General features: G+C 50.0%; 1 protein-coding gene, 1 long non-coding RNA gene and 3 other non-coding genes across 6 annotated transcripts; all 5 read right to left on the bottom strand.

Moving 5' to 3' along the window:
* Positions 1-23,923: 23,923 nt before the first annotated feature.
* Positions 23,924-28,038, bottom strand: LOC127032860 (E3 ubiquitin-protein ligase CCNB1IP1-like). The gene is given in 4 exon segments (XM_050920455.1): positions 23,924-24,123; positions 25,078-25,411; positions 27,639-27,983; positions 27,985-28,038. Coding segments are annotated over 4 exon segments (933 nt in total).
* Positions 28,039-33,286: 5,248 nt separating this feature from the next.
* Positions 33,287-36,279, bottom strand: LOC127032889 (uncharacterized). Of its 2 annotated transcripts, none has more exons than XR_007768931.1 (4): positions 35,974-36,279; positions 34,830-34,877; positions 34,304-34,381; positions 33,287-33,481 (listed from the first exon to the last, which is right to left on the bottom strand). It is a non-coding gene; the product is annotated as an uncharacterized LOC127032889 (long non-coding RNA). The 2 variants fall into 2 exon arrangements; XR_007768932.1 differs by having other exon boundaries at positions 36,023-36,279.
* On the bottom strand, positions 33,732-33,879 carry LOC127033429 (small nucleolar RNA SNORA79). Its single transcript, XR_007769109.1, has one exon. It is a non-coding gene; the product is annotated as a small nucleolar RNA SNORA79 (small nucleolar RNA).
* Positions 34,652-34,729, bottom strand: LOC127033438 (small nucleolar RNA SNORD126). Its single transcript, XR_007769118.1, has one exon. It is a non-coding gene; the product is annotated as a small nucleolar RNA SNORD126 (small nucleolar RNA).
* LOC127033442 (small nucleolar RNA SNORD126) lies at positions 35,476-35,553 on the bottom strand. Its single transcript, XR_007769122.1, has one exon. It is a non-coding gene; the product is annotated as a small nucleolar RNA SNORD126 (small nucleolar RNA).
* Positions 36,280-53,775: the final 17,496 nt, after the last annotated feature.

The raw sequence follows: 53,775 nt of genomic DNA, 5'->3' as shown, positions 1-53,775 counted from the left end.
CCCTGTACCTGCTCCCCAAACTACCTTGGGCATTCAACTTGGAGCCCCAAGAGCCAACAGGGGGTGCAGAAGTGGCTGCGCTGACCTCGCCCAGCATGAGCCATCCAGTGTAAACCTAGTCCCATCTCTGCGGAGTTCAGCTATTGGACAGACAGACAGACCAACAGGATCTTTGCTTGTCCAAACGCGACCTCATTTTGTCATAGTGGCAGATTTATCTTCGCTAGACAATCCTGAACGCAAGCAGGAGCGCAGTGATTCGCATAATTCTTCATTTCCTCTCTGTCTAGGTCTGGACTGGAGCTGGTCAGACATTTTCCAGCTGAACAGTGTTGTGTTGGCAAATGCGATTCCGTGGTGAAGGCTGAAAGGTGGAAACAGGCAGCAGATGGAGGAAGCTTGTCCCATGCTGCATGTTGTGAATCCGTCCCCAGTCACCAGCTGCTGAATTCTCTACCACAGGAAGAAATGCTTAAAACCTGACCATCCATCTTGACGGTTAATGCTCATGCTGTGTCCATCCTGGGCAGCATGGGGCCATTCTCAGGACATCCTGAGACTCAAGCTAACGATGAAAAACATCAGCTGGTTAATTTCCTGGAAGGAAAGTGCTATTTTTATCAAGAAACTGCAGGAGCATAAGGAAGCAAACAGTTTTCCCACTTTATGTTAACCAGCCCTGACCCCCTTTGAACAGCTTTCACCACATGACTCTGTGCTGGGTCACGTCCCGATTTCAGCCTTTCCGTGTCTGAGAAGGCAACTCAACAAATTCAATTAATAGCACCTGGAGTCCAATCACAGCTACCTGCCCCGCATGGTGCAGAGACTCTGGGGAAGGATTAAGGTACCAGGTAATTGATTTAATTGCCTTAAGCCCTGAAGGAATGCTGCCCTGGGACAGAGATTTCCCCAAAGGCCAGATGGAATTCAGAGATGCTAATTCTCACTTCCCACTGTGAATAGTGGAACTTCGATACCAGCAGTGACATCCTGGTCCCATTGAAATCAAAGGGCGTTTTGTCTTCGACTTCAATGGGCACAGAATTTCAGCCCATATTACTGGGCTTTTGCAAATTAAACCCTGTGGCTGGGATTTTGGAAGAAGTGGTTGAGGCACCCAGTTCCAGGGGGTTTGGCGTCTCTGAAAATCCCAACCTATCATCCTGTTCCAAACCCAATGAAGTCAGAGGAAAGGCTCTTTCAGAGAGAGCTGAGGAACCAGCTCCCATTGGAAACTCCAGCTGGAGTGAGTCTTTTCAATGATCTTCAGATAAACTCTGTTGGTAGAAGCTAATTGCCTAGCTCTCTTTGGCGCCTTTGGCTAGTTCCACTGACTCCAGTGGACTTTGAAGCAGGCCCAGTATGTATACCTGAGACTTTAGCTAGATAGAAAATCCCCACACACAAAATAAAATCATACGACCATCTGTACTCACACGTATGTGGCCATAAATGGTCTCACGTACTGTAGCACACCCAGTAATGTGTGAACACTCCAGCCTGTAATGCCTTGTCCGTGCCCATCTGTTCCCATCTAGTCCTGGGTGCTAGGTCCTCTCCTTGGCTCTGGCTGGGCTTTGCATGCTGGGGACTGGAGTAGGGGACTGGCCCATGGCGTTCCCGGGTTCTCTTTTGGTTCCTGGAGGCAAATGTGGCCTAGTGGGTCGAGCAGGGAGGTCTGGGAGTCAGGACTCCTGGCTTCTCCTGTGGGAAAAGCGTCACAGAGAAGAGACAATTAACAGATGTAAACACACTGAGCATAGCAGGAGTCACCCATCAGTCTTACGAGGCCTCAGCAGGTCAGAGTCTTTCCAATCCTTCCACCAGCCCAGAAGGTCCTGTCCATTCAATGGGTCCGGGTCAGTCCAAGCTAATCCTTTCGGAGCAGATGTCCTTTCTTTGTTTTCTTTTTTTGGGAAAAGCCAGCCTGACCCAGTCTTTGCGAGCCCCCCTGAGGGTGTGGAACCACTCTGGAGCGGCTCAGTCTCTGAGGGTGTTTTCTGCACTGCATTGTAAACCCGAGCTTGTGGACTCAGTGTTTCCAAGCCTGTGTTCGAGTGTCCACACTGCATTGGAAGCTTGGGTTTACAATGCTGGACCTGGGTCTCAAAGTCGTGCTAACATGTCCATACTGCACTGTGCAGATCTTCTGACTCGGGTCTGCGGCTTGACCCGTGTCCACACTGCACAATGACAGGGCTTGGACCCAAGTCTCAGCAGGACTCAAGCTCTGACCCGTCCCCCTAGCAGCATCCTAGGACCCAGGCCCTGAGTGTTTGCTGCACTGAGTCAGACTGACCTGTGTGCACCAAGGGCTGGTTGGGGTGCTTGGACTGTGGATGGGATTGCAGTGCCCCAGACACCTGCTGAGATTTGCCTTTGTATTGTTAAGTCATCAGCAAGTAACGCATGTAGGCCCCAATCCTGGTGAGGCCGACGCCGATGGAAGGTTGGACTTTAAGCTCAGTGGGGACAGGTTTTGCCCCCATTTTCTGTGTAGGTAGGTAGATGCTTCTGAGCACTGTAGTGTCTGAGCACACACAGGGATGAGGTGACTCCAGCGGAGCTAGAGCAGGGTCCCACCAACTGGGGATCTGCCCGGTGACTCCAGTGGAGTGACGGCTGAGGATCTGGCCCAGAGTTTAAGGTTGATATTTTCCAATCCTGACTAGGTGATTTGGACACACAGTTCCCATTACATTTGTGAAAACATCAACCTAAGTGACCCACTCAGTGCCACACCGAGTGTCGGGGCAAAGCAGGGAACTGATCTGTGAGTTCTGAGGGCCAATCCAATGCCTCAAACACTCAATCAGGTGTCATCTCGCCGCTGGGGTCAGGGAGTGAGGGTCTCTGGCCTGTGCTATTCACAGAACAGACTATATCACAGTGTTCCCTTCTGGCCTTGGAACAGCTGGGAATCCATGAGTCTCTTAGTGAAACTCTGATCCATGGCTGTTCTAAACAACCGTTTAGCATTAAGCGTCCTGCTCCTCAATGAAAATTGCAACCTCTGCTTTTCCCAAATGAACAAATTTAGGAAGAGTTTAGCACATGCAGATTGATTGATTTAGGGCCAACATTTTCAAATTTGGGGACCTAAAGTTAATAATAATTAGGCTGGAATTAGGCACCTAAATCTGATTGAATTTCAATGGGATTTGGACATCTAGCTTCTATAAAGCTGCTTTCAGAATGCCAAACTTAGCTCTCATGTGGCACAACCGTAGACCCCAGCCCCATTTGGGGAAACTGAGGCACAGAGAGGGGATGGGTCACACTTTCAAAAGCATCTAATCCCAGTATCCACAGGGACAGGTTTTAAAGGTATTTAAGTGCTTTGTGGAATTTTCACAAGTAGTTAAACAAGTTAGGTGCCTAACTCTCTTAGAAATGAATAGAAATTGGGCATCCAAATCGCTTAGGCAATTTGAAAATCTTAACCTTAATAGGTCTGTTTTGGTCCTTTTTTTTTTTCCTTTCCTTTTTTATCCCGAGGATTGCTGGGCAGCCCTGATTCCCAGACAGGTCACTGAGAAATGCAGGTGCCCAACACACCTACAGGTCTGGTCACTTTAATTAGTAGGGATTTTTGCTGGCTACCTTTAGACACCTGAGTTTGAAAACTTTTGCCTAAGTGATTTGGCTGAGGTCACAAAGTCAGGGCCAGCTCCACTATTAAAGCTAAAGTCTCTGGAGCCCCATCACGTGCCCCAAACTATTATGCTGAATTCTTCTTCTTCTTCTCCAAACTTACACCAGTGAGAGCAAGGTTAGAAACTGACCTCCGGAGACAAATCAGGGTCTCGGATGCCCCAGTGCGTTAGTCCCACTCAAGTCACAGGGGTTAATTCTAATTAATACTGTGAAGACCCAGAAGTATAACAGAAGCTTGAACATATTTGATGATCTATTACTTTGTATGTATGTGCATATGTGAGGAAAGGGGAATTTTGGGTAATATTTTATGATCCTGCTACGTGCCTTGGTTTCCCCTATGTGGTGCGTGGTTACCCAGTGGGAGGAAAAGGACTTGGTGTGTTTTCAGGAAAGACTAAAAGACACAGGAGTGGGCGCATCACCTCCCTGTCTGGGTGGCATGAAGAGTCGTTAAGGAACTGGTTGAAACTGACCCAGATGAACAAGGGGACCGGAGAGATAATGCCAGCACTGCCTGTATTTCCCCCCTTCTCGCAGGGAAAATGAGCAAAGACACATCCCCTGTTCTCCCCAGCTGGAGAACGAAGGACTGGGAAGGGGTAAGCTGGGGGTCAGAGGTGACTTCTGGATGCTCTGTCTCTCCTGGGAACTGACTACCGAGGTCAGACAGACACAGCCTGGACATGGGGTTCATTTCGACTTGGCGGGTCTGGGGCTGATCAGAACAGATGATTCTTTCACCTTCATTTCTCTGAGCTAACCTAAGAGCTTCCTAGGCTGTGTCCACATGACTAATAAACCCGGCTGTTTCACACATGCTCCCTGAGTGTTAGTGGGGGAGACGCCCGGGTCCTTGCCAAGCGGACACATCTCTTCCAGGGTCTGGCTCCGCTGGACAGAGCTCATGGGATGAAGCAGGAGGGCTGGAGTCAGGGGTCAGTCCAGGAGGTGGTGAGGCCACGTGGCCTCCCCTGAAGGGAGAGTGAGACCCTTTTGGGGTCTGGCCCATCAAAGAGGGTCCTGCAAGGGACTGGCCGAAAGCTGGGGGTGCAGCATTGATCCTATGTATCTGGGACAGAATGTGTGTGAGGCTGTTCCCCCTGCCGGAGGCTCTGGGCTCTGCTGTGTATTTGTATGTGTGTGTGTTTTGTTGTCCCCTGCTCAGTGTGTGAGTGCAGGTGCATGCATCCCTGCTGCCCTCTTCTCTTGCTCGGGGTGTGGGGGTGGGGTGTGTATTTCCCTTCTGGGCCCTCTTGGAAGGAAGGATGTGTGTGTGTGCATGTGCGCAAGCTGCTTTGTGATGCATGGAGACAGCTCAGTTCTGGTCCGGGCCTGGCGTGGCAGGTACTGCTGGAGCTCAGAACCCTACAGAAATACCAGAGGTCTGAGGATGCAGGGCCTGGGCCAGGCTCCTTAGTTTGTGTGCTGCAGACACAAGGGGAATGCTGCAGGGGGAGAACTGCCAGTCAGAACAGTGGTGCATTGACAGAGCTGTGTGTGTGTTTGTGTGTGCAGGGGGGGCAGTGAACTTGAGTGGCAAAGGGTCAGGATAGAGAGGAATTGTCAGCACTGTGTGTTTGGGGCAGGGCAGCAATGATAGCTCACGTCTCTGATGTATGGGTAGCGTTAGGACAGGCACAAAGGGGGTATTGTAAGTCGGGGCTGAGATCTATCAGCAGAGCTGTAAGGGAGGCAGGGCTGGGACAGCAGGGGGCTGCGGGTCAGGACTGAGGGGCACCAGCACAGCTGTGTGTGTGAGCCCAGAGGTGGGATGAGGTGGGGGAGAAGGGGGCTGTGGTTTAGGACTGAGGACATCAGCAGAGCTGGGGTTATGGGCAGGACAGCAATGAACATCAGTGACTGAGGCCTAGAAACCCAGAATTGCCTTTTGCTCACTGCCCCTGGGCCCTGCCGCCTTTGCTAACCTCGTGGGAAACTGAGGTTTGTTTACTTGTCTATTTCACTACAGCCACACACCCCAACCCCATCACATTCCCTCACTGCCCTAGGGGGTCTAATGGAATTTAGGAAGGGAGGGATCACCTGCCACAGGTGCTGGGAATGAACAGCTCGACCCCTTTGGCTTTCCCATCAGGGCTATCTGCCATAGGAAGAGACCCGTCCCTTCCTTTCTCTAACTTTAATACATTCCTCTGACTTTCTGTTCTAATCAGCCCCCACGAGACTGCCACAGAGACCGGCATTTCCCAGCAGCGTTGCCATTCTAATGGCCCTCGGTGGGACCCATTAAAGCAACAAGTAACTTTGTTTCTGCTGCTGGCCTGTAATTCCTCAAGAGGGTTGTCAGCTCTCCAGGTCAGGCCCTGTGCTAGGCTGAGCCCTTCTCAGTGCACTCATTAAGGCATGCTAAGTTCTAATTACCGGTGTGTCCTCCTGTAGGTCTCTAAGCTAACAGGTGCTGCAAGGCTAACTGGAGAGAATTGTTTTTAGAAGGAGCTTTGCTAATGGGAATGGTTTTAACGAGCACATAGTGAAACAGCCGTTTGGGGGGGTTGGAGGTTTTTTTTAATATTTTTGTGCTAAGCAGAATGTTAGTGAAATTAACATGTTTCAAATGAAATTGATCCAGGTTGTATAGAAGGTCACCATCACCTCCTGCAGCACCCCCTTGCAGCTGAGTGTGGCTCTGCTGTGCGCTGCCTCAGTTTCTCTCCCCACTCCCCCCCATGAGATCACTTTGACTTTAAGACCTGTAGGGACCATCATGATCATCTAGTCTGCCCTCCTGCATGTCACAGGACACAGAACCTCACCCACCCACTCCTGGAATAGACCCCCAACCTCTAGCTGAGTTACTGAAGTCCTCAAATCATGATTTAAAAACCTCAGGTAAGTGACAGTAATCCACCATTTACACTAGTTCAAGCCAGCAAGTGACCCCTGCCTTGCACTGCAGAGGAAAGCAAAAATGCCCCAGGCTCTCTGCCAGTCTGATCTGGGGAAACCCCCCGAAAACCTGCATGTTCCCATGTCAACTTTCGAATTAATCACACATGTATCTCTATGAGTTAACACTGCATTCACTTTAGTTAACAGCGCTGTCAGTGTTCATGACAAGAGAATCTCTCCTGACTCATGCCAAGAACAATAAACACATGCAAAAAAAAAGAAAAGAAAAGAAAAAAAGTTGATATAATATCTCCTCTATTAGGATGGGATTTTTGAAGAGCTTTGAGGGAATTTAGGGGCTCAGCTCCCTTGGAATTGCAGCTGCCCCCTGTGAGCCTTTTGACAATCCTGGGCTCCGTCATTTTATTTATTAAATTGGTGTTTATGTCATGGGAGGCAGTGGCTGGGGAGCTAGGAGACCTGCCTTCTATTTCCATGCCTGCCACTGATCTATTGGGTGACCCTGGGCAAATCACAGGACCACTCCATGCCTCAGTTTCCCCATCTGCAAAAGGTGGTCAATCATGCTTCTCTTTCTTTGTAAGGTGCTTTGAGCTCATGATAATTGCACTGGGTGTGTGGGTGTGATGGGGTGTCCACCTCACACAAGCCCTGAATGGGTTAATGTGGGCTGGGGTAGGGGGCAATTAACCTTAGATGCTGCACATGGAGGGAAATTAGGGCTTGATAGGGCCTAATGGCAGATGAAGCCCAGCTGCGGGAGGAGCTGGGATAGCATTATAAAGCCAGGAAGCCTGTGCAGGAATGAGCTGCTGGGAGGCAGGATTTCTGCAGTTGTTTTGTGGAAAGGAAGGGAGTTGGCCTGGAACATGGAGGAGATCCAGGGGGATAAGCAGGCCTGGAGTTCTGCCCTGAACTAGCGAGTGTTACAAGAGACCTAGAGGAGTCAAGCAGTTAAGGGGCGTGGAGAAAGCTGCAGGGGTGAACCCAGAGATAGGCAAGGAGATAGAGCGCTGGGATGCAGAAACAGGATCTGACACTGAACAGGCCTAGCGTGCTAGTCAGAGGGTACCTGGGTCCCCAAACTGGCAAAGTGGCCTAGAACCTGGCACTGGGACAGAAACTGCCTGAGAAGGCATATGGATAGCTTGTCAGCTGGGACTGTGTTACTCTGGGGTGCCATATAGTGACCTGGCCTGAGGGCTGAGTCACAAGGAGGGAGCATCCTGAGCTGGGGAGGGTAACGATGTGAGTAGCTGATGGACGAGGACATCAGATGGGGTGAGAGCTGATTCCCAGACCTGTGAGGAGGTGCATCTGCAGTGAATTGCTCCCTTCCCAGCTTGCACAACTGTCTCTTACAGAATTGTAAACCTCTTGTTTACAATTACCCTTCTAGTCAATGGCTTGTGATGGTCGATTAATGCCTGTTTGCATGTGGGTCACCACCTTTGTTGCCACCGGATAGCTAGCTGTGGGTATGCAGTGAGGCAGCCTGGTTCCCAGGTGCCCCGGAGGGCGAGGATCCCAGCCAGAAGCCAGACTGGGCGGAGCTACGTGGCTCTGAGCCCATCCCGCAAAGAGTCAAGTGCCGACCTGGAAGTACAAAGGCAGGCGCTCCGAGCTCAGTAAGGGGCCAGCCGCCAGAAAGGCCGGATGCCCACCAGCGAGCACCCACTGGGGAGGCAGCAGAAGGCAGCGGCCGACCCAGCCTCCCCCTCGCTCGCTACCCGGAGGGGGACTGGCCGAGCCGGCCCCGCTCCCGCTACCCGGAGGAAGAGCCGAGCCTGCTGGTGGCCACCTACCCCGAGAACCCAGCAAGTCTGCCCAGAGACACTCGCCTTGAGGAGCCAATGATGGTTGCCCCTTGGTTGGCACCACAACGAATCAGGTACCTGATGAGGGGGAATATGGAAGTGGTCCGGGGGTAGCTGAACCCGGTCTGGCTGCGCCACTGCCAGAGACAATGTCAGTGTGTTGCGGCCAGGATCCCCACTGACACAGCAGCAGACTGCCTGCCTGCCGCTGTTAGGGCCCCGGGCTGGGACGCAGTGGAGTGGGAGGGCCTGCGTCCCCCCTGCCACCCTTCCAGAGGGTGGCAGATTCCCCCGTCTCTGGCCTGAGAAGGCCTTTCCTACAGACTTGAACTGCTTGCTCAGCCCCTGCCTGAGGGTCTGAGCCCTGTACCTGTGTTTGTTGCCCCGCCCTGAGCCAGGGCTTCAGCTTTATAGATTTATAGATTGAACTGCTCGCTGTGTAGTGAGGCGGCCTGGTTCCCAGGAGCCCCGGAAGGCGAAGAGCAACCCCTCCCCTGACAGGGGACCCCTGACAGGACATCTCCCAGACACACAACATATTTCATATCAACCATGTAGCAGAATATCATAATTCCACATACAGTGATGTCAGGGTTTTTTTCCCAATTTGAACTTTAGCATCCAAAAAGTGGGGACCTGCATGATCACTTTTAAGCTTAATTACTAGCTTAAATTTGGTATGCTGCCACCAGCCAAAATATAGTGTTGGGCACACTTCCTGTTCCCCCAAAACCTTCCCTGGGGAACCCAAGACCCAAACCCCTTGGGTCTTAAAACAAGGAGAAATAAACCATCCCCCTCCTTTTCCCCCTGCCCCCAGACTTTCCCTTCCCTGAGTTGCCTGAGAGGCTATACTGATCCAAACTCCTTGGATCTTAAAACAGAGAGGAATTAACCTTCCCCACCCTCCTTTCCTCCCACCAATCCCTGGTGAGTTCAGACCCAATCCCCTTGGGTCTTAAAACAAGGAAAAAAATCACTCAGGTTCTTAAAAAAAGGAAAGCTTTTAATTAAAGGAAAAAAAGTAAAAATTATCTCTGTAAAATCAGGATGGTAAATGCTTACAGGGTATTCAGATTCATATAGACTAGAGGGACTTCCCCCCCGCAGCCTGAGATTCAAAGTTACAGCAAACAGAGGTAAAAATCCTTCCAGCAAAATACACATTTACAAGTTAAGAAAACAAACATAAGACTAATCCGCCTTTTCTAGCTAGTACTTACTATTTTGAAACATGAGAGACTGATTCAGAAAGATTGGAGAAAACCTGCAAGTCTGGTCCCTCTTAGCCCCAAGAGCGAACAACGAACAAACAAAAAGCACAAACAAAGACTTCCCTCCACCAAGATTTGAAAGTATCTTGTCCCCCGATTGGTCCTCTGGTCAGGTGTCAGACAGGTTTACTGAGCTTTTTAACCTTTACAGGTAAAAGACATTAACCCTTAACCATCTGTTTATGACAAGTGATGATACAGATATTTTGACAGAACAATGAGTTTCAACATATGACCTTTCATTGGATATCTTACATGGCATCCTTTGTACAAAATATCATAATCATATACAAATTATGAGTGTGAGGGTTACGGGGTGCTATTTTAAGTAAGACGGTTACTCACCTTTGTAACTGTTGTTCTTCGAGATGTGTTGCACACATCCATTCCAGTTAGGTGTGCGCGCCGCGCGTGCATGCTCGTCAGAAACTTTTTACCCTAGCAACTCCAGTGGGCTGGCAGGTCGCCCCCTAGAGTGGCGCCGCCATGGCGCTCGATATATACCCCTGCCGGCCCACCCGCTCCTCAGTTCCTTCTTTCCGGCTACTCCGACAGTGGGGAAGCAGGGGGGCTGTGGAATGGATGTGAGCAACACATCTCGAAGAACAACAGTTACAAAGGTGAGTAACCGTCTTTTCTTCTTCGAGTGATTGCTCACATCCATTCCAGTTAGGTGAATCCCAAGCCATACCTAGGCGGTGGGGTCGGAGTGAGAAGTCGCGGCATGGAGCACTGCAGATCCGAAGGCCGCGTCCTCTCTTGACTGCTGGACCAGGGCGTAGTGGGAAGCAAAGGTGTGGACCGATGACCAGGTCCCTGCCCGACAGATTTCCTGGATGGGCACACGGGCGAGGAAAGCCAGCGACGACGCCTGCGCCCTGGTAGAATGCGCAGTCACACGGCCCGTAGGAACATGGGCTAGCTCATAGCAGGTCCTGATACAGGAAGTTACCCATGAGGATAACCTCTGCGAAGAAATGGGAAGCCCCTTCATGCGATCCGCTACTGCCACGAAGAGCTGGGGTGATTTGCGGAACGGTTTGGTCCTCTCCACATAGAACGCGAGAGCCCTACGGACATCAAGCGAGTGGAGCTGTTGCTCCCTGCCTGAAGAGTGAGGTTTCGGGAAAAAAACCGGGAGGAATATCTCTTGGTTGATGTGGAAGGCTGAGACCACCTTGGGGAGAAAGGCAGGGTGTGGCCTCAGCTGCACCTTATCTTTATGGAAGACTGTATACGGGGGGTCTACCACAAGAGCCCAGAGTTCTGACACCCGTCTAGCTGAGGTGATAGCTACTAGAAAGGCAGTCTTCCAAGAAAGATAGAGTAGGGAGCAAGTAGCTAACGGCTCGAAGGGGGGCCCCATGAGCCGAGACAACACCAGGTTAAGATCCCAGGTCGGGGCAGGGAGTTGGACGTTAGGGTATAGACGTTCCAGCCCCTTCAGGAACCTAGTCACCGTCGGGTGAGAAAAAACGGAGCGGCCATCCCCACCCGGGTGAAAGGTGGAGATAGCCGCCAGGTGGACCCGCAGGGACGATATCGCCAGGCCCTGTTGTTTGAGGGACCAAATATAGTCCAAAATATTGGCCACCGAAACTTCCATCGGGCGGAGACCTTTCTCCACGCACCAACAGGAGAAACGCTTCCACTTGGCCGAGTACGTCGCTCTAGTGGAAGGCTTCCTGCTGCCCAAGAGTACCTCCCGTACCGGGGTGGAGCAGCGCAACTCAGAGCTGGTCAGCCACGCAGGAGCCACGCTGCTAGGTGCAGCGACTGGAGGTCCGGGTGACAGAGAGTTCCGTGTTCCTGGGTGATCAGGTCCGGGTGAAGGGGCAGGGGAACTGGGTCGGCTATGGCCAGGTCCAGCAACATGGGGTACCAATGTTGCCTGGGCCACGCCGGGGCTACCATGATCACGTGAGCCCTGTCCCTGTGCACCTTCAGAAGGACCCTGTGGACCAGCGGGAATGGGGGGAACGCGTAGAACAAGTGGGTCCTCCACGGAATAAGGAAGGCATCCGCTATAGACCCGGGTTCCCGGCCCTGAAAAGAGCAGAACGCCTGGCATTTCCTGTTCCCCCCGGACGCGAAGAGGTCCACACGGGGACAACCCCACCTCTGGAAGATTGAGAGGGCGACGTCCGGACGAAGGGACCACTCGTGTGAGAGGAAGGATCTGCTCAGGCGGTCCGCCAGCGTGTTCCGTACTCCGGGGAGGAAGGAAGCCGTGAGGTGAATGGAGTGGGCTACACAAAAGTCCCAGAGTCGCATCGCCTCGTGACATAGGGGAGAGGATCTGGTGCCGCCCTGCTTGTTGATATAGTACATGGTCGTCGTGTTGTCGGTAAACACCGCGACACAACGACCCCGAAGCTGGTGACAGAACGTTTGACAAGCAAGGCGGACCGCTCTCAACTCCCGCATGTTGATGTGCAGTTTCACCTCCTGCGGGGACCACAGGCCCTGTGTTCTTAGGGATCCCAGGTGGGCCCCCCAGCCGAGATCTGAGGCATCCGTCGTTAGGGACACCGAGGGCTGGGGTGGGTGGAATGGGAGCCCCGCACACACTACGGACTGGTCTAGCCACCAGCTGAGAGAATCCAACACCCCCTGGGGGATTGTGATCAGCATGTCTAGTGGTTGCCTTGCCGGCCGGTAATGTGCGATGAGCCACGACTGGAGGGGCCTCATGCGGAGCCGAGCGTAACCGGTCACAAAGGTGCATGCTGCCATGTGCCCTAACAGGGTTAGACATGTCCGTATTGATGTTAAGGGGGCTGCCCGCAATCGCAGAACGATTGCCGACAACGCCTGGAACCTTGGCAACGGCAGAAGGGCCCTGGCCACGGTGGAGTCCAGGACGGCCCCAATGAACTCCACCCTCTGTGCGGGGAGCAGGGTGGACTTGTCCACGTTGATCATGAGGCCCAAGGTAGCAAACAGGCCTGTGATCCTGCGGACGTGGCTGCAAACCTGTAGCTCCGACGTGCCCCGAATTAACCAATCATCTAGGTAAGGGAACACGTGGATACGACTGCGCCGAAGATGTGCCACAACGACGGCCATGCATTTTGTGAATACCCTCGGAGCCGTAGAAAGGCCAAATGGGAGGACTGCAAATTGGTAGTGAAGGCGGCCCACCACGAATCGAAGGAAACGTCTGTGGTGTGGCCTGCATGTCGAGGGCGGCATACCAGTCTCCCGGATCCAGGGATGGGATAATGGTCCCCAGGGATACCATGCGGAACTTCAACTTCACTAGGTACTTGTTGAGCTCTCGCAGGTCGAGGATAGGCCTGAGGCCTCCCTTGGCCTTGGGGATCAGAAAGTAGCGGGAATAAAACCCCTTGCCTTTCTCGTTTTCCGGAACCGCCTCTATAGCTCCTTTGTTGAGGAGCGTCTGTACCTCCTGCCGAAGGAATTGCTCGTGAGAGGAGTCCCTGAAGAGGGACGAGGAAGGGGGGCGGGAGGGAGGAAATGATACAAACTGCAGGCGGTATCCCGTCTGCACCGTGCGTAAGACCCAGCGGTCCGATGTTATTTGGGTCCACGCCGGGAGGAAAAACGAAAGGCGGTTGGAAAACGGGGGGGAAGGATCCGTAGGGGAAACTGTTATTGCGCCCTCGGGCGCAGCTTCAAAAAGAAGGCTTGGGCCCAGGCGGGGGCTTGGAGGAGCTTTGATTCTGCCCCCCTTGGTTCCCCGACTGTCTACGCCTTCCATTCCTGCCGCGGCGCCTATTAAGGTCCTGCCGCTGGCGGAACTGGGGGTATGGCCTACGCTGCTGTTGCTGCTGCGGCCGGAAGGGTCTGCGCTGCGTTCCCGGCGTGTGCATCCCGAGGGAGCGCATAATGACCCGATTGTCTTTAAGACTTTTCAGTCTGGGGTCTGTCTTTTCTGAAAACAGGCCCTGGCCTTCGAACGGGAGGTCCTGGATGGTGTATTGGAGCTCCGGTGGAAGGCCAGAAACCTGAAGCCAGGAGATGCGGCGCATCGTTACCCCCGAGGCGAGGGTACGGGCAGCCGAGTCTGCAGCGTCCAAAGAGGCCTGTAACGAGGTTCGTGCAACCTTCTTGCCCTCGTCAAGAATCGCCGCGAATTCTTGACAAGCCTCTTGTGGCAGCAGCTCTTTAAACTTGTCCGCTGCCACCCATGAGTTAAAAGCGTAGCGGCTAAGAAGGGCTTGCTGATTTGAAACCCTGAGCTGAAGGGCCCCAGCCGAATAGACCTTGCGGCCGAGGAGGTCCATACGCCTGGCCTCCTTGGATTTGGGGGCTGGGGCTTCCTGTCCTTGGCGCTCCCTCTCATTCACCGACTGCACCACCAGGGAACACGGTGTCGGGTGAACGTGGAGGTACTCATAGCCCTTGGAGGGGGCCATGTACTTCCTTTCGACGCCCCTCGCCGTAGGGGGGATGGAGGCCGGTGACTGCCAGGTTGTATTGGCGTTGGCCTGGATCGTCCTAATGAAGGGTAGGGCGACCCTGGTGGGAGCATCGGATGAGAGGATGCTGACGACGGGGTCCTCGATCTCAGAGACCTCCTCGGCTTGCAGGCTCAGATTCTGTGCTACTCGCCTAAGGAGGTCTTGGTGTGCCCTGAGATCTAGCGGAGGAGGGCTATTGGAGGAAGTGCCAGCCACCGCTTCGTCGGGAGAGGAGGATGAGGAGACCCCTGGCAAGAAAGTGTCCAGGGGGGGTCCACCTTGTCCCTGCCTGCAGGTATATGGGATCTTGGGGAGCAATTACCACACAGGTGGGGTGCAAAATAAATTTTATTAAGAAAATGCAAAAACAGGGAAAATTTAATAGTGAGGGGTATGGGGTTTGTTAAGGTAGGCAATTGGGGAGGGAGTTCTTTTAGTATAGTATAGGGGGTTTCAATAGTGGGGTACAATAGAGTGGGGTACAATACAGTTGGTAACCAACTAACACTGAAGTATAAATGTAACAGGTAGCTAACAATTTCTAGGTAAAGGGTGTGTCACAGCAGCACATAACCAACTAACAGTTATGGGTAAAATGTGTTAAATAACCAACAACTCTAGGTAAAAATGTGTCACAGTGGTGTAAATATAAAATGTGAGGTGTGTGAGAGAGAAAAAGGGTAACCAAGGGGTTTTATGCTAGACTTCAGTAATACAATTGAGGTTTGGCAGCAGTAGGAGCGGGGTGAACACGTGGGGGAAGGGATTAAAAGAGAGAGAGAGAGAGAGAAAGGCAGTGGTAGAGGAATGAGGTTAGGGGATGGGGGAAGAGGAGCACGTGGTGGAGCAGAAACCAAAGATAGAGGCGCTACAGAGGGAGATTTAAACTCAGGGAGACACAGAGAGCAGACAGGCTGCAAGTTTAAACAGCAGAGAGACTGCAATGAGTGACTGGGGAGCTCGGGGGGGGGATTGGGGCAGTGGGAAGACAAATTCAAATAGTAAAAACCTTATCTATCCCCTAACTTAATCAAACTTATATAAAATGACAAGCAGCTACAGAATACAACCAGGCAATGATTTTCTAAACTTATCTTAACCAACAATTAGGCAACACAACAAATATCACAGAAACTTACAAGCTCTACAATCTTAACAAACTATGACTTATTAAATTAAAAAAAAACAAGACCTATGGTGCACCTTATGCTATGGGGAGGTTACAGAGGGCAGAGTGGTATGTATCCAGGACCCAGCTCCCAAGGAAGCCAAGGGATGGTGGCTACAGCGGTGGATACAGCTGAAAGCAGAGAGCCCCAAGGCAAAGCCCACAGGAGCAGAGCTTAGCAGTGGCAAAGAGCCCTGTAGTTTAAGAGAGGTTTTAAGACACAGACCAAGGTTTAGCTTGAGTCTGTGTGCTGGGGAAACAGAGCCAGCAGCTAAAATAATAAAATAAAAGTATAGAAAGTTTTACAGAGGGATTCTTACCAGTCCCCAAGGCAGCAGCAAAGGCAGAAGCAGCAGCAACATCAGAAGAGGCAAGGAGGGTTCGGTACAGTCTCAATAATCAGGAGATCTCTCAGGTAGCAATTCGTTCTTCGTGGGGGGGGTTTCAAAAACGGGGGTACGCTCAAAAATAAAACGAGAGCGGAGAAAGGACCCCCCAGAACCCCTGGCTGATCAGACCAGGCAGCAATGCAGGAACCTTTCTGAGGTGTGTTTCAGAAATGTCTGGTTTTAAAGGCAATCTTGGGCAGTTTCCCACCAGTAATCCTGATAGGCTCCCTCTGTCACAGGGGAGGGGGCACAGGGGAAAAACTGAAGGTAAGCCCAGAGACATGCCTGGACATAGTCCTGTGCAATAGGTGACTCAAGAGCACATGAGACTATGACTCATGCCCAGGATCTTAAAACCACAATAGGCCTTGCAGCTCTGGACATTGCCTACCCTACACCAAGCCCAGGTTCAACGAGGTGATAACAGGACTAACCCTTTGAAAAGGGCAGTGGTCCCACTTAGCATGCAGCACAAGTGGCCATCCCTTTGAGAAGGGCAATGGCTCTTGTTAAACAACTTAAGGGGCCCTCCCTTTGAGAAGGGCAGTGGCCCTGGTAAACAACTTAACAGCCAGGGAAGACACCCTGAGCAGAGCTCATTCCTTCCAACAGGGGGCAGCAGGCACACAGACAGACATAGATACACACCCAGAGTACATCACAGCTCTTTCTAACTAGACAGCCAAAGAGAAAGCACCTCAACTGAGTCTTGGCCCTGCTTCCTGCAGCTCAGTGCAACTTTAGAACCACATTGGGGCACTGATGCCAGCACTGACATCCAGAAGAGAGCACCCCTACTGAGCCCCCATGCCTTTCAATCACACTTTCCACTCTCCTCCCTCCCACCTTCTCACTGTAGCTCTGTTGAGGTGCAGGTCTGGATTGCAGGATGCTGTAGGATCCACCTTTTCCTAGTGTGGAGAGGAAAACAATGTCAGAGCACCTCCTACAGAGCCTCCTGCCTGCTCCCTGCAGCACAGCACCTCCAGCATGGTGCTGGAGCACTGGCACCAGCATTGGCTTCTAAAGAAGAGTGCCCTTTACTAAGCCTTCTGTCCCGCTCCCTGCAGAACAGGGCTCCCTTGCAGCCAACAGAAGATAGAGCAGTACTTACCGCCTAGGCATAGGCACTTAGGGCCTGCTGGGAGGTATTGGGGTTCTGGCCTGTGTTGAAGAACAGGAGAGGTAGGCATTTCCTAGGATGTCTGTGGCAGAAAGACAGAGAGGTTAGCACTGAGAACAGATGGGCAGAGGGCATCAAAGATGAATGGCTGGCTGGCTGGAGGGGTATAGCTGAGGATGGAGGATTGAATGGATGACTACAGATAATGATGGGTGGAGGGATGGCTATAGCTGAAGATGGATGGACAGAAGCATATAGCTGAGGGAGATGGATGGATACAGCTGAGGATGGATGGAAGGATGGACAGATGGATATAGCTGAGGATGGATGGACAGAAGCATATAGCTGAGGGAGATGGATGGATACAGCTGAGGATGGATGGAAGGATAGACAGACGGATACAGCTGAGGATGAATGGATGGAGGGAGGGATGGCTATAACTGAGGAAGGAGGAATGGCGGGACATAGCTGAGAATGGATATATCTGAGGATGGAGGGATGGTGGGACATAGCTGCATCTAGACTGTTCTCAGTGGTACCTGATGACGGAACAAGGAGTAATGATCTCAAGTTGCAGTGGGGGAGGTTTAGGTTGGATATTAGGAAAAAAGTTTTCACTAGGAGGGTGGTGAAGCACTGGATGGGTTACCTAGGGAAGTGGTGGAATCTCCTTCCTTAGAGGTTTTTAAGGTCAGGCTTGACAAAGTCCTGGCTGGGATGATTTAGTTGGGAATTGGTCCTGCTTTGAGCAGGGGGTTGGACTAGATGACCTCCTGAGGTCCCTTCCAACCATGATATTCTATGATTCTATGATCAAGGATGGAGGGTTGAATGGATGGATGCATGGATATATCTAAGGATGGTGAGACATAGCTGAAAATGGACATAGCTGAAGATGGAGAGATGGTGGGACATAGCTGAGAATGGATATAGCTGAAGATGGAGAGATGATGGAACGTAGCTGCATAGCTGAGAATGGAGGGCTGAATGGAGGGCTATCGCTGGGATATATTCTCCTCTCCCTAGAGCCAGGTGAAGGGCAGGAAGTTGCAGAGCATGCTGTTCAATGATCATAACAGTCAGCTGTGTGTGTGCGTGTTCCTCTGGCACAGCAGATCCCGAGAGAAACCTCAAGGACCACAGACTCTGATAAGGTACGAAGGCACCCGGCCAGGTTTATTGCCAAACGAAACAGTCTCCAGCTCCCCAGATCAGATGTCTACAGTTCTGCTAGTACACATGTGCTCCCTGACGTGGACCGGCTCAGTCAGTGGCGGGAATTACTACTGCCCCCTAGGCCAGACCAAGACAACTACACAGAGGTGCAGTCTTATACACAGGTATAAACAAGTTACACATCACTTCTGATGTATTGAGGTACAACCCCTCTACACAATATGGTGCCACCTATCACCTTGTATATGTTGGTTCAAGCAAAACAACTCTATCCATCATATTATCCTTTTGACCCTGTCTTTAGGATGGGTCAGCATGTTCTATGTGGAATGTGTTAGTATCAGAGCATTCTGGTACTATCCTGGCATATGTTTATATCTCTAATGTCCAGTACCTTTCAGGTATGTGTTTTTTTGCAACATCAGTCTTCTTTTTGCCAGCTTATGTGAGCAGGGTCTGCCTTTAGCTTACAGCTTTGCTTTGCTTTATGTTAGCAAAGTCTTAACCATTACTTTAGCTCAGGCCTTAGGCCTCATACTGGGCCTCTGATATAAGGGTTTATGTTTCAGGGCCTTACTACAGCTGAGTTACTAAAGTCCTCAAATCATAGTTTAAAGCAGCAGTTTTCAAACTTTTTGAGCTGAGCCCCCCACTTAAGTTACAATTTTGGGTTGTACCCCCCCAATACCTGCCCCTCTCCCACGAGGTTTTCAGGGTGGGGGAAGGTGGTGCTATGGTCTCTGGAGGCAGAGCGAGAGACGGAGCCAGCACTGGGTGTGCAGGTGTTTACACTGACCCCCAGGCTGGATGGCCTGCTGAGGTGAGTCAGGGATGGAGGTGGCGCTCCCTTTCCAACTCTCCCCCCTGCATGGTGCTGCCCCGCATCCCACAGAATATTCCTTAGGGAGCATGCCCCCCAGTTTGAAAACCTCTGGTTTAAAGACTTCAAGTTACAGAGAATCCACCATTTACACTAGTTTAAACCTGCAAGTTACCCATGCCCCAAGCTGCAGAGGAAGGTGAAAACCCCCCAGGGTCTCTGCCAATCTGACCTGGGGGGAAATTCCTTCCCAACTCCAAATATGGCGATCAGTTAGAATGGGGGTGGCCAACCTGAACCTAAGAAGGAGCCAGAATTTACCAATGTACATTGCCAAAGAGTCACAGTAATATGTCAGCAGCTCCACATCAGCTCCCCCCTCTCCGTGCCTCCCACCCACTGTCAGGCTAACCGATCAGCGCCTCCCCATCCCTCCCTGCACCTCCCTATCAGCTGTTTTGTGGCATGCAGGAAGCTATAGGGGGGTGGGGGAAGGAGTGAGGGCATGGCTGGATCAGGGGAGGAGGTGGGAAAGGGTGGAGTGGGGGCAGGGCCTGTGACAGAGCCAGGGGTTGAGCAGTGAGCACCACCTGGCACATTGGAAAGCTGGCACCTGTAGTTCTAGCCCTGGAGTCGGTGCCTATACAAGGAGGCGCATATTAACTTCTGAAGAGCCACATGTGGCTCTGGAGCCACAGGTTGGCCACACCTGAGTTAGACCCTGAGCATGTGGGCAAGACCCACCAGGCGATACCTGGGAAAGAATTCTCTGTAGTAACTCAGAGCCCTACCCATCCAGTGTCCCATCACCAGCATTGGGGATTTTTGCTATAGGCAGTCACCAATGGGCCACATGCCATCATAGGCAGTCCCATCATCCGTCCATAAACTTATCAAGCTCAGTCTTGAAGCCAGTTAGGCTTTTTCCCCCACTGTTCCCCTGGAAGGCTGTTCCAGAACTTCACACTTCTGATGGTTAGAAACGTTCGCCTAATTTTGAGCCTAAACTTGTTGAGGGCCAATTTATATCCATTTGTTTTTGGTGCTTAACTTAAAGTAACTTCTTTCCCTCCCTATTTATCCCTCTGATGTATTTCTAGAGGACAATCCTATCTACCCTCAGCTTTCTTTTGGTTAGGCTATACAAGGCAGGCTCTTTGAATCTCCTCTCATAAGGTAAGTTTTCCATTCCTCTGATAACCCTAGTAGCCCTTCTCTGCACCTGTTCCAGCTTGAATTCATCTTTCTTAAACATGGGAGACCAGAACTGCACACAGTATTCCAGATTAGGTCTCATCAGTGCCTTTTACAATGGTACTAACTCTTCCCTGTTTCTACTGGAGATACCTCACCTGATGCATAGTAGGACCCTGTTTCCTGTTGTAGGCCTGTTATTTGCACCGATCTTGGGCTGGGGGCTTTAAAAAGCAAAAGAAAAATGGCTAAAGCCGCCCAGATGCTCAGAGAGAGGGCACAGAGAAAAGCACATGGAAAAATGGAGAGGCTAAATCACATACAGGGATTGCAAAAGCAGAAGGCAGTCTAAGAGGGGGCTATACAGCAAAGCTGTGTGTGTAGGGGGGATGTCTGTGTGTGCATGGCTGTGTGTGTGCTGGGATCAGTATGTGTGTGTGCAGAGATCACTGTGTGTGTGTGTGTGTGTATAGGGAGCAGCATCTGTGCATGTCGTGTGCGTGTCTTCAGGGATTAGTGTGTGTGTGCACAGTGATCACTGTGTGTCACTATGTGTGCACACAGGGATCACTGTGTGTGTCCATTGCTGTGTGTGTGCACAGGGATCACTGGGTATGTTAATCATTCTGTGTGTGTGTGTGCGTGCGCACGTGCGCAGGGATCAGTGTGTGTGTGTGTAGGGAGCAGTGTCTATGTGTCGCTGTGTGTGTGTGTGTCTGTGTGTTTGTGTTCAGGGATCAGTGTGTGTGTGTCACTGCATGTGCACAGAGATCACTGTGTGTTCTCATCGCTTTGTATGTGTCTGTGTACTGCTATGTGTGTGCGCAGTGATCATTGTGTATGTGTATATTGCTATGCGTGCAGGATGGGTGTGCAGGGATCAGTGTGCGTGTGTGTGCAGAGACCAGTGTGTGTGTAGGTGTGTGCACTGCTGTGTGTGCAGGGATCAGTGTGTGTTTGTGTGCAAGATCAGAGTGTGTGTGTCATTGTGTGTGTGTGTATGCAGGGATCAGTGTGTGTGCACAGAGATCAGCGTATGTGTTGTTCGTGCAGGGAACAGTGCATGTGTATTGCTCTGTGTGTGTGTGTGCAGGGATCGCTGTGTGTGTATGCAGGAATCAATGTTTGTATGCGAGCATTGCTGTGTGTGAAGGCACCAGTGTGTGGGGAGGGGCGAGGAGGGGACTTCTTGCAGAGTTTGCAACGTGGTGGTTTCCTTCTCCCTCCTCAACTATGATTGTCCAGCTCCTCCCCTTCCTCCACCTCTGAGCTTCACCAGAGGAGAGTGGAGCTTGGACAGAGCAGGGACATCTATTGGGCTGGAGGGGGAATGCTATGCTCTGCACACACACAGCCCCTTCACTGCACCCCCTCCCACACACACACTGCTCTTGTACTGCACCCACCTTTCCACAGCCCTTGCATTGCTCTTCACACACACAGCCCTGATCGCTACACCCCCGCTTCTGCACTGCAACCTCCCACACACTCCCTGCATCGCAACCCCTGCATTCCTCCTCCCGCCAGCCCCTGCATTGTACCACCCACTCACACAACACTTGCATTGGTCCAGACACCTCCCACCTCCCCCCCTTTACCAGCCCTCTACAACCTGACCTGTGGTCTCTACACTGCCCACCTCTCTCACTCCTGGGATCCCTTTTTAATTCCATGCTCTGCGAGGGTTGCCGCCTGTCCAGGTTTTCCCAGGAAAACCCTTTTCCCTTTGTTGAGATATCTGTCCTGGGAAGTCTGTCTGGGTGCTTGGTTCGTGCTATCAGCTGTCCAGTGTGATGGGCTCAGGACCGTCCCAGCTGTATCTAACAGGTGGCAGCCCTACAGATCTTCCAAAGGTCCTGGGTTTTGTGGGACTGTCCTGCTTTGACCCCAACCCCCCTGTCGCGGTTGAAGCAGCTCTTATCCTGTGGGGATGGCTGAAATCAACTCCCCGCTCTAGGCATTCTGCCCTGATCCCTGACACATGGAGTTGAAGCAACGCTCATACTTGGCTCAGCCCCGCTGAGGGGGGAGCGAGGGCATGGCCAGGCCAAACACAAACGTTGCTGTGACTCCACACACCAGGAACCAGGGCGTAACGCCCAGAGCGGGGAGCTGAGCCCAGCCAGCCCTGCAGGACTGAACCTGCCACTATAGGGTGAGTATGAGACAGGCTCACTCTGAAACCCACCCCCCCACCTACCCTGGGGGCAGCACCTGTCCCTCCAGGGGCCTTCCACCCCAAGGCAGCACCGAGCCCCTGCATCCACAGGCCTCTTTTCCCCTGGGGGCAGCACCCATCCCACTACAGCCACTTGAAATATTGGGAGGTATAACCCTACCCCAGCCTGTGCTGCCCAACCCCTCCCCGGGCTGAGCACACCCTGCCATCCACCTCCCCTGATTTACCTCCACTCCTTTGCAACTTGGCTTGTGCTCCCCACGCTGCCCACCTCCATCTCTGCTGGGATCCCTTTCTGATTCCACCCGCTGGCCAGCTACCAGGTTGCCTCACCAATCCTCCCCCGCATCCCCACCAGCCTGCACTCTCCACACTGCCCACCTCCCGCAATTTACCATGTCCCTGCAGCCTGGCCTGCACTCCCCACACCACCCTCCACCCTGCTGCTGGGATTTCTCCCCAATTCCCATTCTTTGCCTGCATGTCCCACGCTGCTGTCTCCTCTATTGCTGGGATCCATTCCCCAGTTTACCACTCCCCTCCCACCTGGCCTGTGCTCTCCACGCCACCTACCTCCCTCACTCCTGGGATCCTTCTCTGATCTCACACCCCAACACCCAACCTGCCTTCCCCACACTGCCTGCCTCTCCACTGCAGACATCCTTGATCCAACAAGAACTAGAAACCAAGATACAAAAGATCTTTTTTTTCCCTTTCTTTTTTTGCTAATCCTTATTTCTGAGAGGGGGAACAACCTATTTACAAAGGTCACTTTATACAGTGCACAAATCGATTGGTTGCGAGATGCCAAAACCAACCCTGCTTCTCCCATTGTGGGGCCCAAAGATTTTAAATCCTCATGAACGTGAGGGCTAAATGAATGAGTGTGAACTGAACATGGCTGAACTTTAATGGGGTGGAGGGAATAACTGCAAAGGGAAGGAGGAGGTGGAGTGTACTCAGGTGAACACACTGGATAACACTGAGAAATACACACACACATATGAACACAAGCATAAATATAGAAGCAAAAATACAATTACACAGAACTATACATGTACACACCCAAGGAGCTACGCACCCTCCCCTATTCAGAGATAAACACACACACAGCAACAGGCACCTACCCACATGTATATCTGTACGCATATACAAGAGAGAAAGACACACTAAAATACACACAGATTTAAGCACACATATTGACTTACACACAGAGACAATACACAGCTATATAGATTTATACACCCATGTATGCAGACAAACACACCCACACATAGATTGACCCACATACACATACAGAGGCAAACATACCAGGATACACACATAGATTTGCATGCACACATAGACACGCACACACACACACGCACACACAAATACATTCTCTCTCACGCACAGACAACAACAATGAATTTGTAACCCATTAAGCAGAGTATATCAGAACCAGGCCCAGATCCTCAAAGGTATTTAGGTGCCTTGAGGATCTTGGTCCAAATGCGATGGGATACTACAGTCAGAGGGTGTCAATTTTACAATCTGAGAGGGGCAATCCAAGAGTGAGAGATTTACAGTCTGAAGGACAGTCTGTTGGTGACAGATTGTGACAATGAAATTGACACTCAGAGGTGACAGGGCATTACAGACTAGGATGAGAAGTCAAGACAATCTGCCGGTGCCAGTCAGAGGTTGATTACATTACAATACCTAAAAGAAATATCCCATACTGAGAAGAATCTCAAATCCAGACAATATGCATTTTTGCTCTTTCCCCCGCTGATGGATGGGCTGAATTTCCAAGAGGCAAGTGTGGAAGACACATTACCGGTTACATCCTCTTCATCTTGTAGGCCCTGCTGGCTCCAGGATGTGGCTCCAGCTCATTGCTGGGAGAGGTGAAGGTGAAGAAGCTGTTGCTGGATTCATCCGCAGGTGGGGATGTGGCAAAGAAGGGTTTGAAGTGGAAGTCTCCTTCCCCACACCTGCCCCGGACCGGCGTGGCATCCCCAGGGAACTTGGCAGCATTACCTAGGAAGGGGGTGATACAGGGTCAGTGGGATGCTGGATTCTCTATCAAGATAGACATTAGTGACAACAGTAGTGTGACAATTCAGGGATTGAACATAGAATCTCCAAATCTAAGACCATGGGTGACCACGGCTTGATTTAAATACAGGAGCTAAGGTTGGGTTTGTCACAGGACATGGTGGAATTTGAAGGCTTAATTTAGACCTAAATCCATTAGCCTGGATTTGTAAACCTTTTGATGAGAAGGTACCAGCCATGAAAGAGACAAATGCAATGCTCAAGAGTCCAGCTCCCAAAATTCATGAGATTTGCTTACAAAATCATGATGTTCTTAAAATTACAGGGGTTCTGTACCATTTATTGGTCACAGTTTCCCTCTTTTCTCTGCAACCATGGGGGCTAGGAACTTACCCCTTTTTAAAACACACCAAATGCCCAGAGACTCACAGTAAAGTTTGTGTGTTGGTGATACCACATGGCTAGCTAAGGTTGGAGAAATTAGAAGGGATGTTCAAAGCTTTCGGATTCAGAGTGTGAATTAACCCATGTTCTGGAGAAATCCCCTCTGAGGGAGGAGAAAGGAGCTTAATCTCCATGGTCCATTCAGTCCATGGTCTCTCCTCTTAGGCTGCCAAGGAGGGGGGCTATTAGTGTGAGTGGGGTTTGATAGATGGACAACTGTCCAAGCTGAGAACCCATCAACTTGTCTCACACAGGAGTGTCTAATCAAATATTTCACATCACTTGGAGAGTGACTGCTCTGTGTGAAGCCCTTCTCCTTCAAACACACACACATATGTGCCTCCTCCTGTCTTATGGCATGGAGGGAGAGTTCAGTCTCTATAGCTCACTAAACTCTTGTCCCCTCCACTAATAGTGTCAGTGTAGTCACTCCTTATGCCTGCTTTTGCAACCCCTGTGAGTAGTGAAATGAGAACTCTCCACAGATCTTACCCAATGGGAAGCCAAAGACAGCAGGCTGAGGCACCATGGGAGGCTCGTGGGCAGCCTCCTGATTAGCCATGGCAACGTTGCGCAGACGGAGGCTGTCATAGAGGCCCTGGAGCTTCTTGTACTGGCGATTCCGCTCCATGAGCTTCTCAGAGAGCTCGCTGAACTTCTTCTTGTACTCCTCCAGCATCTTCTTCAGGGAGGAGACCTCGCTTTTCATGGAGGTCAGTTCCATGTCCTTGCTCTGCAGCTGCTGAGTGTACACCTTCTCCATCTGCTTCAGGTGTCCCTCAGCCTTGCTGTAGGTGTATTCCTGGTACAGGTGCTCCTGGTGAACCTGCAATGTGGTGATTATGACAGGTGTGACAGGCTTCTTTGACCACTAATTGTCAAAGGAAAGTGAAGTCACTGCATCTGAGATATCGTAGCATGACTACAGTGTACCAAAGGAAGAATGGTCTGGTGTTAAGGTGCTGGACTTGGACTTATGAGATCTGGATTTAGTTCCCATTGCTGCCACAGTGACTTTGGGTAAGTCACTTACGTCAATATTCTCAAGAGGGACTCAAATTTAGGGTTGCCAATGTGAGACATCTACGGACTGATTTTCAGATGTACTGAGCACTCCACACTCCAGCTGAAGCTGATAAGAGCTGTGGGGTGCACAGTGTGATGTTATTGACATAAACTGTGACTGTATAAATCCTTGTTGCAACCAAGGTCCTATGGTTGCACCAGGTCTTATACAAGGAGGCCAAGTGGGGTGTCTATGGAAAGGTTGTAGTCTGCTGGTTATGATTATGCTGTCTGTATGTGTGTATCTTTTTTTTTTTATTCAAAGTTATGAATATTGACTATGTATTTGTTTGGTTCTAAGTAACCTCAGTGAAGCATTTGGTCAGCTTCTTTGGAAAGGACTATTCTCAGTAAGTGCCCAATCAAGAAACACTTAACTAACAATGGATTTTGTGAGATGCCAATCCACATCTGAGCTTTCCTGGGAATATTCACACTCACATGTAAAGAATGGTGTCGGCCTGCAAAAAGTGCATCATTCATAGACATGTGACTTGCCCAGGTGACTGCAAACTCCATCTTGTTGAGGGAATTTTACACAGCAGAACAAAGGGGTTCCACCCACAAGAGAAAGACTATATAAGGCCCTGAAAACCCCTCCATTTTGTCTTCATCTAGCTCAAAAGATAGCCTCTCCATCCCAAAGAAACTGGAACAAAGGACAGTAACTACGGGGATGGGAGGGTGGGGGGTTGGGGTGAGTAATTGCTGGACCCAGACTAGAAAGGAGTCTAGTCTGTAAAAGAAGCAGATTGGAACATCTCTGAGAGTGAGATTTACCTGCATTTAGTTTCCTACTGTATTAGCCTTAGATTTGCATGTTTTTGTTTTATTTTGCTTGGTAATCTACTTTGTTCTGTCTGTTATTACTTGAAAACACTTAAATCCTACTTATTATACTTAATAAAATCACTTTTTGCTTATTAATTGACCCAGAGCAAGTCATTAATTCCTGGGAAAGCAAAAAACTGTGCATCTCTCTCTATTAGTGTTACAGAGGGTGAATAATTTATGAGTTTACCCTGTATAAGCTTTATACAGACTAAAACGGATTTATCTGGGCTTTGGATCCCATTGGGAACTAGGGTATCTGGGTGCTAGAGACAGGAGAACTTTTTAAGCTGTTTTCAGTTAAGTCTTCAGCTTGTGGGGGATGTGGTTCAGTCCTGGGTCTGTTTGTAGCAGGCTAGCGTGTCTTTCTCAACAAGACAGGCTACTTAAGTCCCAAGCTGGCAGGGAAAATGGGCTCAGAAGTAGTCTCAGCACATCAGGTGGCAGTCCCAAGGGGGTTTCTGTGACTCAACCTGTCACACACAGCATCTCTGTAAATCAGGTCATATGGGTCTGATGTTGAGCACTCAAATGTGAGGCTCCTAAAATTAGTGGACACTTAAAAATGTTGCTTTAATGTCCGTACTTCAGTTCTCTACATGTAAAATGGAGATAGTAATAGAAACATATTTCTCCTTGAGGATAATTCATGAATGTTTGTGAGGTGCTTTGATACTGTTGTGATGTAAGAAAGAAAGAATGTATAGCAAAGATGGAGAGAACTTTCCACGGTGACAGATGAGAAAGAGAGGAATGGCTAAAAGAGTGATAATGTTTTACACTGACAGTTGGACAGAGATGGAGGGAGGGAGAAGTGCAAATGCCACATTCCGGTGATTTTGAACCGGAGAGTGAACCTTCTCTGTGGTCCCAACAAAACCAAACAATGGGATTTCTTAATCCTATTCCATTCCCTTTGGCTCCTTTCCACAGTTTTCAGGCCAAAAAATATAGCATGCTGGCCCTCCCTTTGGAGTCACCTAGGTGTCAGCTCTGCCCTCAATGTACGAGATATAGGTAGCCATAAAGACTGAATTTTGGATTTTTCATTCCTTTAACAAACAAAATCGCTTCCCAATTATATATTCAGAGACACTTTTGAAAGTGTCTACCTATCCTAGGACATCATGCTGATGCCCCACCTTGGGTGGATTTACCTGGTATGTCCAGAAGGAGAGTGCACGGGAGCTGATGTCCAGCACACTCTCTGGCCGAAGTCCAGCCAACACCATGGCCTTGTGTTCTTCAGAGGGACTTAGCTCGGTGCGAACAATGTCTAGCTTGCCAGAGAGGGCACTGTTGCAGGCAGGACAGACTGCTGGTGAACGGCTGAATTCCCCACTACCGTGCTGGTCACAGAAGATGTGTGAGCAAGCCGTGACCCAGGCATAGCCTGAGAGCTTGACACGGCACTTGCGGTAATTGCACAGCAACATATCCTCACACACGGACATTTCAATGGAGCCAATAGCAAGGGTGTTGACTCCAAAACAAATACCCCCTAGTGGAAAGGAATCTGCCACTCACCACACCAAACCTATAGAGCAAAACAAACATACAAGCTGGGATTCTTAAAGGGGCATAAAAGAGTTAGGTGTCCAACTCCCATTGAATTATGGGACTCAGACATCTAACTTCCTTATGCTGCATTATAAATTCCACCCTAAAAGCTGAAGTGGAAACATTGACACTTTTATGCAGCATCAAAATAACCAGTTGGATATTTTTCTTCAGAAACCTCTTGCTTCTGTGAAGAAAAAAATGGCCCAATTTTCAAAAGTGGTGGCAACCAAAATCCCACATTTGGCCACTAAAACGGACACTGGATACTTGAAAGGGCTATTTGGGGAAACTCTAAGTGTCAATCCTCATTTTGGAGTTCTGGACAACCCATGTGTGAAATCGGCCATGTCCGTTTAGGAGGTGACATTTCTTTCAGTCTAGTTAATATTTTGAAGGGGTAACTTTAATCCTTTTAATAGTGTCCAAAAGCCACATTGGGAGAGTCCTGTGCATGTCAGTGGTGATAGAGTAGCACGGTTGCCAGAGATGCCCAGTCTTTGGGTATGTGCTTATCCAGCTTTTTACTTCTGCCAGTGCACATGGGGCCTACAGTGTGCCAATGCAAGTTTGGCCTGTATTAATACCAAGGTGTTAGAGCAGGATGGGGCTGGGAGTTAGGACTCCTGGGTTCTCTTCCAGTTGTGGGAGAGAAGTGGAGTCTAGTGGTTAGGAGTCAGGACTCCTAGTTTCCATCTCCTCTTCTGCGCAGGCAGTAGAGTCTAGGGGGCTGGGAGGCAAGACTACTGGATTCTATTCCCAATTCTGAGAGAAGCCTGTTTTCTAGTGATTAGAACAGGTGGGACTAAAATGAAAGCTCCTGCCATTGCTTCCCAACTCTGCCGTAGTTTCACTTTGCAGTGTTGTTGTAGCTATGTTGGTCCCAGGATATTAGAGGGACAAGGTGAGTGAGGTGATATCTCTTTCACCAACAGAGGCTGGTTCAATAAAAAATAAGTTTTTGAGCTTGGTCCAGATCTGGTCCAGAAGAGCTCTCTCTATCTCAAAAGCTTGTCTCTTACACAAAAATAAGTTGATCCAGTAAATGCTATCACTTCACCCACCCTGACTCTCTATAGCTTCATTTTGTGATCTTGGTCTAGTCAATTGTGTGTGCAAGTTTTGAGGGGGAACTATATGGCTATTAAAGCAACTACTTCCAAAGTGTATTTGTAGTTTTCTGCAAGGCTTTCAGTGCAGGTTTGGGGTGCACCAATGGCAGTTTCACAGGTGCTGGCAGAGGGATTATTTCCATCTGCCATTATAGGCTATGACATGGGCCAACACGGATTTCTGTTGTCCCACCAATACAGGTTTAGTGAATACCAATGGTGTCTGGTCACACATCTACACAGGATTCCTTGCTTTGGATGATGCACCTTTTGACAATGCAACTATGCCATGTTTTCCTGCCATTGAGCGTGTGGTGTTTGCCGACAGATTAGTGCCATGAGTCCATATGGTGGATTTTTATCCCATGGCAATATTGGGACTTTCTATCTGCTAATGTGAGCCTGGCTGACACCAGTGTGTTTTTTGGTCATTAAAGTGGCTTGTTAGGGCATCCACCGACACTGGCTTGGCATGAGCCAATATCGCCAACATCGCCATAGCACAAGCATGAAACGTGCCAAAATGGGTGCCTCGCAGCTTTGATATAAGGCCATGTTGGATTAGTGGGCACCTTATTGGCGTTTTTAGGAGTGTGCGTACAGGGTTTGGGGCGGGGGGTTGCCCCATTGGCTTTGACAGAGCCACTGAACCACAAACAGCCCCATTTTATAAAATGGCAGCTGTACCTTTGTGCCTTGCAGGGTGAATTTGACACACGTTTATATTTGTTGGAAAAGACTGACATGGGGTGTGGGGAGGAGCTAGTAACCCCCAAAATGTGGTGGCTACTCACTCATTGACCTGGAAACCACGCAGTGGTTAAAAAATATCCGTTCGGGCAGGGAAAGGGCGGGAAAATAACCCCCTCTGGCGAGTAAATCCGTCTCTGCGCATGTGCCGTTCTTCCACCCGCTTCCCCCTCCCCTCACCGAGGAGCGTTCCGGCCCCGCCCCTGCTCCCTCCCGCTCGCACCCGCCAACAACAGCGGCGCGGGGCAGCTTCACCCTTCAGCCTCCCCAAGCGTCTCGCGCCGCCCGCCCTGCCCAAAGCCCTGTTTGAGGGGAGGGCGGGGAAGGAGAGTGAGACGTACCATTGTAGAGAGAGGGGGAAAGGACTAGGAGGTGAGGTGGTGCAAAATCCATCTAGCTCTTGAGGCATGAAGACAAAATTCGCTACAAAATATGTTAACTAGAAGCTGGTATCCCAAAATGCACCAAAAACGGTCTCAGCTTGTTTACACAAAACAGCCCCCTTCTGCGGAAATGGTTTGGTCCGAAAGTCCCTCCCCTGCTTCTCTGCACAGCCACTGGCAGGGGGGCGGGGCACTATGACGTGGCAGAGTGAGCAGCCGCAGCACCGCCTTTCCTGCCAAGCCCGGGCAGAACCGCGTGCTGCTGCTGAGATAGGGCCCAGGCCCCATGTCACCATGGCACCTCCCCCCACCCCTGGCTGCCCGACCTGCTGCTGCCAGCCCCACATCAATGGGGCACCCATGATGCACCCGCTGCCTAACCCATATCACCAGTGCACCCACGTGCCCCCTGCCTGACCCACATCATCAGGGCACCCACCTGCTCGAGCCATGTCAACAGGGCACCCATGCACCCACCCGCCCGCCTGCTGCCCAACCCATTTCAACAGGGGAGCCACGCATCCACTCCTGATCCACGTGAAAATGGCACTGACACATCCGCTCCCTGACCTGCATCGAAATAGCATCCAGTTTCCCCATAAAGCCATGTCAGAAATGGTACCCACTGCAACATTTTTCAAAGTGGTACCCAAGGCTTCCCCCACAAAAAAGCCAAGTCAAACTGGCACCCACATGCCACCTCCACCCCATCTCAAAATGATACCAATGAGATTCCAATAACAACTGTCAAAAAGACACCCAACATCCCAACTCTCAACCCCTATCAAAATGGCACCCACATTGTCCTCTCAATCCACATCAAAACAGCACCTCTAGAATCCCAACAACAGCCATGTCAAAATGGTGCTCATCTGCATGTTAGGGGCAATACATCAGCAACCATCTTATTTTGACTCTACCCTGCCTCCTACACTGATGGGAGATGCTGCTGCTGGAAGGGGCCAGCTTTGAACTTGTGATACCTGGTGATTTTAGACTCCATTTCCCAGGATGCTAAAGATATCCCTGTTTGTACGGGTCTCACCCCCCCACCCCACCCAAATAACCATGCCATAAAATAACTCCCCATGGATTCAACTACTCCCACTGCTAACTGCAAATCTTACCAGCTGGTTTGAGGGTTCAATACTGTTATCTTTGGATTATTTCGTTAATTTGGATTTAACTTAATGGCTTCTACATTTCATAGCTTCTGTAGGCTGAGTTTATTGCATACACCAGGGACTCCCTGCATCCCTCCATTTTCCCCCTGCCAGCAGCAATAGGTACATCCCCATTCCCACTTACCCCCATGCCAAGGTCCCCAAAGTTACCATGTGGCAGGGGTTCTGTATGCTCTCATCTCTCTATAGCAGGGTCCCCCAATCTCCCACTGCAATTGCAGGGGCTCTCCCTGCACCTGATACCCCTCTGTGCCAGGAGTTGTGTGCCCCCTTCCCCCAAACTAGATTTGCCTCACCAGGTTCTGTACACTCTCACTTCCCCTTCCTCCCCGCCCCCCATACCAGAGGTTGTGTGCATGCCCCCACTTTCCCTATTATTGGTCTATGAGAAGCTATTTAGGGTGTCAAATGTTAAATTCTGGTGGTAGGACACACAAATGAGCCAGGGGTATTATAATGGTGGAAGGGGTTAATGGCTTCTATCAACCAGTTCTTTAGTCTATAGGCAATTGTAGAGTTGCTTGAAGCAGCAGCTGTGCTAAACAGCTGGCAAAGACTCCATGTGTCAATCTGTCCCTCCTCCCATTTTCCCCAAAAATGAACAGGTTGCTGGCCCTCACCACCTCAAACATTCCCACAAAAGTTGGAAACGACTGCATGCAGTGTTCAAAAGTTATCACATAGCATTTGTGTATTTGTCTGTACGTATGTAATCAGAGTCCTTCACCCAGTTAAAAAGCAATCACGTTAAAAGAATTGCAACTTCTCCCATAATATGGAGTACAAATAAAAATAAAAAAATTGGAGAATTACAAATTTTTAGGATTCATGCTGGTTTAATGTTAAATACAGGATTTTGGGGAAATGCTTGTTTCTTATGTTCAGATGAACCCCCAAAAGCTAGTTTGAACTCTTGATGACCAAATGGCTCATGTTTTCTGAGATGGCCCTGGTTTTGAGGGTCCAGCTTGGCATCTCTGCTCATGACAGTGAAAATTTGTCCTGACTTCAACAGAACTCCCCTGGTTACCTAAACTCAAAACCACATGTTGCTGAATTTGGTTCACATAGCATTGCCTCTCAGCTCCATCTCTCTCACTGTCTCCCAGCTGTTCAGCACAACAGCTGCAAGATGTAGCAGGACTGCAGTGGTGGCTCCCAGGTCAATGTTTATTTGGGGTGAAGAGAAAACAGGATGATAGAGGATGCCAATATTCAAAGCACGAAATAAAGGTCTGAGTTGGTGTCAGAGGAGCGAGTGTGCACCTGTAGGATGGGGGAGACATGGTTTAAATGCATTTAGGTTAAGATTTTCAAATCTATGGGATTTGCCTGTTAAAGTCCCATTATTTTTTTAAATGGGAACCAGGTGTCCAAATCCTGAGTGCACCTGAAAATCTCAGCCTAACCTAAATGGTGTTGGTAGTAGAAAACAGATAGTGGACATGGTTGACACAGCAGTAAATAGATCAATGTTGGTTAACATCCTGATCCTCAATTTTGTACAATTGCATGTATACTAGTGAGCAGGAGTTTTAAAAATACCTGGACAGATATTGTATCTCAGATAGGAGATCAAGCCCTAACTTATTTCACAGAAAGGGCAACTGAAAATTGCAATGCATTAAAGATGGGATTTTCAAAGGAGCCTAATGCAGCATGGCATCTAACTCCCTTAAATCTCCTGTGAAAATCCCAACTACAGCCACTATTGACCTGGGCTGAATTCAGACCAGTGGATTACAGTTGAGAAAGCTCCATTTCCCCCAGTTCTACCACTGCCCTTTTGTACAAAAAAACACCCAACTTTTACACATCCATTCAATCTAGTTTTATTATCTATCCTGTTTTTAGTATAGCCTTTCCTGGACATAACTTCAGAGTCTTTGTAATGCAGATCGGAGATGGGGCAAATCTTTTAATTTTCAGGCCCCAAATTCTCTCTTACAGTTGATGCTGGTGGAGAGAAAGATACATTTTCCTTTCCTTTAAGGCTCATCTCAAATCATCCCTGTAAAGATAAAGGTTCACAGATACAGAATGCAGCACACAGTTGTGTCTTGGAAACCCAGCTGGTGCACTGAAACTAACTCCTCCCAGCTGAGGACAGCATAGCTCCTAGTGCCTCAGTGCAGGCAATCTTTCAGCTCACATTGAAAAATTACTATCTGGTTACTATAGCCCACCGCCTAAAGTTTACAGAGCAGGTTGTTTTTAAACCCTATTTCTGTCCCCAGACTCCAGTCCCCTTCTGCCTCTTTGAGTATCTGACCCCACAAAATTCAGAAGGTGCTAACGGACAGCCAAACCTATCCAAGAGCACTCTGAGTGAAGAAAAGCCAAGTTTAATCTGCGATGACACAAAATCTCACTGCCCATAGCTTGTGGCAGCAAGAGGAACGGTCATCGTGGCCACTCTCCCTTAAATGAACAGCTCTGAGAGCAAGAGGACTCCCTAGAAAGAACACCCGTGAATTTCCCCAAATAGCAAACTTTTACTAAGCAGTTACCTCGGTAAAGTTCTGCAGTGGGGAGTGCCCATTCATATGTGCAGAAACATATGGCTTTCTGAAAGCACCTGCAGCTTCCGGCACTGAAAGATTGCCTGGCAATGTCTGGAAGATCAGTTCAGAGACTGTTTGTCACTGAATGAGTTCTGAATGAGGAACACATGATGCACCCTATGCCAGACATTTATTAACTATTGGAAAACTATGTCTACCATAGTACCCCTTTTTTGTCCCACACCTTCCTCAATGGTGACATTGGCTGGGGGTACCAATTTGGGACCACGCTAAAAACTGGATGGATACAAACTTCCTGCAGCACTTACATCCGTGATTCCTATAAGGGATCCAGGGTGAGGAGGGAGAAGCGAAACCAGCCAATCTTGTCTTCAGAGTTCTTGCCCCTACAGAAGCAGAGAGGAATTATTTCCAGGCCATGACCTTATTTATTAAAAGAGCATGCTACCAGCTAAAGGGAAAACTCATTTCCTTGTATCTCTGTTCCTTCTTCATTTGCACAGAAACCAGACCCATGTTTCTGAAGAGGTCCCCTGGATCTGCTACTTATGCCCCTCACTCTCTGGGACTTTACATATGGTTGCATTGGAAACCATTAGAACATCAGTTCCCCTCACTCCCCAAATCAGACTTCAGCTACAGGTGTTTGTTTCATTAGTCTGCTCAGGGCATGTGTGTAATCAAGGTAAATCAGGTGAAACACGGACTGAATATGCAGTTCATCACAGCAGACCCCTCCTAGTCCTAAAAGTGGCAATGTGGTTGCCCCTCCCACACACAAACCACCACGAATCTGAGACCTCAAGTGTTTGAGAATTTTAGCTGCTTCCTTACCCAACTTCCTCACATTGCAACATGGACTCCCTGGCTTCCCAACTTCACCTGAAAGAAAGGCAGAACAAGAACCAATGGCTGGAAGTTAAAGCCAGGCACATTCAAATTAGAAATAAAGCCCACGTTTCTAACAGTGAGGGTGAATGAACAAACTCCCAAAGGACGGTGGATGCTCCATTCCTTGCTGTCTTCCAATCCAGACTGAATTCCCTGGCCAGTATTAAACTGGAGATCAGACTAGGCAATCTAATGGTTCCTTCTGGTGTACAAAGATCTGGCTTTTCAATATGGCCATACAAGCAGCTGCTAAGGGCACAGCAGTTACAGACAAGGAAATAGCACAGTGAAGTTACCTGGAGACGCTGTGAGGCGAGAGCTAGTGCAGGGAACTATTTTAAAGGAACATGCGGGGAGAACGGCTGAGTTTTAGAAAGGGGAAGGAGTCAAGGAGTCATAGTGGGGGTTACTAGGTTATGTTCTATGCCCTGTACAATGCAGGAAGTCAGACTAGATGGCTATAATGGTCTTAAACCTCCTGGCCTTAAACCTTAACTCCATGTACTATGGGAAATGCCCAGATTTCACTGCAGGCCTGAAATGGAAGCCACACAGGGAGTTAATGCCTCTCTCCTTCCTCGGTGTAGTGGGTCTGCTGAGGGCACATGTGGCATCAGGGTGGATCAGATGAAAGATCGACTGAACATACAGTTCATCATGGCAGACCCCACCCATGCCCTCAAACCCAGCTGCAACATCACCAATGGCAAAAAGAGGGGTCTCATGGGTCTGAGAAGAAGCTTTTTGTAGGCTGTGTCTCCCCTTCACACCCATCCTCAAGATAGCTCCCATGCATCCAATTATGGGCTGTCTCATACAGTAGTGCACTTCCCCCAATACTAAATGTCTGTCCAAGGGGCACTCATTGTGCCACAAGAACGAGGACCTTATCCCCAATATTTCCGGAGTCTGAGACATAGGAACATAGGTCTCGCCATAGAAAGTGAAGGATTAAAAAGTGCCTCAAGCACAGGGACAGTTGTGTGGTGACGGTTCTGGACTGGGACATCTGGGCTCAGTTCTCAGCTCTGCCACAGACTCCCTGGGTGACTTCAAACAAATCCTTTTAAATCTCAGATTTGGGTACCTAACTCCAGTGGGCTCCTTTGAAAATTTCAGTCTTCAGCTCTCTGTACCTCAGTTTCCCATCTGCAATGCTGATACTTCCTCTTTTCCATCCTTTATAACCTAAGTAGACAAAGCCAACAAAAATCTTTGGGACAGGGATGATCTCTAATAAAGTGTCTGTACAAACCCTAGCACAGGCTACAGTGTAATACAACTAATAAAACAGTGGATGGACCCATCAAGTCAAGCATCCTGCCTCTAGCAACACATCCCTGGCTACTTCCTAAGAGACCAGAACAAGCCTTGAAAGCACAGGAGCTGATTCTCTTTATCTCAGCTCAGGTAGGCCATAAAACCACTCAGTCCCTTTTCTTCAAGGCCTTACTCAGTTGGAGGCCCTTACCCTACAGTCCGTGGGGCTCAGGTCCAGGATGCTTCATTACAGACCATTTTCAAGATTCAGTTACAGTACTTAATTTTTCCACTTCAGCCCCGATCATTTCACGGGGGTGGGGAGTCAGTCTTCATCCTCAGCCTCTCCATAATCTGAAATGGGCAAAGAAACATTCATAAGAGCGTGACCAACACAGCCTCTTCCTCTCTCCTACTGTAGCAGCTACACCAGAGATCAGAGTTGCCACTGGACGCATCTATATCTGATTCCCAGCACACCACAGCCCAGTTCTATGGGAGCATATCTAGGCAGAAAGAGATAACCCTATACATAGAGGGGAAAACAGCAGGAGTAAAAGGAAGTCACTTCTGGGGTGGAGGGAGGCAGTGAGCACAAAGTGCAAGAGGAAAAGGGAGGGGAATATTTTAGAAGACAACTAGGTAAGCTCCCTCCTGATGCTTACAAAAGATCACATGGCCCTTTTAACATCCACAGTGAGCACGCAGGATCTCAAATTTTGTTAAGGCCTCAAGCAAAAGACCGAACAGCTTCAGACAGAAAGCATTAATTTATCTGCAGTGGCAGGAGGAAGAGATGAACCAGTCCTGGATAATGAGGATTTTAAATCTGAAGGCCTCAAGACATGTGAAGCCACAAGTCACTCCTACACTCCACTGCCACAGCTGAACTTGGATTAGTCAACACAGCAGGTAATAGATACTTTGTTCAAGTCAGAGTTGAAAAACATCTGCTACATTACAAAGGCCAAAGCTGAATTTTTGACACACCTCAGCCTGCACTATTTGGGGGAAGGGAAATAGATCAGGGCAGGATTAGGCCTCCCAGCCCACCTAACAGGAATACCCTGGAGTCCTCTCTCCAGGTTGGAAATTTTAGGTCTTGCTAAAGCACTTGGAGAGGTAGTCAAATAGAACCCAGGAGTCCTAACTCCCAGTCCCCCTTCTCTACAACTAGAAGTGATTCCCCTTGCTCTAACCATTAGTCCACACGCCCCCAGAGTTGGGAATAGAATCCAGGAGTCCTAACTCCTAGCCCCTTATTCTAACCCATTATAGTTGCCCCTAGATTTTGACAGTTTTGCTGTTATGTAGTGTTTAACCCCCTGGGCAGGGATTATTCTCCATTTCTCTGTAAAAAGCCAATCTCTTACCAGCTCACTGAGTCTCATATCTGGAACGTGGCATTTCTCCAAAGCAACTGTTTCCTCCCAGCTCATCAATTCCATTTTCAGCCTAAAATGAAGAGATATCAACAGTGGTTTAGGATACACAGATCAAAACATGGCAATCAGACCACATCCAACCCTGCCATAGCTATGTCAGAAAATTGATTTTTAAAAGTTACAGTAGAGACAGGATTGTAAAAGCCTCCACGGCAGGATGTTCCCACCTTTAGGATTAAGCAGCAGCAAGTCACCAATAATGCAGAAGCTACACCCACTAAAATTAATACTGTAATAAGGGTTTGTCCTTCTCTAGTTCCTTTCTTCCAATAATCTCCAACAAAAGCTTTCAGAGGAGTCTAAGGGAATTAGGCACCTTACTTATCCCCTTCGGCTCCTCTGACAATCCCAGCCCAAGTGCTTTACAAATATTAAGTCTCATCCACCCTGTGAAGTCAATATCATCCCCACTGTATAGCTGGGGAAACTAAGGCATAGAGTGGCAAATCACTTGCCTAAGGTCACACAGCGAGAGGCAGAGCCATGAACAGAACCAAATGAAGGTCAATCTCAATTCGCCTGTCTCTAATAAGTAAGCCCCACCTCTTCCCAGCACCAGAAACAGAGCTCCCATTATCAACTATCTGAGCACCTCACAATTTCTTCCTGGTGATGTAGTGCATTGCTATTATCCACATTTTACAGATGGGGAACTGAGGCAGAGGGCCAGTTTTTTAAATGTCTGTGGGCACCTAAAGAGGCAGATTAAAATCAGTAGGGGTTAGGCACCTAGGCACTTCTGAACATCTCACTATGCATGGGGGGAGGGATAGCTCAGTGGTTTGAGCATTGGCCTGCTAAACCCAGGGTTGTGAGTTCAATCGTTGAGGGGGCCATTTGGAGATTAGTCCTGCTTTTGAGCAGGGGATTGGACTAGATCTGCTGAGGTCCCTTCCAACCCTAAGAATCTATGATCTGCATCTTTAGGTGCCCAAGTACCTATAGAAATCTGGCCCAGAGAGACTAAAACTTGCACAAGGTCACACAAGAATTTTGTGGGGGAGCAGGATATTAAGCCTATGTCTCAAATCCCAGGCTAGCACCCTAATTGCTGGTGCATTCTTCCTCTCAGCCAAAAGGCTTTACACTTCCAGTCCCAGCTCTTCCTGATTTACTTTGGGATTTTTAAAACTAGACTGAACAAAGTGATAGAAAGCAGACTGTAGGGAACAATCTTGTACTAACCCCAAGACGACAGGCCTGTTAGGCCACATATTCTACCTAGCTCTAACCTTCTGTGTTAGAATAATCCTTAACTGAACCCATTACTGCCCTGAATCAGCCTCCAGACTTTATCCCACTGCCTCACTTGCAGATCCAACCCCCAGAGCAGGGCAGAGAACCTTTCTGTTAAAGCCCGGCTGCTTGCAGCCTATGGCGTGTGCATTCTGTATCTGAAACCCTTTGAGGCTTCAGATACTGGGCTCTTGGATATCTTTCTAACCTGCATAAATGTTGTTGGCTCTCTTTATCGTTGTAGGTGCTACAGATCAGGTAAAAGTTGCAGTCTGGGATCACTCACAGGTTATGAAGTACCCAACCACTAGTAGCTAATAAGGAATCAAAAACAACAATATTTGATAATTTGCTCTTTTTCTAGGAACTCTCATCTAAAGATTTGAGTGTTTTATAATCATGAATGAATCAAGCATCACATGCTTCCTATGAAGTATTATTCACATTGTACAGGTGAGGAAACTGAGGTTCAGAGGGGAAAGGGCAAAGTGGCTTGCTCAAAGTCACCCCTGGGATAGCATCAGAACCAACAGTCAGGAGTCCTGGTTCCCAGCCCACCAGCCATTAGACCCCAGTACCCTCCCAAGGCTGAGGTAGAACCCAGGAGTCTTAACTCCCTGCTTACCCACTCCCATCATGAAACTGCTTTTTTAAAAAGGGGTCTGGATGGCACGTGGGGTTCGGCAAAGCAGGTGGACGTTTTACCACTGGAGTCAGATTGGGCTCAAGACAGCCTCTGAAATCCACCCTGTGTTTCAAAGCCAGCAGAGCTCGCTCAACTTTCTTCTCTTGTAAATAAGCTTCCATTTATTTAATTCAGTGGTGCAGCATGCAGTTTCATCCACAAATTACAAAGTGGGGAGAATAGCCAGACCAAAACTGAGGCCTGGAGTCACCTTCAACTCCCAAACTCTCCCTCAGCACATGGGCCACACACAGCGTGGGCAATTTCACCATTACCAGCAGCAGCATTTTTGAACACTAAGTCAAACCCACTTCCAGCTCACTCAACACCCCTGAAGAGACTCCTTGAACACACAGCAGAAGGCACCTTGCTAACCCAGCCTCCCTCCGCAGCAAGGACATTCTTTGCTCAACCTTCAGCTCACTCACCACATGGTTTTTCCTCTTAAAAACAGATTTGTACATAAAAACATCTGCTGCTGTTTATGATGGTTTGCCTATGGCAGGAGGAGTGGATCTCAGGGCTTTGCTCTCTACTCACAGCTCTGGAAGGGAATCTGCTGCAGTAAAGGGCAGAATTAAGCATCAGAACTCCTGCCTCAGCTTCCGAGCTCTGCAGCACACTCCCTGGCTGCCCTGAAACAAGCCATCAAATCATACAGGGGCAGGGAGAAGAGAAATAGATGGATAAACTCATTCTACAGCATGTGTGACTTCATGCAGACCTGAAGAGGAACACCGTAGACACACACAGTAATTTACTAAAACACAGGAACAAATCATGCATCTGTTTCACCCAGGGACTGCAAAGTCAATGGGGATTTCAGGGGTGTCACTGAAGATCACACAGCACCAGTTTTAACAAATCACTTTCCCACTAATGCCCTGCCTTTGGCCCTACGTGAAGGGGTGGCCTATGGATTCTGAATTCAACAGCCCTAAGGCCAAATTCAATCCGCGGGAAAACCTTTCTCCACCACACACAGTTTAACTACATTTATTCCAATCCTAAAACATGGGTGGATGGCGAAGGATTCAAACCGAGCTACAGATCTTGCAACTTACCAAGCACACTGGTTTGAGAGCACAGTGATGATGAAAGAGAGAAAGATGAGAGGAAGTGGTAGGTGGGACAGAGAAGAGAGCAGCTTTGCAATTGGCTGAGAGTATAAACCTGTCAGTCTCTCATTTCCTTGAATTAAAAAGGCAAGATGCCAAACATTCATCCTTTGAGGCTTCAAACCATGTGGCTACAGACCTTTACAGAGCTGGTTTTAGGGAAAATGTGTGACAGATATCGGTGACATTCTGTGAAATCTCTCAAAAAGATTTTTAAGTCTGTATTAGAGAATGCAAACTTGGGCCAACATTTTAAAAGCTAGGCTGGAGTTCTTAGAGGAACTGTCCAGAAATCCTGATTGCAGGGTCTAAATGAAGCTGATATTCAAAAGTGCTGAATAACCCTACTCAGCATTTCTGAAAGTCACTTATTTAGGAGGCTAAATCAGGGTGTAGGAATAAAAATTTAAGCTCCTGGTTTTGAAAAATTTAGCCCTGGAATTTTGGGGTCATTTTGATCCCCAAACCTTTACAAATAATGTAATATCAATAAAAAAATTTCACATTTATATAGTATTCGGGATTTTTCTCATTCTGAAGTCCCAAGACTGGACAATACAGAAGGATACTGGCAACAGAGAGCCAAATTTCAAAAGTAGCTAGGCACCTAACTCCCATAGGGTTAGGCACCTAATTTGCTTAAATGCCTTTGGCAACCCTAATATATACACAGATTCAGAGTCAACAAAAGCTGTGGGAGGGATCTGCAATATAGGACATCGATAACATTTGCGGGTAATATAAATGTGGGAAATCTTGGCAAAATCTTCCAAGGAAAATAATAAAATCCCTTGTGTACAATGTTTCCTACCAGACTGCTCTCTCAATTACACTGACGTAATCCCATTATCTTCAGTGAAGTTGCTCCAGGTTTAAACTGGTGTATTTCACAATAGAATTTTCCTTTCTGTCTGTAGTACAAAGGTAGGTATCATTGTTGCCATGTTATGGATGGAGAAACAGACACAGAAAGAGATGAAGGCCCAGATCCTCAAAGGTATCGAGGCATATAACTCCCACTGAAAATTAAACACCTAAATATCTGTGAGATCTGGGCCCAGGTAACTTGTCTGAGTCACTGGCGAAGATGAGAATAAAACCCAGGTGGTGTGATTCCTGTTCCCTTTATAACCACCCACTCACCTACCTCCTGGAGCCCAGTATAACACTCAGGGATCCTGACTTCCATGTCCTCCTTTTCTGACCACTAAATTAGATTCTCCTCCCAAAACTGGGAATAAAACCTTGGAGTCTAGACTTTCAACCCCACTCCCTCACATACTTTGCAGTGAAGCCAGAGACAAAGAATTGATTTCGCTTCTCTGCAATGGCACCTCGATTGTTCAGTGGCCCCACTGATTGTTTGGCAGGCTTCCTGGTTTGCATGTACCTAAAATTTATTTTGCTGTTAGTTTTTGAGTCTTTGTGCAATTAGAGCAGACACAAGGGGCTGTGGGTGCTGCAGAATCTGTAACCATACAGTGAATTTTTACTACAGGCCATGAGCTGTGACAGTGATTTTCAGAGTGACTTCAGGGCATTATGTGCCCAACTCCCGCTGACTGCACAATGAGAGTTAGGCAACTAACTTCCTTATACCCCTTTGAATATCCCAGACTTAATATACAGAGATTTCTGTCTTGTCCCCATGTATCCTCATTTTCCTTGCACAACTCTAACCTTAACCCGCCAGATGATTAGCCCAAGGTTCTGAAATCTGACATTTTTCAGTAGTACATATAGAAGCTGAGGTGGCAGCTGTGCGATCTTCCCTCAGTCACCACTCCCTGGATATGTGCTTCTACCCTGCCCTGGAGGGACTCTTGCTGTATATGACAGAGGATTCTTTTCTGCACACTCCTGGACCTCTCTGTAGTAATGGAGCACAAGGATGCAAATATATTTCCAGTGATGTTGACATTTGTGTGTTGGGGATACGTCCTCTAGGAACCACACAAAGATCTCCAATCCATTTCTTAAGGCCACCATGAAGCCATCACAAGGCACAGTTCTTCTTCGAGTGATTGCTCACATCCATTCCAGTTAGGTGTGCGCGCCGCACGTGCACGCTCGTCGGAAACTTTTTACCCTAGCAACTCCAGTGGGCCGGCAGGTCGCCCCCTAGAGTGGCGCCGCCATGGCGCTCGATATATACCCCTGCCGGCCCACCCGCTCCTCAGTTCCTTCTTACCACCGTGTCGGTCGTTGGAACTGTGGAGCGCGGCATTGCTGTCCTCCACGTCCCTAGCTCTCCTTGTTACTACCGTTGTTACTACCGTTGTTAGTTAGTGGTTAAGTATAGTTAGTTAATTAGTTTGTAGTGTAAATAATTTTGTACATAGTTGTTAGCCGGTCTGGGCTGTAGCCCTTCCCGGCACCCGGCACCGGGCTCATGCCTGGTTCGCCGGGCTTTAAGCAATGTGCGGCCTGTAAAAAGCCTATGCCAACCAGCGACCCTCACGACGCGTGTCTAAAGTGCCTGGGGGAATCGCACAGGTCGGACAAGTGCCGCATTTGCAAGGCTTTTAAGCCCAGAACAAAGAAGGAGAGAGACCAGAGACTCAGGACTCTCCTAATGGAAGCGGCACTTGACCCAGCAGCTTCGCAGGCCGTGATCTCTACGCCGGCACCGGATCGCACTGGCACCGGAAAGACTCCCCGGCACCGACCTTCCCCGGCACCGGGTGCAGAAACAAGACCATCAAAGTCTGCAACTCCAGCCAGGCAGACTCGAATGGAGCGCCCGGCATCGACATCTGCCGTGGCACTACCGGCACCGTCGACTCCGGGCCCGGTGGGTCCGTCGAGTCCGGTACCGCCGAGCTCCCCCATAAGATCTGGGGTTGAGCTATTGGTCCCATCCACTCTAGAGACCTTCGCCTCGGCACGGGACCTCATTGCCCTGACTGAGTCAACTCAGCCGCCACCCCCAGTACCTCCGGTGCGGGTAGCATCTAGGGGCAAGCCCATGATGACGGCGCCGTCTCGGGACTCACGCTCGCGATCGAGGTCCTGACGCCACGGTCGCTCGAGATCCCGCCGCCGCTCGCAGTCCCGGCACCGCTCCCCTCGGCGGTACCGGTCGCACTCGCGGCACCGATCGACCTCCAGACGGTCACGGTCTGACTCCAGCCGTCGATACCGGCACCGTGACTCTAGGAGCCAGTCTCGCCGTCATTCAGTGCACCGGTCGACCTCCCGGCACCGAGCTGGTGGCAGGTCCCGGTCCCGGTCGACCTCCCGGCACCACGTCGGTGGCAGGTCCCGGTCCTGATCCCGGCACCGAAGCAGCGGCCGGTACCGGTCCAGATCCCGGCACCGAGACAGAACTCGGTCCCGATCCCGGCGCCGGTATGACTCCCGGTACCGATCCCCGGCACCGAGAAGATCTTCGGTGCCGGACCGCGGAGACTTTTATCAGCCGCGGTCGGCCCCGCCATGGCTTTCCAGACAGCCGTCGGTGTCATCACAAGCGGACAGCGTATATGCGCTGGGCACCGACAGACAAGCGGCTTTATTCCAGGACCCTCCGCAACAGGACCAGGGTCCGCAGCAGTGGGGGTTTTGGACACCCTGGGCGTACCATCAAGCCCAGGGCCCCCAACAGCTTCCTGCTAGGCCTGCAACGGCGGAGCACAGGGTGCCAGAGGCGTCGTTGTCTCGCCCCCCTCCCTCCCCTGATGGAGAGGAAGGATCGAAGCAGCAAGACCCTGGTCTTGCTCCTGAGCCAGAGGCGAGGGCTGAGGTGTGTCCATTACAGCTATTCCCCTATTCCATTTTGTTTCCCCAGACTCCATTTTGTTTTCTGTTCTCCTGTGGCCGCCCTTCCCTGGCTGTTAAGTTGTTTACCAGGGCTACTGCCCTTCTCAAAGGGAGGGCCCCTTAAGTTGTTTAACAAGAGCCATTGCCCTTCTCAAAGGGATGGCCACTTGTGCTGCATGCTAAGTGGGACCACTGCCCTTTTCAAAGGGTTAGTCCTGTTATCACCTCGTTGAACCTGGGCTTGGTGTAGGGTAGGCAATGTCCAGAGCTGCAAGGCCTATTGTGGTTTTAAGATCCTGGGCATGAGTCATAGTCTCATGTGCTCTTGAGTCACCTATTGCACAGGACTATGTCCAGGCATGTCTCTGGGCTTACCTTCAGTTTTTCCCCTGTGCCCCCTCCCCTGTGACAGAGGGAGCCTATCAGGATTACTGGTGGGAAACTGCCCAAGATTGCCTTTAAAACCAGACATTTTTGAAACACACCTCAGAAAGGTTCCTGCATTGCTGCCTGGTCTGATCAGCCAGGGGTTCTGGGGGGTCCTTTCTCCGCTCTTGTTTTATTTTTGAGCGTACCCCCGTTTTTGAAAACCCCCCCCACGAAGAACGAATTGCTACCTGAGAGATCTCCTGATTATTGAGACTGTACCGAACCCTCCTTGCCTCTTCTGATGTTGCTGCTGCTTCTGCCTTTGCTGCTGCCTTGGGGACTGGTAAGAATCCCTCTGTAAAACTTTCTATACTTTTATTTTATTATTTTAGCTGCTGGCTCTGTTTCCCCAGCACACAGACTCAAGCTAAACCTTGGTCTGTGTCTTAAAACCTCTCTTAAACTACAGGGCTCTTTGCCACTGCTAAGCTCTGCTCCTGTGGGCTTTGCCTTGGGGCTCTCTGCTTTCAGCTGTATCCACCGCTGTAGCCACCATCCCTTGGCTTCCTTGGGAGCTGGGTCCTGGATACATACCACTCTGCCCTCTGTAACCTCCCCATAGCATAAGGTGCACCATAGGTCTTGTTTTTTTTTAATTTAATAAGTCATAGTTTGTTAAGATTGTAGAGCTTGTAAGTTTCTGTGATATTTGTTGTGTTGCCTAATTGTTGGTTAAGATAAGTTTAGAAAATCATTGCCTGGTTGTATTCTGTAGCTGCTTGTCATTTTATATAAGTTTGATTAAGTTAGGGGATAGATAAGGTTTTTACTATTTGAATTTGTCTTCCCACTGCCCCAATCCCCCCCCCGCCGAGCTCCCCAGTCACTCATTGCAGTCTCTCTGCTGTTTAAACTTGCAGCCTGTCTGCTCTCTGTGTCTCCCTGAGTTTAAATCTCCCTCTGTAGCGCCTCTATCTTTGGTTTCTGCTCCACCACGTGCTCCTCTTCCCCCATCCCCTAACCTCATTCATCTACCACTGCCTTTCTCTCTCTCTCTCTCTCTCTCTCTCTCTTTTAATCCCTTCCCCCACGTGTTCACCCCGCTCCTACTGCTGCCAAACCTCAATTGTATTACTGAAGTCTAGCATAAAACCCCTTGGTTACCCTTTTTCTCTCTCACACACCTCACATTTTATATTTACACCACTGTGACACATTTTTACCTAGAGTTGTTGGTTATTTAACACATTTTACCCATAACTGTTAGTTGGTTATATGCTGCTGTGACACACCCTTTACCTAGAAATTGTTAGCTACCTGTTACATTTATACTTCAGTGTTAGTTGGTTACCAACTGTATTGTACCCCACTCTATTGTACCCCACTATTGAAACCCCCTTTACTATACTAAAAGAACTCCCTCCCCAATTGCCTACCTTAACAAACCCCATACCCCTCACTATTAAATTTTCCCTGTTTTTGCATTTTCTTAATAAAGTTTATTTTGCACCCCACCTGTGTGGTAATTGCTCCCCAAGATCCCATATACCTGCAGGCAGGGACATGGCATCACCAACAGGATCTTGGGGTAACAATTACTGCCCTCCCTGTCCCTGGAAAGAGGCCAAGACCTCTAGGACAGAGGAAGATCAGACCAACCACCTACAATACCACTTGCTGCAAAGTAAACAGCAGCCTAAGGCCCTAGAATGGGTCTGTACTATTGGCAAAGGCCAGAGCTCCAGGGTGTATACCACCCACCTGGGGCTCACTAATGTGGGGTGCCTCTTAACCTGCCACCCCACATTCAGGGCCAGCCCTGCTGATTCCAGCCTCCGGCCAGTCTGCACTAAGGCAGGAGAGCCAGCCGCAGATTCAGATCCCACCCGCCTCTGGAGAGAGGTGGGAAGGGTTGTGAAAGCCTGCGGGGGGGCTCCATCTAAGCTCGCCCCTGAACCTCGAATTTTGCAGGGGTCCCCCACCCACCAGATATTAACAGAACTGGTGCAGAAGCTGGATGAAATTCGAAAGCCCAAGAAACTGTGGCATGACATATATAAGCCCCAAAAGGTAGCCACAGTTACCTATGAGATCCTGGCTCAGGCCCTTGATAAACTAACTGTTTTCCATGGGGCCCTAATGACCTCAGCCAAGGAGGCCACTAGCCAGGCTAGCCAGGAGGGACCACCGCTGACCTCTAGCCTGCCCAGTCCCAATAAATCCCCTGAAAAACCACCCCCATATACCCACCCAGAGGCCTCATCTCCCCTCAAGAAAACCCCACTATACCCAGCCCTACCTTCAGCCCCTCTAGAGGCCCAAGCCCATGAACCTGCACCCACTGTCACCTCTGGTGAAGCCCTGCCGGTATCCATCAGTCGTATAAAGATTGATAACCAGGGCAATACCACACAGGTGACAGAACTCCGACCTCGCTCCAAAGCAGAGATGAAGGAGTTCATCTCGCACACCGCTAGGGGGGCCAATGAGCCACCACTACTGTGGCTAGGCCGCCTGGCTCTGGAAAACGGACAAGAGTTAGTGGATAGAGAAGAGGGCATAGTATTAGCCAGGACCAGTAGCTGGTCCAGGGGTCTCTCAGGGAGCCTGCTAATATCTAACACTGCATGGCCCCTGACCGCCCCAGCACTGGCCTTCCTCCATTTACAGCACTCCCTTCAAGGGATCCAAGTCTCCAGAGGAAGCGTCAAGGACATCTCTTCCCTCAGATGTGCCATCGCAGGGGGGTCCATCATGCTGTGGTCCCCTACCCAACACCCTCTGGGGCTTACTCAGGCTCAGATTAACCAGGTCAATGCCTTCAGACACGTTATTGACCCCACCGAGATACCCATAGACGAAGCTGCCATTGACTTAGCCATGGATAGCAGTACCACCCCTGACACTGGGGCAGTTCTGTGGCTAAGGGGGTATGCTAGGCGCCCCATTGGGCGACTCTATGAAGCCCTCGAGAAAATAAGATGGCCCTCAGCCCAAGCTCTACCCATCAGTCCACCCCCACCACACGCCAGTCCACACCCCCCACATGCCAGTTCACAACCCAGGCCCCAGTACTCACAGCATTCATTTACAGAACGCAACATTTTTGGGTTCTTATTGTACAAGGGCCTCACTAAGGAGGTTGTACGTAAGCTCAGTAGTGAGCAGCAAAGAACCTTGGCCATAGCTCTGGGATGGGAAGAGCGCTCAGAACCCTCCCAGCCAAAAAACGGGTAATGGCCGGGTGCTTGGTGGCGGCCAGCACCCGGCAAGGGGACCCCCGCCCCTATTATCCGCTAGTTTTTGACAAGGGTCTCGTCATCCCCTTTTTGCTGGACACGGGGGCACAGGTGTCCATTGTTCCTCCTCACGTCCCTCACACCCCCACAGGACACACCATTTATGTGCAAGGCCTCAACAGCACAGAACCCCGTGCAGAAGTAAAGGTACACGCATCCATAGGCCACACACCAGTAACATTTCGGGCCCTAGTGGGACCCATGCCACTCCTTGGGGTTCAGGAGCTACGGCGTTTTAAACTGGCCGAAGCCGTGCTTGATGCACTACCAGTCACCCTATCGGGTGCCAGTGCCCCCCATGAACCTGAACTTCTCAACCCCACACCCTGGAAATACAGACCCATACCCACAGCCCCAGAAGGTCAACCACACATTGCCCAGCTCATTGAAACATTGCTTAATGATAACAAGATTCGGCGTGTGTCAGCGAGCAAATACTTGTCCAGTGCATGGGGAATCCCAAAACCACACAAAACCAATGAGTACAGGATGGTTATAGATTATCGCGCCGCTAACAAACACATACGATCAGTAGCATTCGCCGCCAAATGGGATATCCCCACTATAGAACGCATCCTACTGGACAACACTAACCAATGGGCCTGTACAATAGACCTAAAAGATATGTTTTATCAGATCCCCCTCTATGACCCCAAGGGATTGTTAAACTTCGCTTACCAGGGAGCCCAGTACCAATGGCAAGCGTGTCCCCAAGGGTACAAAAACTCACCTGCCTGTGCCAGTGAGGCCCTAACCCGCACATTAGAGAAGGTACCATCCCTCCCCAACATTCATGTTGTCTATTACGTGGACGACATTCTTATAACTGGCACCATACCAACTGAAGTACAAAAGGTCACTGAACAGGTTCAGGCCGCTTTATCCACCGATGGGTGGAACCTCAGTTTGCCTAAAAGTGTCCTCACTGCTACTTCTACCTTTCAGTTTTTAGGTTTTACTGTAGAAAAGGGACAGCTACGCCACTTAACTTACCACCCACTCACGAATTCTTTCCCCTTGGGGGTAGCTCCCCCCAGACGTGAAGTGCAGCATGTGTTAGGTGTAATTAACTATCACAGACAGTTTCTCCCTGCTGCTTTGTTGCCACAACTATCTGTTTTGCAGCAATATGCCAGGAACATTAAAACTCCTTGGACACCAGAGGCCGAGCAGGCGGTGTCTTCCCTGGCTGCCTGGTTGGGCTCTGGGCCCACCTTGGCTCGATGGAATCCCACCAACCCTATTGAGATTACCCTCACTGTGTCCTCAGACCATGTGGCCGTAACTGTGTCCCAAGAGGACCTCCCTGTCCACAATCAGGCCCGGAAGTTGTCAGGACCCGAATATCGTGATGGGCCTGTGGGCATTGCCATGCTTGCTGTCCAGTGTGCTCTCCCATGGGGTAAATCTGCCACAGGCACCCTAAAGGGGCCTCATGTGGAGCTTCTCCCATACCTCACCTTCACCCCGGCCCCCCCAGTTCCAGGGAGCCCCTGCTCCCTGGGAGCGACTCATTTACCAGGCCCAGGAGGTATTTGGACATTGGGCCCTCAAGTCCTCCTCCACTGCAGCTCCCACTGAGCCGGGGGCTATTGCCCAACTGAGTGCCTATGCCCCTTGGATTGTATCTGATGGGGGCACATCGCCTTCTCCCCGAGCAGGAATACTGTGTGCTACCTGTAACACCCTCAAAATTAAACCCTTAGATTTTTCCAGCTCAGCTCAGAAGGCCGAAGCAGAAGGCGTCCTACTGGCAGCCTCTCACATTGTGGCAGCCCACCCGAAAACACGCGTGGTCCTGGGAGTGGACTCAAGCTACTGCGTGTCCATCCTGATGGGAGAAGGACGGCCCACCACTCATGAAGAAATATGGGCACAGATTACTCAACTGGCAGCACAGTCCAAGCTGCCATGGTTTGTTACTCATTGTCCTTAACACAGGTCTGACAGTAACCCTCTTCATTCCAGCCTGGATCTACAACTCCGAGAATATAAGTGTAACATATCCCAGGTTAACATTATCTCTTGCAGTGATCCCTTCATCACCTGGCTTCATAAAGAGTGGGGGCACCTGCCTGCCCGTGCCCTACATCAGCTGTTGACTGACCGAGGGAGTCGAACATCGAGCGTGTCTAGGCAGCAGTGCACCCAAGCTGTTCAAGGGTGTCTGAGCTGCCAACAGGCACGAGTCACTAACAAGCCTGTCTATGCTCATGGTGCTTATAGCCCTGAGCACTTTAGCCCAGGTAAAACCTGGCAGATGGACCTCATTGGCCCCCTCCCGGGGGCCAAACAGTATCCAAAGGGGCTTGTAATAGTTGACCTAGGGTCTCGTCAGTTAATGTGTTCTCCCCTCAGGCGATCTACTGCACCAGCTGTTTCTGTAGCCCTTCTCCAGGTAATTGCTGCCTGGGGGGCACCCGAAGAGATCCAGACCGATGGAGGGCCACCGTTCACCAGTAAAGCTATAGACCAGACGGTGTCCCAGTGGGGGGTGCGTCTTCACACCCACCTGCCATATCACCCCCAAAGCAACGGAGTCGTGGAGAGATGGATCGGAATGCTGAAGACCCAGATTCGGGCCATACTTAGCACCCCTGATTACAAGGGGTGGGACCGGGTCCTGCCTCAAGCCCTCATTTCCCTTAATACAGCATACAGCCAATGGCCAGAAATTGCTCCTAAACCACGGGAACCTTGGAAACCTGCCTATAGTATTTCTCAGCCAGTGTGGGTCTCTATTCCCAATGCCCAGGGAACCTGCACTCCACTAGCAGCCACCATCATCACACCTGGCCAGTTCCCTAACACCTATCATATTCAAATAGATGGACGGGGCAAGCCTGACCTGGTCCACCACAACTGGCTTAGTGTTCGGTCATAACAGGCCCTAAGAGGGGCCACCTTTCTTTTATGTCTCCGTAGGAATCAGTCGCCATGATTGCCACCCCGCCTCGAGAAAACCCTCTGGTTGCCTGATTGAGAGCCTACGCCCTACAGGAGGTCCTCATCGGGAACCTGTCAGATGTCCCCCCATCACACGATTGCGTTGCCTGTACAAGACCAAAGGCCTCAGAGGGAGGGTCCCCCCTTCCTCTGGGAGTTCCTCCCCCTCACGAACCTGACTCCACAGCATCCAGCTTCAGCCTGCAACAACACAAACTGGGTTCATCGGCCTCTGTTCACGTGCAACACCACCAGCGACGACCGAAGACCCAACTCATTCGCCCCTGTTGCGGTGACAGGACCACTCCCAGCAGCCCCCTGCATCGTGTTCTTTGGCTTCTCCAATCCCACTCCGTTGGGGCAGTATCCCAATTGCACTCAATGGTTCATAGGACCTCGGCCTAACTCAAACCCCAAGAAAGGAAGCTCAAGATACCGCACTGAGTTCACCAGGTTTATTAATCATCTTTCAACAAGTACAGTGTTTAACCCCACCCAATACTTATCCACAGCTCAGACCCATGTAGAACTGAGACAGGTCAGAGCCGCCCACCTACTATGGATGGAGGTCGATATACCACCTGGCCAGAAATCCCCCCAGCGAAGCTCCATCCATGACCAGTTTTTACCCTCTTCCCCAGGACAAGTGTGGCTCTGTGGGAACAACATTGCCCGGACTGCTCTACCCGCATTCCCAAAGGGGGTATGTGCCATCGGGCAACTCGTCATAAAGGGAGGAGGGCTCTTTCACCACCGTCGCCCCTTCTTCTCCTCACCACGCAAACGACGAACAGCCACCGCATGGGAGCGACTCAAGTCAGCCACCGAGATGGTCATAGGAGGGTACATACAGTTTAACCCCCTCTCATACAGTTTAACTTTACAGCAAATCCGTGGACTGTCGCTTGGTCTGGAGGCCCTCACCAACATCACAGCAGAAGGACTTCGTCGAACCAGCGACGCCCTCACTATCCTAGCCAACTACGCCGAGCAGAACCGTCTTCTGATCCAGACCATCCTACAGAAGGACTTTTGTGTCGCCTTGGAGGACCTCGATCCTCGCTTTAAAGGACAATGTTGCCTGCGCCTTCAGCCTGGGTGGAACAATGTCTCAGCCGTGGCTGACCAACTATCCTCCCTCGCCGTCCAGATTCGTGAAGAGCGTAAGCAGTGGGATTGGTGGCAAGCTCAGTGGTCCAGCTGGGGGTTGGGGACCTGGGCTCAGTCCATCAAGCAGTGGCTTATTACTGTGGCTATTGTTCTTGTGGCCTTTCTGTTGGGGATAGCAGTGGTCAAGCAGCTAATTCATAAGGTTGTGTCAGCCCTGCCTTTGCAGGTGAGGTATTCCTCCATCCCCTTGGACAGCAGCAAACCACCACCTCCATACTACGAAGACGATGACTTGTAAAACCCTTTTTTTCTTTTTTTTCTTTTTTTGGTCTTTGCATGGGACATCCCCCTCACAGCCCATTCAGGTCGGCCAGGGGGGCATGTCCGTTACAGCTATTCCCCTATTCCATTTTGTTTCCCCAGACTCCATTTTGTTTTCTGTTCTCCTGTGGCCGCTGCTACTTTCTGGTCTAACCACTAGACCCCTCTTCCCTACCAGAGCCAGGAACTGAACCCAGGAATCCTGTTTCCCCACACATGCTGTTCTAACCCAGTGGACCCACCTCCACCTTGAGCCAGGAATAGAAACCAGGACTCTTGGCTCCTAGCCCCTTCACTCTAACCCATTAGACCCCCTCAGGCCTGGAACAGAACCCAGGAGCCTTGGCTCCAAGCCCTGCTGCTGTAGCCATAGCATTGTGCTGTGTTTCTCTTGGATCAGCTGCATAAATATGAGGAGAATTACACGGAGGCCCTGGAGAGTTTTTTCCATGCAGCATCCTTTGAGTCAGCCTGGCCCAAACCCTGGCAGCTCCAGCAGCAGCTCCTAGATTTCCTGGAGTGCCTCCTGGAGAACACGGTAGAGCATCCACCCTGCTCCCTGCCCTTCCCTGCCTGGACTACCTGGAGACATATCTCAGTCAGTGACCCTGCCATCCTTCCTCCCCATGCAGGGCAAAGTGAAGGGTAACAAACTGCAGAGCACACTGGGAAGCCTGCACCCATCCCAGCTGGGCCCCTGTGGGGATGGGCGGTACCAGGGGTCCTTGGGCCAGAAGGTGGCACTGGAGCATAGGCTTCTGAGCGCCCTGTAGCTGTGTGTGAACATTGGGGCCATAGTGCTGGGCAGGGTGGTCTTCAGCCTTACCACAGACGAGAAAGTGCCCTTGTGAGTTCCGGCCTGTCCATCCATCTTTAGTGCTTTCTATTGATGTCATATATCCATCTTCCGCGTCATCCATCTGCCCATCCTATTATCATCTGTCTGTCCTGAGTTCTGTCCATAGGTCCATCCTACTATCCATCTGTCAGTCCAGAGCCCTGTCCGTCCATTTATCCTGCTATCCTTCAGTCCTGAGCTCTGTCCAGCCTGCTATCCATCTGTCAGTCCAGAGCCGTGTCCATCCTGCTATCCATCTGTCAGTCCAGAGCCGTGTCCATCCTGCTATCCCTCTGTCAGTCTTGATCTCCATCTGTCCATCCATCCACTCTGCTATCCATCGGTCACTCCCAAGCTCCGTTCATCCATCCATGCTTCTTCAGTTCCATCCGTCCATCCATTCATCCTCATGACCATTGGTGTGGCCTTCCATCCATCCACCTATATATCCTCAGCACCATCCATCCATCACCTCAACTCCTGTCCCAACATCTTGCTCA

The sequence above is a fragment of the Gopherus flavomarginatus genome, chromosome 12 (genome assembly GCF_025201925.1).
Source record: "Gopherus flavomarginatus isolate rGopFla2 chromosome 12, rGopFla2.mat.asm, whole genome shotgun sequence".
NCBI lineage: Eukaryota > Metazoa > Chordata > Testudines > Testudinidae > Gopherus > Gopherus flavomarginatus.
The sequence above is the reverse complement of the archived record's forward strand: the minus strand, read 5'-3'. Positions and strand labels throughout refer to the sequence as shown.